This window comes from Eptesicus fuscus, chromosome 13 (assembly GCF_027574615.1).
Source record: "Eptesicus fuscus isolate TK198812 chromosome 13, DD_ASM_mEF_20220401, whole genome shotgun sequence".
Lineage (NCBI taxonomy): Eukaryota > Metazoa > Chordata > Mammalia > Chiroptera > Vespertilionidae > Eptesicus > Eptesicus fuscus.
Window position 1 is genome coordinate 29,523,890 of NC_072485.1, and position 72,089 is coordinate 29,595,978.

At 46.3% G+C, this 72,089-nt stretch overlaps 1 protein-coding gene across 2 annotated transcripts; it reads right to left on the reverse strand.

Moving 5' to 3' along the window:
* Positions 1-20,624: 20,624 nt before the first annotated feature.
* On the reverse strand, positions 20,625-32,273 carry PRSS23 (serine protease 23). Of its 2 annotated transcripts, none has more exons than XM_054725133.1 (2): positions 32,152-32,273; positions 20,625-24,455 (listed from the first exon to the last, which is right to left on the reverse strand). In XM_054725133.1, exon 2 carries the CDS (start codon positions 24,438-24,440, stop codon positions 23,304-23,306), a length of 1,137 nt encoding a protein of 378 aa, XP_054581108.1. In that variant the 5' UTR covers positions 24,441-24,455; positions 32,152-32,273; the 3' UTR covers positions 20,625-23,303. The 2 variants fall into 2 exon arrangements, with proteins under 2 accessions (XP_054581108.1, XP_027984267.2); XM_028128466.2 differs by lacking the exon at positions 32,152-32,273 and adding an exon at positions 30,815-30,846.
* Between the last annotated feature and the right edge of the window lie 39,816 nt (positions 32,274-72,089).

Here is a 72,089-nt window from a genome sequence, read left to right on the forward strand (position 1 = left end):
TTATCTATTTATTATCAGCATGAACTCATGAATTCTTATTGAGTCAATAAATTACAAGCCTTTACTATCCTTAGTTATGACCCTCAGAGCGCACCAGGTTTGGCAGTTTGAGGATGATAATAAATGAAGAGTGTGCAGTCTTATAACTCCTGTGTCTTTTTGGTCTGCCCCATCATTATTATTCTGAATACATTCTTACTTTCTGGCACAATGAGATGCTCCAGGCTACCTTGTCTCTTCCCTACCAATGGCTTTTCTCCCTACATATGCATGGCTTGGTGTTCAGCAACATCTTCAGGAGGCTCTTATACAAATTTCTGGTGCCTTTTCCTGTTATTTTTTCTTTTCTTTTTTGAAAACAAACAAACACAATATATGTTTGCTTTATTTTTTCCTTATTTCTTAAACAAAACATAACATACTATCTATACTCTTTTGCCCTTTGCTTAAAAAACTTTTTTTTATTGATTTTAGAGCGAGGAAGAAAGAGAGAGAGGGGGGGAGACATCAATTTGTTGTCCCACTTATTGATGCATTCATTGGTTGATTCTTGTATGTGCCCTGACTGGGGATTGAACCTGCAACCTTGGTGTATTGGATGATGCTCGAACAAACTGAGCTATGCAGCCAAAGCCCCTTTGCTTTTTCTCACTTAGCAATGAATTGTGGAAATGGTGCATTCTCAGCTTAGAGGAACGAACCATCGATGACTCTAACATCGTCCAATGGGTACTTTGTCCCACAATCAGCCACCTCAGCTTCCATGATCTAGCTCCTCAACATGATCTATCTCCTGCGCCATTGGGTTCCCCCATCAGGTGCAGGGTCTGGAGAGTCCCTCCAAGCAGGCTCCCCTCAGCTGTCTCCCTTTCTCAGAGGTCATATTCCTGTGCTGCTTAGTATCCAATGTCTCCAAGCAGTTGTTTCACACATCGTGTGCAGGTTTCTAGTTGCTCCTGGTGGGAGGGCGAGTCCACTCTCATTACTCTGTCATGGGAACACGCCCAGGAAGAAATTTGCATGTAGAACAGAATGGCTTCATTTTGCTCAGCCAAGTGAAGTTCCTTCTTCCAAATGAGCTCTTCTTAGCATGGCCAGAATTCTGGGAAAATATTTTCTAAATTTCCATTGATTTTTAGAAAGCGTGGAAGAGAGAGGGAAAGACAGAGAGAAATATTGATGTGAGAGAAAACACATTGATTGGTTGCCTCCTGCACATGCCCTGACCAGGGCTGGGGAGGAGACTGCAACTAAGGTATGTGCCCTTGACCAGAATTGAACCCGGGACACCTTTGGTCTGCAGGCAGATGCTCTATCCACTGAGCTGAACTGGCTAGGGCAGCCCTGCATAGCTTTTGAGGTTTCCTGTTCTGAGATGGGTTCTGAGATAGACATTTAAAGCATCCTGCCTTTTAAAACTCATTTCAACCTTATAACAAGCTCACGGGGCAGATATTGCTGTTGCTCTCATTTTATAGGTGAGGAAACTGAGGCACAAGGAGGTTGGTAATTTGCCTAAGATCATCCAACCTGAAAGGTGATAATTTGCCTAAGATCTTACAACCTGAAAGTGACAAACCCAGGGAGTTTCCCCCCAGAATCCATGCTCTCCACCCCTCTCTGCACCATCTCTCAACCCTATATGCGTAGTGCTAGGCCTGGGCTCTGGAGGGAAGTGGACCTGCTTTTAAATCTTAATTTTGTTGCGTAGCAGTTATGTGACCTTGGGCAAAATAACTTAGGCTCACTCAGCAAGTTTTAAGGTCTGCACTTATAAATCAAGGATCATATTAGCGTCTAACTCAGAGTGCTGTAGAGCAATTTAAATTATATATTAAATTATATATTAAATTATACCATTGTACAATGATTTATGTCTGTATGTGTCATTAATTAACAAATGCTTGGCAACGATGTGCTCTTAATAAAGTGCAGCTATTGTTACCACAACATCACAGATCAAATCTGACTCTCACTTAGTGTAATTACGACCCCACGCCCCGAGACAGACACAAAGGCCCCAGTTGAGGTATTGCTTCTCTTCACGCCAGCATCTGCCTCATTGTCTGGCATATGATATGGACACTCTGGAAAAATACTTGGGGAATATATTGATGAACAGATGGACGAGTGAGGGAGATGCTGACCTTACAGTCAGAGGATCGAGAGCTTTCTCACGGCTGACATCGTTGGCCCTCTGTCAGGGGACCTGCAGGAGGGGGAACCTCACGCTCTCAGAAGAGGGGCAGGTGGGACAGTGAGACCTCGGGCTTTGACAATACACTCATTGTCTTTCCCAGCAGAAGGACTGGCCCGAGTTCTCATTTACTCCGTTCGTTTGGAAGTCCTCCAAGCAGTGACCACGCAGGAGTCTCAGCCGGCGTCTGGGTTTGTTTTCTCCCCATGGGACCCAATCGCTGCCCCGGCCTCCGTTGGCTAGCTTCAGTCCTAGACAGCTTTAAAGGTGCGAGGGAAATCCCAGCTCTGCTTTCCCTCTGAGGCTTCCCGGGTCCCTGCCATGGTTCTTGAAGGCCACTTCTCAACTGTACGTTTGACCACTTCTTGCTTTTCACTGCACATGAACTTGCTAGAGGTCTGGCATGGTTGGGTCAGAAGCCTCTATTTGCCTGCCCAGGCTGTGTGAACTTGAAGGAGTTACCTCAATACTCTGAGCCTTTGCCCCCTCATCTGTAAAATGGGGGTGTTAAGATTAAGTGCTATGCCTGTGACGTGCTGTACCGATTTTTCGGTAATTTCCGAATCTGCCGCTATACCGCTGTGCCTAATTTTTGGTACTTTGCCTAGACCTATTTTCTACAATGTCTCCACGTTCCATTTTATTCTAACCACTTGTTTGCATATAACTAACATTTTTCTATATCATGTTGTTTTTTTCTCTTTAATGCTCAGGAGCCCAGGTATAGGGGACAGTTAGGTTCAGCACCTCAGGTCTGGTAGGGTTAAATCAATGCCTGGCTGTCTAGGCAAGGTTCTCCAGACATATAGAGCCAATAGGACATAGAGAGAGAAAGAGGTTTATTATTATGAGGGATGGACGCTCATCACAGTGTGTCTGAGAAGTCCCATGATCTGCTGTCTGCAAGCTGGAGGCCCCAGGATCCAGGAGCGCCGACATCTGAGGGCAGGAGAAGGGAAGGTCGCAGCTGAAGCAGAGTCCCCCTCCGCTGCCTTCCTGTGCTATGAGGAACTTCGATGAATAGGCTGATGCCCACACCTTTTGGCGAGGGACATCTTTGCTCAGTCTACCAATCCAAACGCTAATCTCTTTGCTCTTTCCACGACAGCCCGGCAGCCCTGCACTCAGTCGGGGAGATGAAACACCCTCCCAGACACACCCAGAAACAATGTTTTGCAAGCTCTCTGGGCATCCCTTAGCCCTGTCAAGTTGGTACTTAAAATGAACCATATATTGGCCATAGGTGATGTTAAAGGTGAGTTGCCTTTAAGCAGGCTGAGTCAACAAGGATTTTTCAACTTAAGTGATAACTCTGAGATTGTTGTCTCCTTACAAAGCATGTTGCCTAAGAGGGCCTGTCCTGTCTCTCCCAGAAAGGTCCCTGCCGTGGACAAATCCTGCCTTGTTAGGGCCAAGTGACCTGCCTGCTGTCACTGCCCTGACTGTGGAGTTTCTGGCCACCACTCCTCAAACTCTGGCCGTCCCCACCCACTGTCCTCATCAGCAAGTTGTATCAGGACTTGCTGAGTCTGCTCTCTGGCAGTCGTGGAGATGGAAGGCTCTGGGGGACACTCCCTGGTCACAAGGAGGTACTCACCATGTCCTCAGCCCAAGGGGTACTTTGTCCCACCATCAGCCACGTTCTTCCATTATCATCATTATTGGTATCAGCACTTTAGTAACAAACAGGTCCACCCCCAAGCCCAAATAGTTCAGAGTACTTTTACAAGAAACAAGGGTATTCTCTAACAAAACAAGGAAACTAGCATTGCTAGAATGCTATCGATTATAGGCCTCATTGGCCCTGCCAACATCCGGATGACTCCCCTGCTTCCTCCACGGGGAGGCGCCAGTCCAGGGTTATGCACGGCATTAGTTGTTACCTCTTTCGTCTCCTTTAATCTGGAGCTTGCACAGAGCTGACGCTCGGTCCCTTTGTTCTTTCCACCAGAGCCCGGCCGCCCTGCGCTCAGTCGGGGAGAAGGAACTCAGGACATCAATCATCCTGGGCAGCAGCCTCCCCGGTACTGCTCTGGGCCACGGGTCAGGTGCTGGACTCACGCCAGTGCCTGGGAGGTGTCTGCATGGCCAGGGCATCCTGTACCAGAGCTAAGGAAAGTAAAGGATGTCTTTGCCTCACCTATTTGAGAACAAAGCCCTAACTTAGCAGCTCATTTCTTCAGTTCTGGCAAAAATACGCTGCCTCTGAGGGCTGCACAGTGCCAAAGTCAAACTTTTCAAAGTGGTTCTCTCCCTCCCTCCCTCCTCCCTTCCTCCCTCTCTCCTGGCGCCTCTCTCTCTCTCTCTCTCTCTCCCCTCTCTCTCTCTCCCACTCTCTCTCTCCCTCCTTTCTCCCTCCCTCCCTTATTCCTTTCTTCTCTCCTTTCTTTCAATTCTCTGTGCTCAACGGTCATCTTATAAAGATCTTTCCTGAAGGGTAAAGCCTCGGTTCTCCCACCCGAGAAGCCACAGCTAGGCTGGCTCACCAGGCAGGGCTCCTTCTCAATGCAGAAGCCAGGCTGTCACTTTGGGGAGCTGCTACAAACACATTAAAAGCACATAGCAAGCATGTGCGTTTTTTAGATGTCTTTTTATAATTCTGCTTTTGCAATTATTTGGTTACATTACTTATTTCCTCGAGGTTCTGGAAAGCCTTTGTGCATTCTCTGGAAATCTTGTGACATGAGACAACCTAACCTTAAATCGTCTTCAAACATAATGAAAATGCCGGCAAATAATAAAGGAAAAGGTTAATAAACCTGATTTAGAAAAGTCGATCTATTGCATTCTAGAGATATTTAGATTGGTAGTCTTTTTGTTTTTGCAAATTCCCTACCGTATTTTAGAACGTAGCATTTTGTGTCTGTTGTTGTTTCCTGGGGTTCAAAGGCTCGCACAGTTCCCGAAGAGACTTGGGCCTGGCACTGTACCCGTGGGCCCAATGACCCAGGCCACACTGACTGCCAGCTGTGTGACCACTAGCTGTGTGTCCCCGGATGAGTCACTCAGCACCGCTCGGCTTCAATGTTCTCATCGCAAACTGGGATAAAAATACCACACAGAAATGATTTCCATGAGATAACATCTGTGCCAGGGAAATATTAGGCACTTAGTGTATAGCAGCTATTATGAATCATCACTAAAAGTATTGACAACACGGAGTTATATTGTGTCTTATTGAGGTCAAGCATGTGAACATGTTTAGCAAACTACAATGTGCGCGGGGAAACGGTTGTTGGTTTCCATTATCCTCACACAGCTGTGACTGTGCCACTTCCCGATCAAACAGCTTCAGGGAGTCCCTGCTTTCCACACAATCAGCCCAAGCAAGCCTAAGGGGGCCCCCGAGGCCGCCCTGCCGGGCCTCCGCCTCCACTGTCCTCCCTGCACCTGCAGTGGAGGCCCCCCCCCCACACACACACACACGTGCTCCTTCTGTGCCTTTGCTCATGCTGCCCCTGGTGCCCAGGCACCATCCTCCCCTCTCCCATTTCCAGCTCCTCATTCCAAAGCCTCAGCTTTTATTAAAGACGACCTGCGATTTGATCTACTGCTTTCCGGCCTCCAGTCTTGTCTCTCTCTGATCAGTGCCCTACAGTGACATTTCCAAAAACAGACAGGATCACATCCGTCCCCTGCTTAAGGCTCTTCCGTGAAGAGTCCCGGCTCTTACCCTGCTCCATGAGGCCCCAATGTTCTGGCCGTGCCTGCCCGGCGCCCCACCTGACATCACCATTCACCCACCTGCTGCTCTGCACTTCCATTAAAATTCTCCACGTTCCTTAAATACATGACACTCTCCTCACCTCTGGAGTTTCACGTCGGTTGTTTATGCTGTTTGCTCTGCTCGGAGCACTCCCTGCGGGCCCGGCCACCCCCTTCCTCTGGACCTCAGCCTTGTGGTCCCCACCCTCACCCCTACATTAGAGTAAAGCTAACATTTAACATTACTGCACTCATCAGACATACTGAGACCGTGTGGGGGAGGTCTGTCTCTGATGGTGAGTGATGTGGGCAGGGCACCTGCCCTTTTGTGTTCCATGTTGTATCTTCGGGACCCAGAACGGGGCCAGCCCTATATTCATCCATCCATCCACCCAGCGATCCATGCAACAAAGTATTTATTGAGCACCTACTACCTAGTGCTAAATAGTGACTAATAGTACCAATCCACCTTGGAGATTGGAGATGGGGGGGGGGAGGTATTTTGCACCATAAAATGTTTATTTAGCATCAAAACATGTGACTTGCTTTCAATATAGTTTGCCTTATAAATCACATGATTTGTCTAAACTTTGTATAAGTTTTATGAAGGAAGAACCCCTTCCCTGAATAAGGTTTGTCCCGACACCACTGTGGGACCTGGTGTAGGGTAGAGGCTAAAGCACAGGGTGTCGCAGTGGGAGGGCCGGGTTCAGCTCCATGTCCAACCCCTGGGCTGAGCAGCCTGGAGCAAGCAATTTAACCTCTTTAGCCCCCAGTTCTTTCGCCGGTAAAATGTGTCTTAATGGCAACTGCGTTACTGGCCTCTCGGGGCTTTTGAGGGATTCATGAGATCATGAATATGTGTTTTATGAACTGTGAAGAGCAATATGTGGTTGTAAGAAAATACGATTATGAAGGTGATGACCAGGGCCATTCTGGGAGGGGAGCAAAAGAGGTGTCAAATTGTAAAGCACTCTATAAATCCAGACTCCAGATTAAGAAAAATGACGAACAGACAGGCTGGAAGAAGCATTTTAGGGAATACAGAGTGATAGGCACATAGCACCCTCCTCCGTTTCAGTAAACACGCAGACGACCTGGACGTGAGAGGACACGTCCAGGACATCATTTATGATTTAACAGCCTTCCTGCCATCTCCTAAAGCAAATATTTAGACTTCAGAGTCAGTGACGCCATGGAGCTGTTCCTCCCCGGAGGAATTCGGGCCACCCTTCATGGAGACGGAAGAGAGACCTGCGCTTTTTCCTGTTTTGGAAATTCGCTGGTCCTGCCGGTCTCTTTGCGGAGTTGTTCTGTTCCTGCAGATATTTAACCATAACTCGGTCCCATTTGCACGTGCCCACAGAGGGAAGCGATGGCTCCCACTATCCCACGCTGCCACGGCTCAGAAAGATGGGCTCATGAGCTTGGCAGTACTTTGTAATACAGACCAGCTCAAGGAGCCATGGCAATCGAATCCACACCCTGGCAGGACTGGTAAGCGTCTGTCTAGTTCGCTGCTCGTCCTGAGCACCCATTCAGATTTGATGTGGGAGGTGAGAGGAGAGACAGGTAGAAGAAGGTGTTAATTAAATCACAACAAAGTGAATAATCTAGGCTACCTCTAAATGAGGGTCAGGTAGCCACCCATGGTCCTTTGCCATTGTTCACTGAGTATTGTGGGCTCAGGAACTCCAGAGAAAAGAGTAAGCTCCATCACCGTTTCAGAGCTCCAAGGCCCTGCCCCACTTTCCCAACCCCCACTCCCTTCTCCTGAGCAGGGCCCTCTGTTACCTTTCACCTCTCTTCCCCAAAGCACCCTGCTTTGAATTCTCCATCTAATCTTCGTGAGCGATCTTTGCTCCATTACAATGAATCACAGAGTGTGCAAGCATGAACAGATGTGAGCATCACTAAGCACACTCTTTTGCAATGATCTAGTTATGAACTGACCTCCTTTGCCCTCCTGTGGACTCCGTGAGGACACCGCATCGTCTTCTCTATCCGGGTACCTTTGCTCCTAGCTAGGTTCCAGAACCGAGGAAGTACTCAGGAGGTGGTGGCTGAGTTGAACCAGAAATTGTTGAGCCCACCCCTCTCGCGGAAGTGCAGAAAGTGAGGTGCAGGGTGGGAGTGGAGGCCAGGTCTCCTGTCTCAGTCCAGGGCTCAGGCCACTCACTCGGGAGGTATTGTTCAGGAGAGGAAGAACAGAGTTCAAGTCCTAGCTTCACTACTAATTAGCGATGTAGCCTTGGGTTAGTTAGTTAACGTCTCAGACCTTCACTTCTGTAAAATGGGATTAACTATACCTATTTTTCAGGGTGTTTTTACAGATTAGAAATACTATAGTAAGAGAGATGGACACTGAGTTAATTGTAGGTGTAATCATTATTATTACCCTTTCCCTCCACATTTGTGTACAGCTAGCTGCTAGGTATGCCCTCCTGGTTCTTCTAGAGCAGCAATTTGTCCCATCTCCTGATAGGATCTCCTGCACCATCAGCCTGGTCAGATCCAGACCCCAGATGATCCAGCCCCAGGTGCTCGACTCCTGGAGGCAGAAGATGACAGGATCCTGTGGCCAGTACAGACCCTAAATTTACACTCCCTGACTCACCTTTGTGGTCTCAGTCCACAGAGTGAAGGGTAGAAGGAAATGGATTTCATGTATTCCCACCTGGCCCACACTGCAGAGATCCCTAACACTAAGTCCTAAAGTTCCTACAGAATACTTCTACTGACAGAGCACCCCAGCCTACCCACTCTCTGCTTCCGGAGGCAGCCCAGTCCCATTCCTGGTCAGCGCCAATTAAAACTAGGGTCTTCCTTTCACTGAGTGAAAATATCGCCCTTATAAGTCCATCCATTGGTCCTGGTTCTGCTTTCTTCAACCACATAGAACATGGTAGTCCCCCTCCAACAGGACACGTAGTCATTTCTCTCCTAAGTTATCTATTTGGGATGAGAAATTGCCATGTAAGCTTTACAAGGGCACACTTCTTTCAGTTTCATCTAAATGAGTGCCTTGCATATCATAGTTGCTCAATAAATATTTTCTGAATGAATGGACCCCTATGATGTGCTGGATAATTCACTGGTCACTATATTCATTATTTCTTTTTTAAAATATATATATTTTATTGATTTTTTACAGAGAGGAAGGGAGAGGGATAGAGAGTTAGAAATATCAATGAGAGAGAAACATCGATCAGCTGCCTCCTGCACACCTCCTACTGGGGATGTGCCCGCAACCAAGGCTCATGCCCTTGACCGGAATCGAACCTGGGACCTTTCAGTCTGCAGGCTGACACTCTATCCACTGAGCCAAACCGGTTAGGGCTATATTCATTATTTCTAACTAGAGGCCCAGTAGAAGAAATATTTTAATATCGCTATTCGCCCTTTCTCTATAATAGAAGTGTCAACCAAATTCACAATCGACAATGACAGATCGAAACACATGCGTGTGATTGGTGCCAGCGATAGCTTTATATATATAGATAAACTTGCTTAAGTAGACCTGCTTTCTGATTTAGCTAAACTTTTTCCAGCCCAGTAAAGCACCCCAACTTCTCTTTTGGGTAATTATTGGCAACACAGCAGTAAATATCAACAGGAAGCAGATTATTATTGTAGATCACGCAGGGAGAACAAAGGGTAAAATATTTAACTGCAGCAGTGTTTGACTATATTCTGTGCAGTGAGAAAACCTGAAGTCATTTTAAAGGTCCATCATTTCTTACTTCTTTTCAGTTGAGTCAAGTTTCTAAACTTTCTAAATCTCTGTTTTCTGGAAAATGAAAAGAAAATCAGACTCTACCGAGTCTCCTATCTACCTACTCCAGGACTTCTGTGAGGATCAAATGAGATGAGGCACATGAAAACGCTTCACGGACATTTGGTTAAACTGTGAAATGTTTGCACCTGGCTACAAAGCAAGTTGTGTTCCTGGGCTGAAGAAACTCCAAGGATGCTAGTCACTAGGGAGAGGAAGCCGGGTGTTGCTACATGATGTCATTACCCAGCGCCCATAGTGACCGTTTCTGGGTTGGGCTATGCTGGGCTGTGGACCACATTTTGTGCCATGGGGCCACAGCAGTGTTGGCTGCGATTTGGTGGGCTGTCACTCTGGGATGGTGGCAGGGCTTGTGTCCCACTTAGGGGAAGCCGAGTGTTGCTTTGTGGGCGCCAGGTCCGCAATGCCGTTTCTCTGTAAATGACCACTGTGGGTCACGGCAGCTCCTGTGTTGAGCATCTGCCCCCTGGTGGTCAGTGTGCATCATAGCTACCGGTCGTGCATCATAGCTATGGACACTTAGCATATTAGCCTTTTATATATATATATAGATTCTCACAACAACATGCTGGAAAGAAATCACTAGTCCCATTTTATAGACATTACTAGAGGCCTGGTGCATGAAATTCGTGCACGAATAGGGTCCCTAGCCCTGGCTGGCAATCAGGGCCAATCAGGGCCTTCCTTCCCCCGACTGCTGGCTACCGGCCGGGGCCTTCTTTCATTTTGCGCTGCCCCCTGGTGATCAGTGTACATCATAGCAAGCAGTCAAATTCCCAAGGGGACAATTTGCATATTAGCCTTTTATTATATAGGATTTTGCATTTAAATAAGGATCCTCTCTTCTTCACTCATCTTCATTTCACCTGTGATATCAATTATTTATTTATTTATTATTTATTTATTTATTTATCCTCATCCAAGGATATTTTTCCATTGATTTTTTTTTTTTTGGGGGGGAGACACAGAGAGAGAAACATTGATGTGAGAGAGACATATCAATTGGTTGCCTCCCACACACACCCTGACCAGGGCCAGGGATCGAGTCTGCAACAAGGTATGTGCCCTTGGCTGGAATCGAACCAGGGACCCTTCACTCTGTTGGCTGACATTCTATCCACTGAATCAAACCAGCTAGGGCTCAGTCCTCCTTTTAAAATTCAGATAAAAGCAAGTGTTTATTTATTTGTTTTAATCTTTTAATAAAACTATTTTACTTAAAACAATTTTATTGGTACTTTTACTTTTTGAATCAAGCCAAATATTGGCTTTTTGTTTATTAAAAAAAGGTTGTTTGGAGCAATGATGTGTGTTGCACTGAGTTCCTTGGTTCTGGCCTAAGCGGCAGGGAGCCCAGCATTCTGCAAGGGCCAGGTCCATGGTGCTGGCTGGGCCTTTCCCGGGCTTTCTGCGGAACCTCAGAGGTTTTCCCCCTATTTGAATGATGCTCAAGTGGCTGGGCCAGCAAGTCACGGCCCCAGCTGCCCAGAAGGAGCCAAGAAGCCTGGGGCTGACTGAGGCTTCTGAGCAGTGGCTTGTTTATGTGGGTGAGAGTATGAGCTCCCACATAGCAGCATTCAACAGGCCTCACTGGCATTTTCAAGGCACAGCATCCCCTGTAAGTCATCACTGTGTCCCTAGATTACCTGGCACCATTCCAGTGGGATATTGACAAAGGAAAGTGAGAGGTGAGCAAGCAACAACATGGTACCAGAGGACAAAGGGGAAAAGCAAGCACACGAACTTGAAGGAAGGACTTCATGGCCATCGTCCAGAATGTGTCCTGATCACCACTGAATGTCTGGGCCAATTTGCACATGGTTCACTTTTCACTTGAAGATGCTGTGTTTGAGAAACAAATACTCAAGGCAACCAGGAGTTACCTTTGAGAACCCAAGAAATAGTTATAACTTAAATATACCAGGAGGGGGCGATCCAAGCATGTGCAAAGGTCAGCACAGTTAGCAAAGGCAAGTTCATTTGGGGAGAGATTTTTTTTTTTTACAGTATATTTTTCAAAGCTTGAAGAAATCTGAGATCGTTTAGTCTGAATCTGCAGACCAAGGTATTTCAAACTGTCATTTAATTTGGGGAGTTATTTTTTGACTGAGAGAGAAAAATGCTCCCTAAATGATCAAAAACACTTATCAAAATAAGATTTGTGCAGAATTATGTTATCATGACAAACAACAAAATTAGAATGACAATGTATCTTATACACTTATATCCCTTCCCCAAGGCATTTGAGAAACAAACGTTGGCCCGTTTTAAATAGATTTTAATTAAGGACATACATTTCATATGAAAAGAGTGTGAAGAAAATTGAGTACTCATTAGCATATAAATGAACAGAGTCGTGCACGATCTGTATTATACTTGTACCAAGGTTACAAGTTCTTAGGTATGTCATGCATCTTTGCAGTTACATGCACATATTTTTCCTAGTGCATCTTCTTTCCATATGCTAAGCAGTTGCTCACAGGGATTAAATCAAAGCTTCATCAAGGATCAAACATCTCTTGCTCGTTCTGCATACCCTGCTGCCCCCTCCCCCAACCAGGACATGTGGTTAGTTGCTGCATTCTCAGGGGTCTCCTGATCCCTTGCTATCAGTAGAACCAGAGTAAGTAGAACTCTGGAGGCAGACTGCTAGGATAGGAATCCCAGTTTAGTGGTGTGGTTTTTTTTTCAAGTTGCTTAACTTCTATGTGCCTCAATTTCCCCATCTCTAAAATGGGGATAAAATTGATGCCTACTTTATAGGCTTGTAGTGAGAAGTAAATGAATAACATACGTAAAGTACTTAGATAAGTATCTCATATGTAGCAGGTACTCCATAAATGCTTGTTTATTTTATGAATGCCTCAACCGATTTCACAAGGAAATCGCAGAATCCTTGAATGGGTTTTTACTGGCTATAAAAAGTCAGTGGGCCAGTGGCAAACAGGAGCGTTGACTAGCGACACCCTCTACAAAAGAAACTAATTGGTGTCAGGTCCATCAGACAAGCCTCTGTCCCTCTTCTAGAATGTGGTGACAATCAGTGAGCCAGAAATATGGAGCACTTCAATAAAAGTGTAGAGCTTGGTCTCAAAAATGCCAGCCAGCCACTAGAAAAGTGCTACCTGTAGTCACAGAATCTCTTGCTTTGTTTTTCATCTTTTCACTTGTATCATAAAGAGCTTAAAAATAGCCAAATCACTAACCTGACTCTCTAGACAGATCGATAATGTTTCAAAGAAAATATATTTTTTAAATGGCATCTAAAGAATACTGTATAAAGGAGTTATGGGGCTCCAGAGTTAAGAAAAGAATGACTCAATACACACTATAAAAGAAAAGAAAATATGCAGGGAGACAGAAACTCACAGTAGGAAGATAGTTTTAAAAATCAAATCAGACTTTCTTACTCCAAAAAAAAAATGATAGTTTCAAGCAACAATGGGCCATTTGAAAAAATATGGACTGAAAGTAAATCTGACCACAAATGTTAATATCCAGATTTAGAGACTCAAATGTGATCATTACATGTTTTATCCTTTCACACAGTGGATATTTTTATTTATTTTTTATTGATTGATTTTAGAGAGAGGAAGGGAGAGAGAGACACAGTGAGAGAGAAACATGGATTTGTTGTCCCACTTATTTATGCATTCATTGATTGACTCTTGTATGTGCCCTGACTGGAGATCGAACCTGCAATCTTGACATATTGGGATGATACTCTATCCCACTGAGCTACCCTGCCAAGGGTCACACAGTGGGTATTATAAATAACTAGAGGCCCAGTGCACACATTTGTGCACCAATGGGGTCCCTCGGCGTGGCCTGCAGGGATTGGGCCAAAACTGGCAGTCCAATGCCACCAGCCACTCCTGCCTGCCACTCCTGCTCATCCAGGCCCCATTGCGCCTGCCACCACCACTGTTCGGTAGGCTCACTGCTGCTCTGCTGCAGTCTCTGGCCTGCAGCAGCCAGCCATGAGCCCTGCGTCTGGCACCCGTTGATCAGCTGAGCGACACTCCCACTGTGGGAGCGCACTGACCACCAGGGGGCAACTCCTGCACAGAGCATCTGCCCCCTGGTGGTCAGTGCACATCATAGCAACCAGTCATTCGGTCATTTGGTCGTTCAGTCAACCAGTCGCTTAGGCTATTATAAATATACTAGAGGCCCGGTGCACGAAATTCGTGCATGGAGGGGGGTTGTCCCTCAGCCCAGCCTGTACCCTCTCCAATCTGGGACCCCTCAAGGGATGCCTGACTGCCCGCTTAGGCCCGATCCCTAGGATCGGGCCTAAACGGGCAGTTGGACATCCCTCTCACAATCCAGGACTGCTGGCTCCCAACTGCTTGCCTGCCTGCCTTCCTGATTACCCCTAACCGCTTCTGCCTGCCAGCCTGATCACCCCCTAACCACTCTGCTGCCAGCCTATTTGCCCCCAACTTCCCTCCTCTGCCGGCCTGGTTACCCCTAACTGCCCTCTCCTGCAGGGTTGATCACCCCCAACTGCCCTCCCTTGCAGGCCTGGTCCTTCTCAACTGCCCTCCCTTGCAGGCTGGGTGCCTCCCAACTGCCCTCTCCTGCTGGCCATCTTGTGGTGGCCATCTTGTGTCCACATGGGGGCAGGATCTTTGACCACATGGGGGCAGCTATATTGTGTGTTGCAGTGATGATCAATCTGCATAGTACTCTTTTATTAGATAGGATAGAGGCCTGGTGCATGGGTAGGGGCCAGCTGGTTTGCCCTGAAGGGTGTACCGGATCAGGGTGGGGTTCCCTTGGGGCATGGGGCGGCATGAGCGAGGGGCCTGTGGTGGTTTGCAGGCCGGCCACGCCCCCTGGCAATCCAAGCGGAGGCCCTGGTATCTGGAATTTATTTTCCTTCTACAAATGAAACTTTGTAGCCTGGAGCAGAGCCAAGCCTGGGGCTCCCTCCAAGGGCCACAATCATTTGTGTTGGGGTTATAATTGAAACTTTGTTGCCTTAAGCGGGTGGGCCTGGCCTGGGTGTGCAGAAAGCTTTGCTTCCCCTGTTGCCGCCGGCAACCCTGGCCTGCTCTCTCAAGCTCCATTCTGCCACCATTTGTTTGAATTTGTTTACCTTCTATAATTGAAACTTTGTAGCTTGAGTGGAGGCTTAGGCCTGCAACGGCTGGCAGAAAGCTTGGTTTCCTCTGTTACCTAGGAAACCTTGCTCTCTGTGGCTGTAGCCATCTTGGTTTGGGTTAATTTGCATACTCACTCTGATTGGATGGTGGGCGTGACTTGTGGGCGTGGTTTGTGGGTGTGTTGGAGGTATGGTCAATTTGCATATTTGTCTATTATTAGATAGGATAGATTGGAGTTTTAAGTAAAAAAAATTTCCAGATAAATGTCCATAGCATTTTCTCATTTTTGAAATCTCAGATGAATGGAAATGAAGATAATGTGGGATATTAAACAGCTTGAAGAACTTGAAGAGGCATAAAGGAGCTAATCAGTAAAAATATAATGAAGGAATTGAATGCATTCTTCCTGATATATTATAGTTGATCAACCAACACCTTTTTTCCCATGAGAATAAAAAACTGGTGGCATTTCTGTGGGATCATCTAGCTCTGTGTTTGGCTGGTCTGGCAGATATCCTGCAGTAGTTAAATGTGTCACTTTTAAAGGACAACGTCTTTATGTCTAAGAATGGCTTATCCATGGAGGATATTAGTCATGCTTCAGTTATATTTACCAAACATGGCATTTTCCATCAGGGAACTGGATGTAGAGCAAGGATTACTAAATCTCAGAAACAAAATGCACTGACCAGGCAGGACAATCTAACTCAAATATTTATTAAAATGTGAGGGGGACATTTAATTAGTTCAATTTACAAAGTGGCAATTCCACTTCACTGATACCCAGACAGACGTGGAGAGAAGGTAATTACAGAGCCTTACCACCTGGGAGACAGAGCAAGAGTCACAACCACAGTGACCTCACAAGGAGAAGACACAGGAACATCTCAAGCACAGGGATGTGTCCCATTTGCTCCTGCAGCTCCGGTATGAGCACAGTGACTGGCACCGTGGACTTATTGCTGAATGAATGATTGAATGATTGAATGATTGAATAAATGAAGAGATGGGGAAGGACACCCCAGGCTGAGGAGGAGAGCTTACACAGATACAATCAGTACAACTTCTTGGAAGCCCGGTTGTATGACTGGCGGGCAATGGGGGATGAACCTGACCACCATATTGGGTGGGTGGTGAATCCCAGGCTAAAAAACTAAGCTTTATTCTGTAGTGGTCAGAGTCTAGTCAACAGGACACATAGGGGAGTGGCCTTGGGCAGCTGTGGGTGAGCTGGGACACTCAGGATGCAGTTTGGAGTCTGCTATGATGGTCTATAGGACAGAGGCTACGGGCCAGAATTGGGCCCATGGAGAGAAGGGCATGGACAGTGCAGACATCTAAGGGACACAGTGCCCGATTACATGTGAGATGTGGAAGAGGAAAGCCTCTCTAGGCCACAGGCTAACTCATAACAGACATCCATTTGTTTTCCCAGCAAATGTTTCCTGTGCTAGACCAAGGGCCAGACAATGGAAGATGCTCTTACAAGGCTCAGGGTCTAGTAAGAGAGACAGACACACATATAACAACAGCAGTGCAATGCATGCTGGAATGGAATGGAATGGAATGGAATGGAATGGAATGGAACGGAACGGAACGGAACGGGTACAAGACATCACAAGAGTTTTATTCTGGAATATATTTGAACACAAGAAATATCCAAGACCAAGAAATGCTATCGGTGATACAGGCTGTGTAAAGCTACTAGGGTCATTTGTTCAATCATTCATTTAGAAACATAATGTATTGAGAACCTATGTGCCAGGCACTGCTCTAAGTGTGGGAATACAGCAGACAAAAATCCCTGCCCACATGAAATCACATTCTAGTGGCGGAGAAGGACAACAAGATAAATAAATATAATATAGGATATGTGGGAGTGATCAGTGCTGAGCCGAGACAATAAAGCGGGGAAGGGAAGGAAGAAGCCTCCGAGGGTTGGATTTTTAGAGAAGACGACCAGGGAAGGCCTCTGGAGAAGACAGAGCCGTGGGCAGCAAGGCCGAGCCACTGTTCCCACGGCTGCTTCTCCAGCTCCAGCCACTTGCTCTGTTTATTTCATTTTCTGAGATTCTCCTCATTCTCTCCAATGCAAACACTTCAGTCTTGATTCATTGGACTGGAACTCGCTAGTTCTCAGAACTGTCCTGGCTCTTTATGGAAGAGAGAGCCCTGGTCCTGTTAGAGTCTGAAGACAAGGGGGCAGTGATAAATCAAGACTAAGAGAGCACTCGGTATTTTTACACACTCGATACACACACACACAAATACCACACTGAAGAGTCATGGTGCACTTTCTGCCCTCAGAAAACATCAGCTGGACAGGAGGGGATGGCCATGTGCTTCCCTGGGCCCACCTTTTCATGGCCCTTAGAAGCCAGGACTCCCCCAGGGAGGGTGTGGCCCTGGATCCTTGCACTTCCTGTTGGCAGAGCTGTCCCAAGGCTCCCAGGAGGATTCAGTTTATCAACCAACCAGTCCTGCAGGCAGGGACGGGGCAGAGCCTGTGCTGAGCAGTGGGAGCAGAGAGAGGCACAGCTGAGGTTCTGCTTGGAGGACTAGGTGATGCCTCCTGGTCTCCTGCCCCCCACCTGCCTTGCCCATTTACCCAGAGGGCCATTTCTCAACACAGCCTAACATACCACCTGATCTTGTCTTGCCCTTCGCCCTCCCTTTCCCACACTTGGCTTCAAACATTTTTCTCTTGGCTTGTGGGAGGCCACACTTTCCTGGTTTTCCTGATCTCACGAGCAGCTGCGTTCCAGCCTCTTTGCTGCCTCCTCCTCTTCTTCTATGAACCTCACTTCTAAAGTTGGACCAGGATCCTGTCCTCAGCCCACTTCTCAATCTTATTCTCCTCATTCTCTCCCAAGTGATACTATCTTACTCTGGGATGTTAAATGCTATCTACATGCTGATGCAAGATCTTTCAACTGAAATTTACAACCGGAGATCCTCACTGCACAACTGGGGTATTTACCTCACATCTCCACCTGGGTATCTATTAGACATTTCAAACCTAATGTGACAAACACAACAATTCTTGATTTTCCTTACTTTATACTTGTTTGTTAATTTGAGAGAAAGGGAGAAACATAGATTTGTTGTCCCACGTATTTATGCATTCATTAGTTGATTCTTTTTAAAAATACTTTTTTTTATTGATTTCAGAGAGGAAAGGAGAGGGAGAGAGATAGAAACATCAATGATGAAAGAGAATCATTGATCAGTTGCCTTCTGCACCTCCCTACTGGGCACCAAGCCCACAATCCAGGCATGTGCACTGACCAGAAATTGAACTGTGACTTCTTGGTTCATAGGTTGATGCTCAGCTGCTGAGCCACACCAGCCAGGCCATTAGTTAATTCTGGTATGCGCCTTAACCAGGGATCGAACCTTGAAGTACCAGGATGATGCTCTAACCAACTGAGCTATATGGCCAGGGCTTCTTGATTTTTTATTCTCCCCAATCCTCTTTCCCATCTCAGCAATTGGCCCCTGGACTCTACCTGCATGCTCAGGCCCCAAACTTAAGTGTCACTCTTCTTCTCTTTTTAAAAATCGAGATACAATTGACATATTAGTTTCAGGTGCATAACATAATGATTGGATATTTGTATATATTGCAAAATGATCACCACAAGTCTTGTTAACACCTGTCACCATTCAGTTACAACCTTTTTTTTTTTCTTGTGATGAGAACTTTTAAGATTTTAGCAACTTATAATTATATAATACAGTATTATTAACTATCAACACCATACTCTGCATTACATCCCTGGGACTTATTTTATATGTTTATAACTTTTTAACCCCTTTGCCTATTTCACCTCTTGAACAGACGAAATTTGATCTTGCCAGGGCTCTTGCACTCCAGCTCCCTCAGCCTGGGGCATTTTCCCCAAAATCTTCAATGGGCAACTCACAGTCAGGTGTAGCAAGCCTGTGAGCTCCCAGTGGGTAATGCCAGCATGGAAAAGAAAGGCTGGGCTTGGGGTATTTTATTGTTTCACCACCAGAGAGGCCTGTCTACCAAACAAGGGTGCCCAACAGCAGGAGGCAGAGGGTTATCTCACCAGAGGCCAGAGCTAAGGAGGATGGAAGAGCTGGTATTATCTGAGAAGTAGTAACCACAGAGGAACGACACAGATGTTTGCCCTTTCGCTCTTCCTCCACTCTACTCCAGCCCGCTGGAGGAGCTGGGACCCAGAAGAGAGAGGATCTTTGAATCAAAAAGGGTTTTCTGTTTTAAAGTAACCCACATTGAGGTTTATTCCCCCAAAAGAACCAGGCAACTATGGAATCAGTCTGCCCAGCTCCAAGACCACCATCTCCTCACTCCAGTCTGCTGCCCTAGCTCCCAGCCTGTTTACTCCCTTCTCTGGTTTATGTCCTTCTCTGGGAAACAGTGGACTAAAAACAGATGTGTGTTCACAATCCCCAAAATGTATTTATTAGAACACGAAATTGCTCATAAGGAGAAAACAAGGGTGTGATGATCAAAGATGTTTATTGAAATGCAGATATTAGAGCTTTTAATGTGCATGAGAAGTGGTTGTGTTTACCACCTATGTATTCTAGACTTCACCCCATGAAAAGGAATTTTTAAGTTTCCTTCCCCAAAGGCCTTCAGAATGCTGATCCAGGTGGAGAAGGTGTACAGTAGGAACAATAAAAACCAGAGATGAGGCACACAGTTAGCTGCAGCCCTACGGTTGTTCCTGGGTTAACAAGGAGGACTGTCAGCCTGCATTCCATACAGTGCTTTGAAGGGTTTACCAATTAAGGCGACCAGACATGCTGCATTTCCCGGGACATACCTGGTGCACACCTGCTGTCCTAGCCTTTTTAGGGATAGAATTCCCTTTCAGCCGGTCTCAAAGAATTCCATTCTAGATGATAAATTGAATGGCTACTCTACCAAGTATCCATGGAAATCAATTAATGGAGGCAACTTCCAGGCATCTTTGAGCTGGTTCATGGCAAGGACTAAGGAAAGGGCAGACATGAACAGTGAGACTCGGGCAAAGCAAGAAGGAAAGTGCAGGAGCTGTCCACTAGGCTCTCTGGCCCGGAGCTGTGACCGCCCTCAGAGAGGAAGTGCTGAGCACGGCTGTCAGAACCGCTCTGGACACCCTGGGTGGCTGTCATTTACATGTTAGCACATGGCGGATAGAGCGTCATCACTCCAATGCGTGCTTGTCACCCTCAAAAGTTCTGAACCGAAGACTCCTCTAGGTGTCAGAGAGAGGCCACTACCTTAAATATTGACCCAGGTGTCGCTGGGGGCTTGCCCTCCACGGGGCAGGTAGATGAGTCAGTCATACACAGTGAAGGGCATGATCCCCATGTCCCCACTTACTCTACAGGGTTGTTGTTGTTTTTTAAAAATCTATTTCTGGTCCAAAAAAAAGTAATGAAAGAATATACATACAACTCTGCCATAGACTGGCTTATATTTCTTTACCTCTTTAGTCCTCCCCTCTCCCCAATGTTGGGGGGAGGGACTAGTTCCTTTATAAAGTCCAAAATTCCAAATAAAGTCTATGGAAAAAATGTGCCCCCAATTCTGCCACAACCTTTTGATACTCAGCAACAAATAGTTTTCAAGTTTCTTCTCTGCCGTTTAGATTCTAAACACTTTCAAATCTGGATACGGGGCTCTGGTTAAACCAAAAGGTTAAACCACCGGCACCTGACAGCACTTGGAGCTCATCAGACTTTGTGCATCATCACCTTGACCCGAAGGCTGTTACAGCAATCCCCAAAATGTATTTATTAGAACACGAAATTGCTCGTAAGGAGAAAACAAGGGTGTGGTGACCAAAGATGTTTATTGAAATGCAGATATTAAAACATTAACATGTCTCCAGTACAGGACTTCTTAGCGCTTTTAATGTGCAAACAAGCATGTGAATCCCTGATAAAGGGGGGGCTATTGGAGGGGCATCTCCCTCCTCCTTGGGGATGGTGCCCTTTTTATTTTTGGTAGAAAATGTGGAGGGATGAGTGTTTAAGGCACACACTTTAGGAAACGTTCTACTCGTCTTACTGGGAATATAGCCTTAGGATGTATAATTAATACACGAATTATCTTAATAATATCATGAGTCCTTTCTTCTTTTTTTACTTCAACTTCCATGATAGTTAATAAAAAGCTTCCTTCTATTACCACTGAAAAGATGGACATGTTGAATGATTTTACAGTCTTTTGAGGTGCGCTGCCCGGAGCACGTGGGTACAATTCCTTAGTAAAGTTACAGCTACTTGAGAACTAAACATTGATGCTATTTTGACTTTCTGCCATTGCCTCTCCTTGCTGAGGGAAGCTTAGCCTTTGCACAAGATTGACATGAAGAAATCAAGGTATATTTATTTAAAAAAAAAATCAGTTCTGACCTAGGTGTTCAGTGAACACCTCTTTACACGAAGCAAAAGCAAAACCAAACAAAACCCCCAAATACCAGAGGTAGAGATGGAGACTGCTCTTCTTCCTCAGGCTAGATTCTTGCTAGATTCTAAAGCAAATTGTATTCAGAAGATTCCTGGTGGCCCTGTGCCTCTTTGCTATGCATAGTATTTTTTTTTTAATCCACACCCAAGGATATTTTTCCATTGATTTTTTTAGAGAGGGAAAGACAGAGAGAAATATCGATGTGAGAGAATCACAGTGATTGGTTGCCTCCTTTATGAGCCCTGACCTGGGCCCAGGCCAGGGAGGAGCCTGCAACCAAGATACGTGCCCTTGACTGGAATTGAACCTGGGATTCTTTGGTCCCCAGGGGCTGACTCTCTCTCCACTGAGCCAAACTGGCTAGGATGCTATGCATAGTACTTCTTTTGTGATTTAAAGAAAGCACTATGGTTGTACATTTCTCGAGTGCCTTAGCAAGATTATCCTTCTGAAAAGCTCAAGAGACACACAAGCCAAACCACCTGGGGGAGGTTTAAGCATCAGTACTGTACTTGGATGTCCTCACAAATAGTCAGAAGGCAGGCTGAAGTTACCCGGGGAGTGAGAACAGCAAGCATCTGCCTTGTGACCCATTTGTAATCCATTTAAAAAGAAGAGTTCAGGCTGAGAGGCAAAGAATGAAAATATAAAATGAGTTAAACTCTTTCCTTTACATACTGTGACTTTCCTATTGACAAAATGTTCATAAAGGCACTTACTGGAGCGATGATTCTGATCCATTTTGCCTTCTCCCAATTGCCATTGTTGCTACTGTATTTGATTATGTGCCTTCAGCTTAGAGTATTCCAGTAAAATAGGCCCTTTTAAAGCTAGTGGGGGAAAAAAAGTCATGTTGTTTTTTCTTATAGCACCTTCCAAATATTTTTACTATAAAATAAGTAAAGTACAAGAGAAAAGTGTCCAAATGACCCAAGCACGCAGCTCCCCGAAAGCACCCTGAAAAGTATGCGGAATAATTCTGATTAGGCCGTGAGACTGTGCCAGGCTCCAAACAAGTCCTTATTCTGCCGTGACATCTGCTGAGCAATGCATCCATTGTTCTCTGGAATTTAATTCATTTTCAATTACTCCATCCAAATGATAAAACATGAGATGTGCTACACTCCGGAGGGAAAATGCAATGATTGTTTGTAGTGTGACCACAACTGTTCGCTGGGAAGCAACACAGCCTGCTCGAATGAGGCCCTGATTCTTGTCTTCCGAAAAAAAGCTAGTTCGAGAAATGTGAGTGAAATCCTGTTAAATCCTGGAAGTGTTGGCATAAACCATTTAGCCTACTCTCGGGTGGGCCATATGCAAAGTCTTCCTCAAACGTAGAGCAACAATCTTTGGAAGAGAAACTATTTCAAAACTAAAAAACATCTTGGGTCCTGACTAACTGTAAGATGTAATTTAATGTGTACTAACATAGTTAACAAATTATTTTACTGATCAAGGACTACTGCGCAGATGCTCCAAATCCAAAATATGGTAACTGCCTGTCTCAGAAGTGCTGTGAAAGGTACCATGTGTTGTATGCCGCAGGGAACACTGCCATCTGGACACATTAGTGATTAGGAGTTTAAAACAAAACAAAACAAAAATAAGATGACTCTCAGGAGAAAATACACACTATACACACATTAGAATTTATATCTCCTGTATGCCACATATTTACTATAAACCTTTGCAACAAGTTCAGATGAAATAAAAATCAAAGTTCTCAAAAAGTGAAAGATTAACTTAATCGCTAAAGAGTCCCCATTGCCCCAAACATCAGTATGCTTTTTATTTCTATGCAAAAGTAGGCTTTCCAACTGCTCAAATGATATGACATGATACACAAACCAATTTTCAAATCATGATGCCAGTCATCTTGCAATTTTAAAAAATGATGTAAAAGGTATTATGACACATTACACACACACACACATGCACACACACGCGCACACACTCGAACACACGCACCAATGACCACATGTGGCCTCTCCTAAAATAAGGACATGAAGACCTGTAAGTGCTGCAGGAAGGATTCCCGTGTCACCCCTCCCTGCAATCCAGGTAGTTTCCTTTAATCCAGTAGCAAATCTGGGCATACTTGAGAGGCGTGATCCTAACAGCGACATTGAAATCCTGTGGCGAACCATTCATGTCTACCCACTGGTGCCCTGAAAAGATGCCAATAATTTTCCGCTCCCACTTCTGCTGCGGTCTCTTCCACATCCTCACGTAGACCCCTGACCCACTGGCCCCGGGCTGGGCGTCACACTGCTGGTAGAGCAGGTCATAGGTCTCATCTTTGACGTCGCAGAAGCGGTACACCAAGTTGCCCAGTCGATCATTGTCATAGCCAGAGAAGTGGATTCTGCCCCCCGGCAGCTGCTTGGCGGGAGGGCTCACCCCGATCTTCATGAACTTTCTCTTGTGGAGTTTTTTGAGTTCCAGGAGCGCATAGTCATAATCCATGCCAATGTCGTTGGCATTGCCCTTGATCCAACCTTTGGGCACGTGGGTGCGTTTCACTCGGATCCATTGAAATTTCATCTTCTCGGGCACGGCTGCGCTGGAGTTGTTGGCCCCTCGGCCGTCTTTAACCTTGGGCTTCAGGAAGCCCACGCGGAGTTTCTGGGTTCCTTTCACGTAGGTCTTGCCATCGTGTATGCAGTGGGCAGCCGTGAGGACGTGCTTCTCGGACACCAGGGTGCCGGTGCAGCCTGTGGATAGCTTCACCGACGTCGAGAAGGGGTAGTTGAGCAGGAAGTCCTTCCCAAAAATGCTGAACCTGCTGTCGTAGCCGTAAATCTGCCGCTTCCTCCGGGACTTGCCCGAAGACGCGCTGCCACCACCGCCGAGGACATAAATGCCCACCTGGGTCTCGGTGCGGCTGCCGTTGGCATAGAGCGTCTCATAAGACAGGTACTGCTTGACCTCTTCGTAAGTGGGCAGTGGGGTTCCCTTATGACACTGGGGTCCACATGAGGAGGACACTTCCAATTTGGCTTCGGCCCCGAAGTCTGGCTTGGCTAAGTGGAGAGTGGACTGGGGCAAGATGACGGGGAGGCGGTAAGCGGGCCAGGTGGGTTTCCAGTGGGCACCGGAGGGGCTCACCTGCCCCACAGCACAGAGGAGGAGGAGGAGCATGAGGAGGAGGAGGAGGAGCCCTGGAATCCCCGCCATGCTGAGCACCACTCTCTGTGGGAACAAAGACAAGCGGGTCAGGAGGGCAAGGGGCCAAGTGCTGGTTTACTGCAGACGCAGTCAACGGCATGCCTGTCATTGTTTCATATATATATATATATATATATATGATTTCAGAGAGGAAGGGAGAGACAGAGAGAGAATCATTGATTAGCTGCCTCCTGCACACTGCCCCACTGGGGATCGAGCCCGCAACCGGGGCATGGGCCCTAACCGGGAATCAAACTGAGATCTCCTGGTTCATAGGTCGACATTCAACCACTGAGCCATGCCGGCGGGGCTGTCACTGTTTCTAAGTCTGCAAACCCTCCTCAGGAATCGGGGTGTGGAGAGGAATCCCTAGATGATGGTTTCACCACAATGCAAGGGCTTGACCTTGGAACACTCCCATGGCCTGGTGTCCAAAGCGAAGTTGGATGCTCATTCCCTTCTAAGTTGAAGATGCCCCTAAGGCCGGCCCACTGCAGGGCAGTGTGTGTAGGGTCATCAATCCCCAGATGAACTGATGGACCAGCCTCAATTTCCGGGTAATTTTGAGCCTTCTTGGTGCTTCAGACTAAACCTTCGTCTTTTCCTACCTCCTTCGTCCCCCTGCCTTTCTTTCCTCTCATTCTCATTAAAGTATGAACTTGGAGCATCTACAGAGCAACTTGCTCACGCAGAGGGTAAACTTACTCAGCTTGCTGAGTGACACGGCATACGGAGGGATAGCTCCACTGTGTCACTTGTATTGGGACTCCCATTACCTCTAAATACTGGGTGCATTTCGAAGGATAAAAGGCTTTTGGGTTGTTTTTTCTTTGTGTGTGTGTGTTTTGTTTTTCTTTTGCTTTGAATTTAGAACAACCTTACCTATTAAAATTTAGTGCCAGAGTAGTCAGGCCTCTAACATACAAAATATTTCTTCTTCCTATAGGATTTGTCTTATATCAGCAGGACCTTTGTCAAAGGTCGATCGCATCATGACTGTCACCGTTGGTTACTTTTTCAGGCCTTTGTCTCTATGGTCCCAGCTAGTCTAAATGCCTTGAATTGGGGCCTATGCTAGCACTCAGCACCGATTTATTTATTTATTGTATTCGTGAAAAACTGAGCAAATGATTGGTGTGGCTCAAAAAAATCCTTTTTTTGAATGATGCATGCTGAGTGCTAATGACAGAGATGTATGAGGGTGATGTGGTAGCTCAGGGAAAGGGCATGAAGTCAGCTATGGGAGTAAGAAGAACAGGAAGGGGTTCCAGAGGAGGTGAGGCTGGAGATGGGAGCTGAAGCCGAACAGAAGCTAGATCACAGAAGACAGAGTGAAGGGGCCTCTTAGAGGAAACAGCAGTCTGTGAGGACAAGGAGCCTGGCGACAGGGCACGCACATCATTTCAGGAATCATGCTTAGCTCCGCAAGGGTGGAACAGAAGAAGTGACAGAGGCAACAGGCAAGAGCTGGATTGTGAAGGGCTGAGTATAGCAGATGAAGGAGTTTGGATTTCATCCTGAAAGGTGTGTTTAAAGCCTGAGATCAATCACCCCACAAGAAAAACAACAACAAAAAGAAGATGGGAAGTAGAACTTTCCCAGATGTCGAAGCATCAGTCGGTTTTGAATGGCTCTGAACCTTCTATTCAAGGGAAGCTGACTAACAGGTGAGGTAATTCATTCATGCTCAGACATCCCAAAACTAGGACAAGGAGGGGTTAGGTCTCAAGAGGCTAGTGGAATGTAGCAGGAGTCAGAAGGAAACTGTTCCATTATTCTCACCCTCTCCCTCTTTGGAAGTACAGACCCATTTGCAATGTTGGGGTGCCATTGAGCTAACTGATCTAGTCCAGCTGAGCATGCCAGTCCATATCCCCATTATCCACACACTGTATTTCTAAAAATGTGGGTGCCCCACCCACCTCTGGGATCCTTGTGCTTGTCACTTTCATCTGCTGCACTGGATGGTTGGGCATCATCCAGTGTACCAGAAGGTTGCCAGTTTGATTCCTGGTCAGGGCATGTGCCCCGGGTTGTGAGCTCCATCCCTAGTGGGGGTGTGCTCGTATGATTCTACTTCCGTCAGGGAGAACAGGGATGGGGAAAGAAGGCAGGATGTCCTGGAAAGCCAGTTCCTTGGGACTTCCTGATTCCTTGAAACTGCTTCTCTCCATTTTTCCAAATAGGAAGGATCCATGGGCCCTTTCGTGGGAAGGAACTACATCTAATTATTTCTCTAAATCCTTTAAATCATGGGGTGCATGTGCACAAACGACTGAAAGTTCTTTAACCAAAGAATGACATGCATACATGCATAGCCCATGGACACAGACAATAGTGAGGTGAAGGCCTGGGGTGGTGTGGGGGTTGGGCGGAGGGGAGAGTAGGGGGGAAATGGGGGACATCTGTACTGCTGACAACAATAAAAAATTAAATAAAATAAAAAGAAGATGAAAGCTCCAAGTAGACAAGGGAGGGGATGCTAAGGCTAGTACAGGCCAACTTTATGGGTGGGGTAGGTGTGGTGAGGACGACCATGTAGGAGACTTCGGGGATGGCCCTGTATCTGATTATTCCCATCTCCTGGGCAAGGACCCAGCTCTTGGGCATATCTAAGGGCTTGGACAGCCTTTTCTCTATGTAAGTTGCTGTCTAGGTGACTAAGCACCCCCACACTAGAATCCCTGCCAAGTGTGATATGTACTAGGAGGAATCATGTACCTCCCACGAGGCTGTATCTTGGACCCCGAGACACCACCCCCTCCTTTCTTCGACTAATGTGGAGAACGTTAATGCCTGCTAACACTGAGCAGCAGACGTGGTAGGCCAAGTGTTACTTCAGCTAATCTTAAGCAAGAAAACACAGACTCCAGACAGAGGTGCAAGCTGCCAAGTATTCCTGTTTTCAAAATATAATTTTTAGGGGCGAGAGAGAGAGAGGAGGAGGAGATGAGATCTCATTATACTATGTATTACCTTAAGTTGTCAATAATATTTTCGGTGTGTATGATGACCATAACAGTTAAAATATGCTCATATTATTATCTAGATCATGCATCTTCAAACCCCAAACCTGAAATTTGCATGTTAACTGGATGCTGGGAATAGAGAGTTTGAATTATCTACTGTAGCAGAATCGCTCCAGTGGCGTCTGTCCTTTAGCTTCATCCATTTGTCCAGACACTGAAATAGTCCTTTGTCAAGGGTATCAGGAAAGAGAATAGTAAGAAAGAGTCTGGAACTAGGATCCATCTAGAAGCCTTGCATTAATAAATTAACCCCCTCTCAGGCAAAATTAACTCTAATTTCATTTTTCTAAGTGCTTTGCCTATAGTAAACCCCTGCTTGAAAAATACTTTTGCCCTGGCTGGTGTGGCTCAGTTGGTTGGGTGTCATCCAGTGCACCAGAAGGTTGTTGCTTTGATTCCTGGTCAGGGCACGTGTCCCAGGGTTATGAGCCCCATTCTCAGTGCAGGTGTGTGCAGGAGGCAGCCTATCGATTTATTGCTCTCACATCAATGTTTTCTCTCTCTCTCTCTCCCTCTCCCTTCCACTCTCTCTAAAAACCAATAAAAAATTTAAAAGAAAAAAATTTGCAAAGGCCTTGAAGCATGACCATCCCTCTCTTGGTTGTTGATTTTTCTAAGTCTGTCTTTCAAAAAGAAACAATGTTTTTACAAGTCAGTTCATGAGAGTTAGTGGGTATGGAGATATTAGAACAAGTCTTTTCCTGAGCGTGAGCACTGGGCAGTTAGCTAGGCCCTCTCACTAGCCACAGCTTCACTCCAGCCTCTTGACATAGGATCAAATTTATTCTTCGGCAAAATGATGGGTGACTAAGCCAAGAACCTCTAGGATAACTTACAAATCACACAGTGCTGCTAGAGAAGGCTAAAGAGTCTATCACAGAATATTACTCTTCTAGACAGAGTATTATCTAATGAGTATTAGATAATATTACCAATTCAGAGTCCTTACAAGTTAAATTCTGGGCATTCAGCCAGTTAAGGAGTCTACCATCTATAAAAACTGCTAAACCACAAGGCAAGGTGAAGTTCTAATCCCTTAGAAATAAGCTTTTCAAATACCTCAAAAGCCAGGGATTCTATTAGTTTGAAACATTGTTTACAAGTTCCCTATATTATTACTTAAATCTATTAATTAGCTTGTGGGGTACAACCTTGTTCTGACATTTTCTACCTTTAAATATAATATATATATATTGATTTCAGAGAGGAAGGGAGAAGGAGAGATAGAAACATCAATGATGAGAGAGAATCATTGCTTGTCTGTCTCCTGCAGGCCCCACACTGGGGACCGAGCCCACAACCCGGGCATGTGCCCTTGACCAGGAATCCAACCAGCAACCTCTCTGTGCACGGGACGACGCCCAGCCACAACTGGCCAGGGCACCAGGTGATCTCTTTAGTCTTCTCAGCTCTGGTCTTTTCAGGTCTAGGAGTCTCTAATTTTATACTTTTCTAGGGTCACAAAAGCCCAGGGCAGGCACTATGCTGTTCACAGATAGCATCTGTGCAGCCAGTCACAGCTCAGGCAGGGGCTTTCCTTTAGGAAACTCTGGAGGGTGGGGGCATTGGGGAAAAGAAAAAGGAAATTTTACCATGTTAATCCCTTGCTTATCGGGGTGACAAGATTTCCCTGTTCAGTCATCAAAGAAAGCAAAGACCTCCAGCAGAGGGCGGCTTTCAAGAATAGAAGGAAGGATGGCTGGGTGTGAATGCTCTCCGGAGAGTGGGAGCTGACCTGCTGCTTGCTCCCTGAGGCACTCACACCTTCCCCTGGCCCCTTCCCCATTAATCACACACCAAGGAGAGTGGGGATGCTTTAAAATCAGGTAGGTGGCTTTGCATTAATTCCTCAACTCACCTGATTATAGAATAATTCCCTAGGAGACAAATAATCATTGTTTCCATTTTTATCAGCTCTAGGTAAGCCTGTGCCATGCCCAGTTATTTAAACAGAAACACTCTAGAATGTAAACAGATGTAATAAAAACATTCATAAGTGCACAGCTGGAAAGGTAACTAAATGGGTTACATAACTTTAAGTTCTCTCTTTACAAATGAATCATTACAGAACTGTCTGGAAAACTCACACCTTAAACTAGGAATGAAGATGTCCAAGTCTTATCTGATTATATCTAAATCTGGATGAAGAAAATTCAGGTCTACAACATTTCGTTTTTTAAGAACAAGCCTTTGTACAGGATAAGAATTCCTCATACACATATTTATCTTTTAAAGTTCTCAGCTAAGTATGTTCGTGCATCACTACACCCAAATGGCAAAGCAGAGTGGAAAATTAAGGTAGGCAAATATTTTCTCACCACGCTTAGTAATAGGGAAACTGTATTCCTTTTCCAACTCTGTATACTGACTCACAAGAGGATTACACAGCCCATGCTCCATCACTCATTGTGAGCCACTGTCCCGCTGCCCACTGTCTAAACATATGCATAACCTCATGAGGATGCTGCCACTTCAGGCGCTCACTACGAGCTCAGAGGTGCAAACAACACTCATCTCCTTGGAGACTGGGACCAAGACTGCTCTCTTCTAGGTCTGCACCTTAGGCTTCAAAACTGCAACAACACAGGCCTCCTCCAGAGGGCACGTGTTTGGGAGAAAGCTATAACGCCTATAGCAAGCAAGTGCTGGGAGGACAACGTGCAAACTATTGCACAACGGGTGAACTCCGGTGGCCACTGTAAACTGTCATCACAGAAAGAGACAGTGGGAAAGTTTGTGAAGACAGACGTTTTGGACACCAGTTGGAAGGATGAACAAAGGGTTTTCCATGGCATCTGTGGCCGGGGACACTGAACAGTGAAACCAGGCTAATTCCTAAAGCAAATACCTAAAAATGAACAAAGCTCTGTAGCCAGGCTTGCTCTCATTTTCCAAAGTCACCGAATCTGTTAAAGGAAAACAGACCTGATCGAATAATGGCTTAAGAATTACAGTCCCGTACAGGAAAGAAATGCAGGGCATTTACAAGTGCAGCCACCCTAAACATAATCTGGTGGGCAATAGAAGCTTAACTGCTCTATCAGATTTTAGGCAAAATGAACTACCCCAGTGACCGGGGATAAACCTGGCGGCAGTACACGAACAAAGTGTATAAAACTGTCAATGGTGAATCCATGAGAAACAAATCCCCCCCCCCCCCCCCCCGGGGGATCTATGAGAAGAAACAGGGAGGAGAACCTGAGACTCTGAAACGAGGCAGAGCGGGCCCAGCAATGTTCTCAGGCCACTAATGGCCTCCTTGGCATTTATGCTACAGACAGAAAAATGCGCCCACCATTCACCATCTACCTGAATAAGTTGTCGGTGTTACAGAATGAGATCCATATTAGTTACCTTGGAATAATGCTTCCTTTGCAGTTCAGGCACAGGAAGGGATGAAAAATTACCTCTCGACTTTATATGAGACAAACACAAGAGAAACAATGTATTGAAATGCAGATGGTGTGCATAGGATCACCAACACTTCCCCTAGTACAGAGAAGGGTTTTCTGGGGCATTTCCTAAGCGCCTTCTCCCCACTCCACCTCCCGTGCACTCCTGCCTAACAGAGACGTCTTGAGAGACAGCGATAGGTCTATTTTGAATGCTCTTGTGCACAAATAGGGCCCTGGAGCAAGTGCAATAAATATCCGGATATTAAGTTGGCATTCGGCTTTTGGCCACAGCTGCCCTCAGACTATGAATTTAACTCCTTCTCACAGCACCACTCGTAAAAACGATTCTCACTTTGGCCTATCTGATCCTAAAAAGTGCTTGGGGGGGGGGGGGAACCCCTCAAGTTCAATTTCAGGAGCTGAGAACAGTCAGCCCCATGCCAACACTAACTGGGAGCTTTCCACCCCCTATGGGCTGTTTCTGAAATCTCCTGGGTGTCGCCCAAAGGGCAATAAAACAAACAGGATTTTTATCAGCTCTTTTCTGGTGAAAGCAAACCCAATTTGTACTCTGAAGGGGAGTGGCGGTTTTCCTGCACCTACACAATTCTCCCTCCTCTTTTAAGACACTTTTTAAACTTTTTTTTCAAACTTTTATTTATAAGTTCCCGCGTGATGGAGGACCACAGGCTGAAGAAGTCTTTGCTTTCAACAACTCGTCCCCAGACACCCGTTTCTTAGGGAAGCACAGGGTCCTTCCCTAAGGCCCCGGAGAAAGGGTCCTGTTCCCCAGCCTGTGTCCACTGCCCTTTCCTTGCTGGCTAAGGTGCGTGCACAACCACGTGCCCAGGGTTAAAATTTAATGTTCCGATCTTGTTGGAACATTTACCCGCAAAACTCGAGGAAAACAAGTAGTGGTGGTTGTGGTGTGTGCAGGAGGTGGGGTGCTGCCACCCGGAGGAGAGCGTGCCCAGAGCCGGCTTCCTCCTCTCCCACTCCCACTCCCACCAGGCATCCCAGGTAGCAGTGTCTTCCGAACCTTCTTTCCCCGCCCGCTTCTCGGGTGACAGTGCGTGAATCCAAGTGCCCAGCAGCGCCCGAGTCTCCGCGGACTTCTTCCGGCCGCTGGTCCCAGCCCTCCAGCCCCCCAGCCCCCCAGCCCCGAGGACGGCCCGGGCCAAGTCCTCCGTGCGCTCCGCAGACACCCCACGCCGTGCGCCCCGGCCCATTGTCCCGCTCCTCCCGCGCCCCGCCGCCCCGCGTCCGGGAGGGCGCCCCGACCGCGCCCGCACTCACCCGCGCCGAGCTGCCCGCCGGGGCCGGGGTTCCTGCGCCGCTCAGACAGGTGTGGGCGCCGGGAGGGCGCGCTCAGCTCCCATGCCTGCCCCGCGGCGCTACCGAGTGCGGGCGGGCGGGCGAGCGAGCAGCGCGGGCAGCAGGCGGGTCCGCCCCCCACGCCTCTCGGGGCCCGCCCGCCCCGCCTCCGCCTTCGGGGAAGCCGCGCGCCCGCCACCCGCCCCACCCCCCCGCACGCCGACCGCGCCCCCTCCCCGCGCCGCCGGACCAGGGCCGGAGCCGGGCGCGCGGCCCCAGGCAGGTGGGTCCCGGCGGCGCGGCAGCACGCGCCCGCCCCGGCCTCTCGGCGCCGGTCTGCGCCGGTTCTCGCGGAGGGCGCGCCCTGCCCAGGACCCTTGCGCCTTCACCCTCCCAACACCGCTCACCCCCGGGGCTGGAGGGCGCTGCCTCCTCACGAAACACATGACCCCCACCTCCCCCCAAATCCACCGAGCGGGGGGCCTGGATCACACCTGGCGCCCCAGGAAGCCCCTCTGCCAATTTGAAGAATTGGCGAAAATCCGTGCGCTCCCCACCCCACAAGCACTTTGGAGAGATTTTAGGTGACGGCCAAGTTCCTCCCAGCTTCACCCAGTTTCTCAGGTGCCTCCAAGGAACGGAACCCCGCATTCTGGTGACGCGCCCACCAATGCTTTGCCTCCCCTACAGCACCCGGTGCGGTGCGGGGGGACCGGAGCGCACACAGCAGGGGCCACTTAAGATGCTGGCAGGTGAGCCCGGGGCCTCGGCTCTCTGTCGCGGCACCGGCTGGTGGAGCCACCTCCTCGCCCAGTGGGCCGGCTTCCCAAAGTCACTCCAAGGGGCACACAATTCAGTCTTCCTCTAACCAGGTGGGTGACTGTGCCATTGAAGAACCTAGTGGTAGAGCCTTCCTGTTCTCTCCCAAATACATCAGAATTTTATTTAAATGGCCAATCACTGAGCGCCTCTCCGAACCAGCTTCACATATAAGGCCCTTGTGGTGAAGGAGATGCAGATTACCAGTATTTCACAGCTAAGGAACCGGGGGTTTACAGAGGGTGAATCACTTGCCCCAAAGCACATAGGCCACGTGTTTTTTTTTTTTCTGTCAAGTCTGGTAGCCTTTCTATCTCCCATCAAAGCCTGCTCTCCAAAAGAGAGGGCCTAACATACCATTTCACAGGAAAGCCCCCAAATACATGTTATTGTGTGGTGTTTCTCAAATGTGAGGGAAACCCACGTTCGCCACTATTCTACGGGCAAATTTTTCTTAGACCTCCTCAGCATTGGCTTAAATTATTTTCTTTAAAAATGTTGCCTACAGATCTAGATGTATACACATATAACCAGATATAAGCTTAAGTTACAGCTTTTGAACAACTCTGGAATAAAGCCAAAACAAATTTATAAATAACATATAAAATCCTCCTCCCAGAACTATAAAATTTGAGTTAGTAATGTTTACTCAACTACTAGCCTTACGTGGTTCTGACGGCCTAGGTTGGGTCCATTTGAGCTCCGTGTGGCTCTCCACCGTCGTGGTGTGTGAAGTGCCCTGCATGGACCCAATTTTCTCACCGTTTTCGTGGTCCAGCTATCACACCTCCTTTCCTCCACACTGTGTCATTGTAATACAGCACTGGACTCTAACACATCTTTTAGAGGAGAACTTTGTGCTGTTCCTTTGTTATTAGCATCAGAACTGAAGTGGGAACTCTTTCATGGTGTCGAGGCCTGGCACACATAGGCACTGAAATCAGCAACAAGTACTTGGTACCATTCACTTGTTATCATAAATAGGAAAAAAATTAAATTATGAATCTTCAAGAGACTGGAGCTCCCAATTGGAGAAACACCATTAAAAGCCAAATGCTTAATAGAGGAGCTGAGGATGGAATTGGAAGGAGGGAGAGAAGGGACAGACTTCCCAACTATGCTCCAGTTGTATTAGTTTTACTCCAATTCAACAAGTATTTATTTATTTAAGCACACATTACACATAAAGCATTGTGCCGGGCTCCAAATGAAAGAGATGGCCACAGGAAGACAGGACAGGACATAAATAAGAGGGTGCCCGCGGCATTCACCTGGGGGAGCACCCTTCCAGGCTCTTCCACTTCTTGGCTGTGTAGCTTTTGGCTGAACCTTTCTGTGCCTCAGTTTCCTCCTCTGTAAAATGAAGACAACGTCTTAGGGTCGTTTTAAGAATTGAGTGAATTAATACACATAAAATGGTTAACACACCGCCTGGCACAGAGCAAGCCCTCAGTAAACACTAGCTATGTTATGTCTGCTGTGCAACAAGGACGTCCCTTAGCTCCGTCCTGCAGCACACACCCCAGCCCACTTTAGCATTCATTGCTCATTTGCCGTGGCAGCTTTAAAAATAACATTGCAGGGAGAAACCAAGATGGCGCCATAGGTTAAACACCTAACCCGCAGCCGGGCACAACAATTTCAAAAATACAACTAGAGGTCAGAACGGTCATCGTCCAGAACCACAGGAAAGCTGGCGGACTGAAATGCCCACAGCTGGGGAGAAGGAGAAGGCCACGGGGACAGTCGGGGGAGCCGCAAAAGCCTGAGGTATGGAGAAACGGACGGAGACACGAGCACGCGCGCCTGCGGGGAGGATGGAGCCGGAGAGGAAGGGGCGGCTGACGGCCTGGCCGGCGTTCACTGGCAGGAAGGAGATAAAGGCTCCGGATTGCGCTGAGCGCCGGCTCCGACTGCACTGAACCCCGCTCCGGGCGAAACCCTGGGAAGCCAGGCGCAGGCTGGGGGAATGAATCTGGGCTGTGGGGCGCAGGCACAGAGGAGCGGCGGAAGGCAGAGCTCCAGAGGCGCGCGCAGGAAAGGGCGCAAAGGACGGACTGTTGCCTGCGCCACTGAACTGCCCTAGCGGGAAGGAGACAAGGGCTCCGGACCGGGCTGAACCCCAGTTCCGACTGCACTGAACCCCAGTTCCGGGCGAAACCCTGGGAAGCCAGGCACATGCTGGGGGAATGAATTTGGCCTGTGGGGCAGAGGCACAGAGGAGCGGCGGCTCCAGAGGCGCACACGGGAGGGCGCGCAGAGGAGGGACTGTTGCCTGCGCCACTGAACGGCCCTGCTGGGAAGGAGTCAAAGGCGCCAGACTGCGCTGAGACCCAGTTCCAACTACATTGAAACCCAGTTCCAGGCAGCGGGCGAAACTCCAGGGCGCGTTTCTCTCAGAGGTGTTTGCAAGGAATACAGAGGGACACAGACACAGGAGCCTCATGTCTCCTGCACAGAAACTCTTCCTATATAGACAAAGAGGGTCCTCATGGACAATTGGCCTGGAGGACAATTCCTCCTAGTGACACCAACAACAATCAAGACTTAACTGTAGATACTCACTCAGTTTCGCAACTGCGCCGCCCCCGCAGGCCGCCCGGCCCGGGGCACTGGGGACGCCGCGGCGGCAGCGGCGCCCGGAGCCCGGCGGCCGCCCAGCACCCATCCCCACCGCGAGGCCCCCGCGCGCCTGGCTCCGCGGGCCGCGCGCTCCGCACACCGGACGGAGGCCCGGGCGCCCTCTCCGTGCACCTCCCGGCGCCACTAGACCTCAGTAGAGTTGACTGAATTCAAGGTATTAAGAAGAACAAATTGGGGAATTCGAAAAAGATGACGGCGGAGGTGAAGGCTGATGTGTTGCCTCACATGGCAGTTTCGGAAATACAACTGGAACATGGACTAGTGAGGGTGGCGACTGCTGCTCGCGTCTCCCCAGACCGGGCGGCTGCTCCTCTCAGTCAGCACCGCAGCCGGGGCCATGGGCTCGTGGGCGCCGCAGCAGCTGCTGTGGCGGCGGCCGCGGACTCGGCGCAGCGGCTCTCTGTGAAGGAAGAGACCATCTTTCTGCAGGAGGGGCGCATCCGCGCCACCGACCTGGCCGAACTGCGCAGTGAGATCCTCGAGGCCCCGGAGGCTGCCAACACCGATTTGGAGGATTCTTAGGAGTTCTCATCTTACATTCAAGCCCTTTAAGCCATTTTGACAGAGGAGAATCAAGAAGGCGGCTAAGTTAAACAAAGGAACTGCGAACTCCACCGCGCACAGCAATTTCAGGGGCACGAATGGAGGACAGAGCCTCTGCCATCCAGAACTACAGGAGAGATGGCTGAATGGTAGATTTATAGCTAAGAGGGAAGAGGAAACCAGCGAAATCGGAGGGGATGAGGTGTGGAGGCGCGTGGGTCTGGTTGGTGGCGGGGGAAAGGGGCTTTTGTTCCAAACCTAGGGGAGATTAGCTCTCCATCACACTGAAATCCAGCTTCTGGGGACCCGTGGGAGACCCAGATGCCTGCGGGGAGAGGCGGGACTCTTGCGGAGGTGCCAAGCGCCCCTGGGTCTGGGGGAGGCCGCGCTCCCCTGGGTCCGAGTGAGGCCAGGGGTCCATAGATCCAGGTGAGGCCTCGCGCATCTAGGCCCGGGTGAGCCCAAGTGGCCCTGGGTCTGGGAGAGGCCAAACATCCCTGGGTCCAGGTGAGACCATGTGTCCCTGGATCGGGTGAGGCCTCGTGAACCTAGGCCCGGGTGAGCCCAAGTGGCCCTGGGTCTGGGAGAGGCCAAGCGTCCCTGGGTCCGGGTGAGACCATGTGTCCCTGGATCCGGGTGAGGCCTCGTGCACCTAGGCCCGGGTGAGCCCAAGTGGCCCTGGGTCTGGGAGAGGCCAAGCATCCCTGTGTCCGGGTGAGACCATGTGTCCCTGGATACGGGTGAGGCCTCGTGCACCTAGGCCCGGGTGAGCCCAAGTGGCCCTGGGTCTGGGAGAGGCCAATCGTCCCTGGGTCCGGGTGAGACCATGTGTCCCTGGATCCAGATGAGGCCTCGTGCACCTAGGCCCGGGTGAGCCCAAGTGGCCCTGGGTCTGGGAGAGGCCAAGCGTCCCTGGGTCCGGGTGAGACCATGTGTCCCTGGATCCGGGTGAGGCCTCGAGCACCTAGGCCCGGGTGAGGCCACGTGCCCCTGGGTCTGGAAAAGACCAAGCGCCCCTGGGTCCAGGTGAGACCATGTGTCCCTGGATCCGGGTGAGGCCTCGTGCACCTAGGCCCGGGTGAGCCCAAGTGGCCCTGGGTCTGGGAGAGGCCAAGCGTCCCTGGGTCCGGGTGAGACCATGTGTCCCTGGATCCAGGTGAGGCCTCGTGCACCTAGGCCCGGGTGAGCCCAAGTGGCCCTGGGTCTAGGAGAGGCCAAGCCTCCCTGTGTCCGGGTGAGACCATGTGTCCCTGGATCCGGGTGAGGCCTCGTGCACCTAGGCCCGGGTGAGCCCAAGTGGCCCTGGGTCTGGGAGAGGCCAAGCGTCCCTGGGTCCGGGTGAGACCATGTGTCCCTGGATCCAGAGGAGGCCTCGTGCACCTAGGCCCGGGTGAGCCCAAGTGGCCCTGGGTCTGGGAGAGGCCAAGCGTCCCTGGGTCCGGGTGCGACCATGTGCCCCTGGATCCGGATGAGGCCTCGTGCACCTAGGTCCGGGTGAGCCCAAGTGGCCCTGGGTCTGGGAGAGGCCAAGTGTCCCTGGGTCCGGGTGCGACCATGTGTCCCTGGATCCAGATGAGGCCTCGTGCACCTAGGTCCGGGTGAGCCCAAGTGGCCCTGGGTCTGGGAGAGGCCAAGCGTCCCTGTGTCCGGGTGAGACCATGTGTCCCTGGATCCGGGTGAGGCCTCGTGCACCTAGGCCCGGGTGAGCCCAAGTGGCCCTGGGTCTGGGAGAGGCCAAGCGTCCCTGTGTCCGGGTGCGACCATGTGTCCCTGGATCCAGATGAGGCCTCGTGCACCTAGGTCCGGGTGAGCCCAAGTGGCCCTGGGTCTGGGAGAGGCCAAGCGTCCCTGGGTCCGGGTGCGACCATGTGTCCCTGGATCCAGATGAGGCCTCGTGCACCTAGGCCCGGGTGAGCCCAAGTGGCCCTGGGTCTGGGAGAGGCCAAGCGTCCCTGTGTCCGGGTGAGACCATGTGTCCCTGGATCCGGGTGAGGCCTCGTGCACCTAGGCCCGGGTGAGCCCAAGTGGCCCTGGGTCTGGGAGAGGCCAAGCGTCCCTGGGTCCGGGTGCGACCATGTGTCCCTGGATCCAGATGAGGCCTCGTGCACCTAGGTCCGGGTGAGCCCAAGTGGCCCTGGGTCTGGGAGAGGCCAAGCGTCCCTGGGTCCGGGTGCGACCATGTGTCCCTGGATCCAGATGAGGCCTCGTGCACCTAGGCCCGGGTGAGCCCAAGTGGCCCTGGGTCTGGGAGAGGCCAAGTGTCCCTGGGTCCGGGTGAAGCCAGAGCCTGGGTCCGGGTGAGGCCGTGTGCCCCTGGATCCATCCGGGTGAGGCTGGGTCCCAGGCCCGGGTGAGACCACGCGCCCCTTGGGTATGGGTGAGGCCACGTGCCCCTTAGTCCGGGTGACGCCGTGCCCCTGGGTTCGGCCGAGACCAAACCAGAGGGAGTCGGACCTCCGTTACCGCCATTTGTCCACCATCCAGAGCTGGGGGGTCAGTGCTGACATGTACACATAAGGAACTACTGGACATTGAAATTGAGTCTCAAAAGAACTGTTGGTCCAGGGGGAAGCTCGCTACAGACTGATTCATTTGCCTGTCAGCATAACTATTATTGCTCGTCTCACATTCAGTGCTTATTAGTATATATCTAGTGACATATGATCTCGCTCATCTAGGGGAAATGATGAACAACATAGACTGAGGAACAAGAACAGAACCAGAAGCAAGGAGGCATCGATCGGACTATCGGGCCTCAGAGGGAGGATAGGGGAGGGTAGGGGGAGGGTGGGGGGGAGGGGGAGAGTTCAACCAAAGGACCTGTATGCATGCATATAAGCCTATCCAACGGTTAAGTTCAACAGGGGATTGGGGCATGCGTGGGGAGAGGGGTGGGATGGGAATGGGGGGATGAGGACAAATATGTGACACCTTAATCAATAAAGAAATTTAAAAAAAAAAAAAAAAAAAAAAATAACATTGCAACCAAGTTGGGGAGGTAGAATCACGGAGAACAAGGTAATTATTGCCATCATTCAGAGTCAGAAACTGAGACACCAGAGGGCCCAAAAGCACATCTCTCCCCTATTGCCATCCCCACAGCGGGTCTCAGGCCTATTGGCCCTACCCAGACAGGAGCTCTCCCTACTGATGACCACGGGGAGCTCAGGGCTTGAACAAACCCCACAGGCTTCTGTTGTTTCCTGGAGGTGTCAATAGTAAAATGAGAGGGTACTATGTGGCTCCAAGGTTGTCACTGTGATTGTCGTAAGGACAATGGTGAGGACAGATGTATAGAGTACTTTGACCTCAACAGAAACACCCTGTGTAAATAGCAGGTATCCTTTGCTTTCTTTTTTATATTTGCTCACTCCCCTCCCTAAATAACAAAATAAGAAAACCGAAATCCTCACTGCTTCTTAGGAATTTAATTCAACTCCATAATTGTAATTCTCAAATACTTTCCCTATGCATAGCAATAGAATGCAGAAGGCAGCCGATCAATGTTTCTCTCGCTCTCTCTCTCTCTTTCCCTCTACCTTTCTATCTCTCTCTCTTAAAAAAAAAACCAAAAAACAAACAAACAAACAATATACCCTAGCTGGTTTGGCTCAGTGGATAGAGCTCTGGCCTGTGGACTGAAGGGTCCCGAGTTCGATTACGGTCAGGGGCACATGCCCGGATTTTGAGCTCGACCCCCAGTGGGGGGGCATGCAGGAGGCAGCCAATCAATGATTCTCTCTCATCATTGATGTTTCTCTCTCCCTCTCCCTCTCCTTCCCTCTCTAAAATCAATAAAAGTATATATTTTTTAAAAAGCAATAAAAACATTAAAAAAATACATTCAGGTCAAGGCTCACACATTTACTTAGTGGCAGCTCTGTATAAGGTGACTGTACAGGGGCAAATATCTATCGCCTTTAGGAAATTATGCTACAAATATAAACAAAGCAAACTCAAAGATAGGAGAAAGTGAGATAAGGGCTGGGTCCGGCTACAGCCTACAAGCATGGAAGAGGGAATCGTTAATCCTCGCTCAGGCAGGGGTGAAGGCTCCTATAAGGTGGTAGAATTTCAGCTGACACTCAAAGGAGAAGGTTTGAGCAAGGTTTGAACAAACATCTCATTGGTTCATCCACTGTAGAAATGAGAGAATCAGTGGGTGAATGAGAGGGGTAGAACCAGGATTGGATTGTAATTATGTCTATGTTTACCGAGTACATAGTATGTGCCATGTAGTGTGCAAGTAATCTTCAAGACAAACAGAAAACCGGGGACTACGATTATCTCCATTCTGCAGATGAGGAGACTGAGGTTCAAAGTAGTTTCACAGGATAGTCAGTGTTTTACAATGATGACTTCTGCTCAGTCTCTTCCACTCTTTTATCAGGCTCCATTTCGTATTATATTGCTACCCAGACCTGCTTTTTCTCACATTTACAATAAGGAGGTTGCTGATGTCTTTGAAGCTCTAAACATCCTTTTGATTCTATCTTGCTTTTGTTGCGGTTGTGCAATCACTTAGTGATGGTCTATTAAATGGCCTCAGAGCAGGAGCTGGGACTGAAAGATAACTGGAAACTTAGGGTGGCAGGGAGGTGAGAGACTCAGTGCCAACTCCAAACTGCTAAACTCAATTTCAGTGCTTATTTTTCTTTCTTTTTTAAAATTGATTTCAGAGAGGAAGAGAGAGGGAGAGGGAGATAGAAACATCAATGATGAGAGAGAATCATTAATCGGCTGTCTCCTGAAGGCCTCCTACTGGGGATCAAGCCTGCAACCCGGGCATGTGCCCTTGACTGGAATCAAACCCAGGACCCTTCAGTCCACAGGCCAACACTCTATCCACTGAGCCAAACCAGCTAGGGCATCAGTGCTTATATTTCATGAGGCCAAGATCTATATGCAGCTTCACAACTTGTCAGTTTGAAAGTTATCAATCAATGAGGATTATTGCGAAGGAGATAAAATTACATATTTAAAAATCATTTCCACGTGGCTTCTTATTTCCATGATACTATAGATCTAGTGGGTTACTTGGTAAGTAAGGGGTTTTTCAGCACCATGTAGTGAGTGTAAAGAGAAATGGACCAAGTGAGCATCCCTACCATGGGTAGCAAAGAACGGGAATCCAATTTAGAATTCTGACCGACTTGGATTCAATTTAGAATTTATATAGTTGCTGGGTGACAGTGGGCAAGTTTCGCACCTCACTTTTCTCATCTGTACAATGGAGCTAATTGAGGGCTGTTGTAAGGACTCCTTGAGTTACTCAGTACAAAAAGCACACAGCACCAGGCTCAGCACAAAACAAATTCCAAATTGGAGTTTACCTATTATTACCTATTACCTATTATTAATATTACTACTACTACTGTCAGTGTTCAACAAATGTTTTAAAATTTGTTGAATGAATGAATCAAATTGTTATAGTATCAATGCCAAAAAGTTTAATCCAGGCTTTCTAAGAAAAAAATTATATCTTGTTCAACCCCAGATCTTCTTGTCATAGGTCTGGTCTATAGGCAACAAAGAGTTTCTTAGTATCAAATTTAGGAAAATTACAAATTCAAATGGGAGCCAGGGTTGTATTTTTTGTCTTCTAATCTCCACTTATGGTACTATCAGTTCTTTTGCTCAATAAACATGTACTGAACCACTAATATTGTCAAGTCTATATATTTGTCAACGTTTTAAGGGCAAAGTCAGATTTTATTTTTTGGTGGTAGCTTTAAAATATTACACAGTAAAAAAATAAAACTACAACAAGCTTCCATAATAAAAAAAAAAAATCTAACACAAAGAACCACCAAAAACAAAAACAAACAAACAAACCAAAACCACAAAACTTTACACCACTTAATTTTTTAAAAACTATTTTTGTATTGCACTTAAAAACCTTTTGAAAATTTCTGTTTTTGTTAAGTATAGATTTTTTTATTTTAAGTGTTTGGAAATAAAAGTAGTACACGCTGAATATAAAAATGTGAAGGTATAATATATAAAAGCTTAATATATAAAGTAGTTGTATAGTTAAATTGTCACATATGGTACCTTAAAAAAAGACTGCCCAGCAAAGAACGCTTTATTCTAAGCCTACTTAAAAGAATATAGCATCTAAAATTATTAGGAAGAAAAGCAGATTTTGGCACCAGCAATTTCCTGTATACTGTGAGCATTATTTTAAACTGAAAAATTAGAAACATTTTGAAATAACTGTGTGTTTCTAATTTTCTCTGGTTAAAATGAGAATGTCTCCAGAGGCCAGAGCTGGACTTCTCTGATGTACTCTAATTTGCATATTGGATCTCATGATCAAGAACAAAAGAGAAAATAAAGACTTTTTTTCTTCCTTTAACTTAAGGAGAAGATCAGAGCTACTGGCTTTGAAATAGACTTTAAAAACCTTTGGACATTCTGTTTACATTTACACTGTAAGAATTTCTACCAAATCTCTATATCTTTAAAAGGCATTTTTGAAATGTCCTTTTGTTTTTAATTTATGTTTATATTGAAACATAAAATGTTTTAAAGCCTTGAAATAGACTTTAAAAACCTTTGGACATTCTGTTTACATTTACACTATAAGAATTTCTACCAAATCTCTATATCTTTAAAAGGCATTTTTGAAATGTTCGTTTGTTTTTAATTTATGTTTATATTTATCCATAAGTATTGGATTCTCTTTTCTGTGTTATAAAGGAGTAAGCTTTTATGCGGTTAAATATGGGATCTGGATATTCAAATTTAGCATCTCTTAAGGTTTCTTCTCCTTTTTCCAAAGGCAAATTCTATTCTAGTCAAGCTCTCAGAAACCCTTCAGTGCTAGAGATATAAGTCTATTCTCTGTGTTTCAGAGAATTGTATTGAAATTATATCTTACATTGTAGTTAAATATTTAATCATCCAACCTCTAATGGTCCAGAGTTCTTTATGAGCAGGAACTCTGTCTTGTTCTTTTTTCTAATCTTTATGGTTGTCTGGTCTATGTAGGTTTTTAAATATGTGTAACTAGAGGCCCGGTGCACAAAATTCCGGCTCAGCCCAGCCTGCACAATCTCACAATCCCCGACCCCTCGAGGGATGTCCGACTGCCGGTTTAGGCCCGATCCCTGTCAGGGACATCCCTCTCAAAATCTGGGACTGCTGGCTCCTAACTGCTCGCCTGCCTGCCTGATACCCCTAACTGCTCACCTGCCTGTCTGATACCCCTAACTGCTCACCTGCCTGCCTGATCGTCCCTAACCACTCTGTCTGCCTGCCTCTGCCTCTGCCTCAGCCTCTGCCGCTGCAGTTTCATCCAGAAGGGTGTTCGGAAGGTCGTTTGGCTGTCTGGTCTAACTAGCATATTATGCTTTTATTATTATAGGTTATTGTCTGGTCTTATAATCTCACAGAGAGCCTGGTTCATTTTTAATGAGCTTAAAATATCAGATCTGAAATAATTTGGCTAGCCAGCCACTAGGAACAGGGCACATAGTATATGAAATTTTTACCTCTGGGGCTCTAATATTTTCCCAGATATGAACCCCAATTTCTGTTTGATGCCCATTGATCATTCTTTCCTTATGGACCATGTCAAAATAACCAATGTGATTTTCACTTGGCCTGTAATTGCATTTCACTGTTCATGTCATGGCTGCCTGATGGCACTCTAGGCATCATTTGTCCATGACTTGTGGCATTCCCACCGACTCTCTGCGGAACCCTTGGAACACGTTCTGAAGTCTGGCTGCCACAGGGTGATCTGAATCACTCTGCTGGGATTCCCAAGGAGTGTAGAATCCTATTGGACAATATATGTTTCCCAAACTCTGTTTCCTCCCACACTCTGGAAGATCTTAATAGACCATCCACGGGAAAAAAAGGTAGTCAAATATGCACATTGGCCTTTCAAATGCTCTGAGAAGTCCTGAGCAGAGAAACCTGCTTAAGTTAATCGATCGCAAAGATATCCAATCAATTTTATTTGACTGTGGGCTCTCCTCCCCACCCCCACCCCCACCCCCATGTGGTAGTAACATTTCATAGGACATGGGAATTCTATAGGACGCAGTTTGAGAAACTCCATCCCTAAGCTTACTCCACTTCCGGGGCTGACCCACTTCGGTTCCCGACATGTGGTGTGTGCTTTTATTGCCTCAGTACTTCTGCTCATATTTGAAACTCTTCCCTTCATATCCACTTGTCTCAATTCTACTCAGTTTTAAAAAGCCTAACAATGTCACATCCTCAACAAAGTATTTTTGTTGGCCTTTGATTTCCCACAACACTTTCTACAACTTTCTCGTGGCTCTTGTAATTTCATTTATTTTATTATCAGTTTACTTTTTCCCTCTCCTACTACTGAATACTGTGGTTTGAATCTCTGATCTGCACCTCTTTTGCTAGATGTCCTGGTTTGAGTCTTGACAGGAACACAATTTGCCCTTGATTGGTTCAAATGAAAGACTTTCATGAAGTGACTACTTACAGAGGTGAGGACAGGGCTGAGGGAACAAACAAGCACAGAGAGGCCTGGGGTCTAGCAACATGGGGAAGCCATCACTACCGTTAGGGCAGACGTGGGAGGGGGAGATGCCACAGAAGAGCCCGGTGAGGGGTGTAAGTGCAGGGGCGGGGCTCTGCAGCCAGGAGCTGTGCAGTGCAGGGAGGGATGCAGCTACTGCGAGGAATCCGGTGCCGAGGAGGGAGAGAGTGGGAAAGAAACATCCCGACCTTTTTCTTCCGCCCTCTGATCTCTGGAGCCTGCCAAGTCAGCTCAAAAGGGAGCCAGGTTGGCTGTCTGCAAGGCTCAGCCTCCCGGGCACAGAGCAGGGCAGTGAAGGGTGGAGAATTGCTGGGCGGGAGGCAGCTAGAGAATCGCCAGCACACTGGGAAAGCCTCTGGGGCCTCATTTGCAAGACAGGATGGTGACAATACCCTCCTCCTAGGGTTATAGCGAGGATTAAATTAGAAAATGCATCAAAATATCAACATGTCATATGGTGCCTGATTCTCCAATTATGTTAGCTCCCATTATTATTATTATTATTATTTATTATTATTATTATTACTATAGCAACTCTATGGATAGCTATAAGTATAAAAGCTCATTGAGGAAAGTATCATGTGCTGGTTATTTTGTAGCCCTTACACATCCAGCACAAAACCCCACTCATCAGAGCAAGGCCCCAAACGGACGGTGTTTTGTAGACGACAGGGAGCCCTTTGGACGGAGATAACAGGGACGCTCCCTTGGCTGTTTTGACTGACATCTTCAGCCAACTTGACCTTGAAAACAGCCAACAATGAGCTGAATTTGAGACTAATGTTTAGTTTTCAGCAAATTGCTCGGACACTTCTTAGACATAGCCGGAAGCCTCTGGTTTCCCCCCACCTCGGTGGAAGGGAGGGGTCCTGAAAAACAAGCCAGCTCGCCAGGACTCGCACCTGCAGCCGTCCCTGCGAAGGGCAGTGATTTCTCATCATTTGAAAGCAAAGCAAGGACAGCCAGCCCAAGGCTAAAGCAGGAAGGCTTGTATCTATAGAAGCAATTTGCTTCCTGCTCTTTCAGCCCAGCCACCTGTTTTATTTTAAACACAGGATCACCTGGCTCCTGCTGCCCTGGGTACACAGGTTAGGGAAACCACAAGCATAACCATCCGTGTCCTTTTCCACTTCAAAGTCTGCAGGAGGACTGGAGCCAGCTCTCCGCCTGTTACAGAGGAGGCCGAAGGAGAGCGAGCCCTTCCCCAGGAGCGGTGGGGGGAGGTGGACTTACCCACATGAAGGCAAGTGGCTGTCACTGCTGGTGGCCGCAGGTGCCGTCCACTGCCGCCTGAGCTCTTAGAGGAAGGACAGGTTCCGAGGGTGACAGCTCTGGGGAGCCTGTCACCCTGACAGGGCAATAAAGGTCACGCTGGGAGGAGATTGCAGTACTGACACCAGCAGCTGCAGGTGGGACCTTCCTTCAGGGAGGAGTGACATTTTATCCGGGTTTTCGGCAGACTAAAATTAGTGGGAAGACACGAGAGCCTGTGGTGTCTGCAAGTAGTCGTCCCATTATTGTCTTGTCCTGAAAAATCAAGGCAGAAGCCAAGACTGTCAATAAACGGCTCTGAAGTCACCGTGTCCACGAGCCTCACACTCTCTGAGGGCCCTCCCGGCTTTGGCTAGAGCACACAGATGTTGTCTGTCTTTCCCCAAGGCTGGCTGGGGCCCTGTTTGGACAACAGTGCACAGCCTGAGTGAGGGCATCTTCTCCCGATGAGCCACTCCATCAAACAGAGGGATAAGAGGTAACAGAGTACTTTGGGAATTATGCTGCTGATAAAAATTAGCTCCCCCTAGCAACTGTGACACCATCCAAAAGGACATTTTATATGTATATATATATTTGCTTTAATGTTGAAATGAAAAAGGCACCTGGCTCTAATCCAAGAAGATCCAGGAAGGCCCAGCCCAATCCTAAACCCCTATGACCTCACAGTTGTATAAATACCATATTGGTAAAGTGAGATTAACCAAGTTATCTACTCTTTCAGGACAAGAGATGGCAATCTCTCTCTCTTTCTGTCTTTTTTCAACAATGCAATAAAATTGAACTATTAAACCCTTAAGACCCTTTCTGCAGAAAAATTAAAAACAAATAAATGACAAGTCATTGATTTGTTAGACTATCCTTTGAAGGGTTGGTTGCTGACTTCAAGGCAAATTCCAGTCTTGGTAGCAGCCCCCCAACCTCAGCTTCAATCAAAATTTTATTATCAACTCTTTCATCCCCTGCCCAAGGATCTCAAAGCTTCGGGGAAATGAGGTTCACTCAGAGGTTGGGTATTCTTGATCTAAGCTTGATAGGACTCAACCTTTGTATGTGAACTAATACCTGCCTGACTAGAGGAGGAAGGATGAGTGAGCCATTAAATTGTTTTGTGTTCAGTTATACTTTTAAAAGTACCGTATTTTCCGGCGTATAAGACGACTGGGCGTATAAGATTTTCCTGGGTTAAAAAGTAGTCTTATAAGCTGGAAAATACAGTAATTGTAACAGGAATGATGGAACAGAGGGTGGGGATTGTTTCAGAAAAGGTACAGTATTTTCCGGCGTATAAGATGACTTTTTAACCCAGGAAAATCTTATACGCCCAGTTGTTTTATACGCCGGAAAATATGGTATGTTTTGTTTTATTTGTAAAAGTACTTATACCATTGGCAAAGTTAACATTTATCTTAACAACAGCTATTTATTATTTATAACCCTGAGCAGTAGAAATGAGTATCCCTCTCTTCACTGAGGTTCCCAATAGTTAAGTAGCATTCCTAGTTTGAAGTGTTGAAGAGGGGATTCAAACCCAGGACTCTCTACCCCAAGCCCATATATCATACAGTTTCCCATACTGTTTCTGTGAGGATGATTTCAGATACAAGAGTGAAAACCCTGACCCAGGCTGGCTTAAACGATAATAAGGAAATCAATTATCTCACATATCAAGAAATTCAAGCGTGGGGTGGCTCCAGGTGAGGGGCACTAAAGGCTCCAGCTCTGCTTCTCTTGGCTCTGCCCTTTTCTGCATTGGTGCTGCCCTCAAGCTTGTGGCAACATGGAGGGAGAAATAATAAGCAAATACCATATACAGTTACATCCAGGAAAGAAATAAAGGGAGTTTCTCATCCTATGTCTCTCTCTCAGGGGCAAGAAACCCAGATACAACTTTTTCAATTGCATTCTATATAGTAGTGCTTTGGTTGTCATTTAGAATTTTTAAGGTTTTGTCAAAGATTTACCTGAATTTTACTTTTCTGTTGGGTTTAAAATTAATTTTTCAATTGCATTTATATGTAGTGCTTGGTTGTCATTTAGAATTTTTAAGGTTTTGTCAAAGATTTACCTGAATTTTACTTTTCTGTTGGAAAATTAATAGTGCAAAAATAGGGGGGAAGTGTGACATTTAGTACTGAAGAAAGGCAATTTTAAATCATCCTCATGAACTCCAATAGTATCTGTTTATATAGAGATAGGTTATAAGTTATTTTTTACATTCATCAAAAAGCAAGTTTTCTAAATTCTGTGAAACAACCGTTCTCACTCCTTTCTTTTAAAAAAAAATATTTTTATTAATTTCAGAGAAGAAGAAAGATGGAGAGAGAGAGCTAGAAACATCAATGATGAGAGAGAATCATTGATCGGCTGTCTCATGCACATCCCCCAATGAGGATCAAGCCCGCAACCGGGGCATGTACTCTTGACCAGAATCGAACCTGGGACCCTTCAGTCTACAGGCCAACGCTCTATCCACTGAGCCAAACCAGTTAGGGATCCCTCCTTCTTTTATTCAATTCAATAAGCTTATGTGGAACATTATTGGGGGGCAGGGGCGGGGCCGGATGCGCTCAAAAGTGAATCCGAAACAGACCCTGTCGGAAAGAGAGTAGCTATGTAGTAGGGAAAAATTCCAGACAGCAGATAGATAGCACAAATCTATAGCTGCAATAAAATGTAGAAAGATAAGAGGAAGTGACAGGTAAAGACCCAAGGAGTAAAGAGATAAAGGTCTGTCAGGGTTCAGAAGGTTCCCAGCTATGGAGTTCAGGACAAGGCTGGGGATGAAGGATTTGGACAGGGGAATAGCTCTCACCTTGGCTCTCCATCAGACCTGCTCTGAAGACTTTAATACCCAGCTAGAAGGCATAATTTTTTAATAGAAATTGCATGAGAGAAATAGCAGAAAGTAAAAGTTGGAAAGTTAGAGATTGCAGCTAGATTATAGAGGGGTTGAAATATCAGACAAAGGAATTTGAACTTTTATTCAGTAGGTGTGAGATTATATATATCTGCCCCTGGTTCCTGGCACAGAGATTCTAAAACCCTTGTAATTTCCTAAGTGATCAGGACACCAGGAGCATCTTTTGTTTTAATATTTGATCTTTGACCCCGGTTTCTAACACAAGGCTTCTGAAACTCTTGTAATTTCCCAAGTGATAGGAGTGTCTTTTGTTCTAATGGCGACTCTGGGTGGGCTCCTGGGTAACCCCTAGATAGGGGCTGTTCACTGGAAAAAGCAAGCCATGATTTGAAGGTTGGAATTTTCAGCCCCTTCCCAATCCTCACAATTCTCTTGACAAGGAGAAGGGCTGGAAACAGAGTCAATAATTGGCCGTGCCTGTGCTAAAGCTTCCATAAAATTCCAAAAGTATGGTGTCAGGGAGCTTTCAGGTTGATGAACACATCCACCTATCAGAAGGGGGATGTATCCCAACTCCACAGGGACAGAAGCTCCTCCATGTCAGGACCCTCCCAGGCCTTGCCCTATGCATCTGTTCATCTGGCTGCTCATCTGTAGCCTTTATCATATCCTGTAATGAACTGGTAAATGTAAGTAAGTGTTTCCCTGAGTTTTGTGAGCTGCTTTAGCAAATTAATCAAAACCAAGGAGGAGGCGGTGGGAACCTCTCATTGGCAGCTAAATGGAATAGAAGTTACGGGTAATCTGGGGACCTACCAGTGAAGTTGGGCGGCAGTCTTTTAGGACTGAGACCTTAACCTGTAGGACTTAACATTCCTAGATAGATAGTGTCATAGTTGAATTAAATTGTAGGACACCAGCCTAGTATCATGGAAAATTTCTTAGTGTGGGGAAACCCACACTTGTGACCAGAAGTGTCAGAAGTAAAGTGTTCTGTGTGAGCAGTAAAGGAGGCACAGGGGAGTGCCAGACTAGGTTTTTAAATGTACTAGGCTATGGGGAGTCATTGAAAATTTGAGGGCATTGGAGTGAGTAGCTTCATTACTAGTATATCTGTGCTTATTGAGGAATATGCACGGGGGAACTTCTGGGAAGACAGATAGGAAAGGAGAAACTGGAGGGTAAGAGACAAACTCAGAGTTTGCACGTTCAAGTAAGAGATTGCGAGAACCCTGAACTAAATGATTGTCATTGAGATGGAGATGAGCCAATGTATATGAGATAATTTGGATGGAGAAACCATAGGTCTTGGTAATTGATAGAAAAACCAGTTGAAGCCCTAGCCGGTTTGGCTCAGTGGATAGAGCGTCGACCTGCAGGCTAAAGGGTCCCTGGTTCGATTCCGGCCAAGGGCACATGCCCAGATTTCGAGCTCCATCCCCAGTGGGGAGCGTGCAGGAGGCAGCCAATCAATGATTCTCTCTCATCATTGATTTTTTTTTATCTCTCTCTCCCTCTTCCTTCCTCTCTGAAATTAATAAAAATATATTTTATAAAATCAGTTGTGGGCGGGCGGGGGGTAGAGTCAGGAGTCCTTCATTTGCAAACAACAAAAAGTCAACCTAAACTTACCTAACTAAATAAATGAATTTACCTGAAAAATTCTGAAAATCGGTGTAACCTCAGAAACTGTTGGATCCCAGGGTTCAAATGATGCCATCAGGACTTCGGCTTCTCTACCCCTCAGTTTTTCTTCTGTGTTGATTTCACACTAGGGCAACTGCTAGAATGTGCTATATTTTCTGAGGATTAAATCCAGTGGAAGAGAGCTTATCTAAATCCAGCTTGTCTCGGCATCAGTTCCAGCACACGTCCCGGATCTGCTTCCCACTGCACGTTCCTGAAGCAGTCCCTCTGGCTGCAAGGTTTATTGTTGATTGGCTTAGACCTGTATGTGGTCTTTTATTTTCTATTATTACTTTAACAAGTGGTCCATGAAGACAGCCAGACTGTGGCTGAGAAACATTGCCCGGTGACCAAAATCAGATCTCATTCTGATGAATTCTTGCTAAGCAAAAGACATGACTCAGCATAGTGATAGCCCCTTCTCATTCTACTTCATCAACTGCAATTATTTTTTTTTTTAGGCAAGTTTCTTGAAGACCTGGAACATAGCTGAACTCATGAAATGAATAAAACCAAGACCATTTCTAGGGCACTATTCAAATTGGGCAGTACAAAATGCTACGTAAGTGCCAGAAAGACTTCAATTTTTGGAAAGGGGTGAGCGTTGTCTGAGAGGGCTGGATGAAGGAAAGGAGTAGCTATTGGCCTAAGCCTTGAAGCAAGTATATGCTTTGCTTTAGAACCATCTAGGGCACTGATTGCCAGCCAGATGTTGACAAGTCATTTAAATTCCTTTTGAAAATGGGTAATGACTAAAAATAACCTGGGGCCATCTGTCTGACCTGAGCAGTCTTCTTTTTACACAGCGCATCTGATGCCTAAACAGTGTTTTTACATTAAAACTTTGCAGTGTTCAAGTACACAAGGAGAGCTCACCCCTTTCAGATAATCCAGTGGACAGGCCTTCCTTTGGTAAAGAAAGGAATCATTTTGTGAAGTGAATCCATCAATCTGTAAAGTGAGTCTCTTGCCACCTGGTTGGATGGCTGCACATCCATTCTCACACATTAGATTTGCTTTAAAGCCAGGTACACACACCTGAACTGCATTAAGGAAAAATGCTGAGTCCCCTTATGAGACATTTACATTTGGGGTCTGTTTTTATGAAGGAGAAAATGTCAGTTTGGAGAGTGTTAAAGGCACACATGCAGCCGGAATCAAGTCCTTACCAGACATCACACTGACGTGCGCACATTGTCACACATATGGCCGAGCTGCTATTCCAGCCTTCCAGAATGATCATCATCAACCTGCTGATGCAAATTGCTGTAACATGTAATTTGGATGGAGATCAAAAGTTTGAAAATTAGAAAAGACAATCTGGGTGGAGCCCTTTATTTTTGATTCTGCAAAGCGGGCCGGTGCACCAGTCTAGCCAGAGCTGGTCCTCCTGCCAGCAATCAGCAGGTCCTGCGAGACTGGGCCTGCTGCAGTATGTCAGCTGGATCTGCAGAGCCCGGGGAGCCTCTTGGCCCTCATTAGGCTCTTAAAAGTCACCCTGAAACAAGCACAGGTATTAACAACGACGCTGAGAGAAGACCCAGGTTGGGAGGGACCACTTTTCCTTAATTACGGAGCTGTCTGAGGACTGAGGAGATGGGAGGCAGCTGAAAGGAAAAGATGGTTTTTAGAGACCTTTGCTTTCTTCTTTTATTTGCCCCCACCAAGAAATAAAAAGGAAGGATCAGAGAAGGGAGATTACATTTGGTGGTCTGTACCTAGCAAAGCACCTGACACATAGTCCACACTCAGTAACAACCTGTTGAATAAATGAGTGAGTGAATGAGTGATGTGGGCGAATGAATAGTAGAATGTGCAAAGCTCCCTCTGTGTGACTTTTCTGGGAGTGGGTGGGCTATGCTTGAACCTTTCATAGGACCACAGGATGGGGACCGTCATTTTGGTTACTGATTGGCTGGGAGACAGACTTAGGCAGAAAACTCATCTCACTCAGCTTCAATCCTTACAGGGCCCAGGAAGCTCCTTTCCAAACTTATTTTGAAACACTTCAGACTCTTTTCCCACAGAAAACAAGTTCTGGGAAAAGAATTCAGAAGCCAAACCCAGTAAACAAAAAAAAATGTCTAACCCTTTGTTGAATATACAACACAAGAAACATTTAAAAGTTGGAGAAATTAGTAGTGATTTAACAATAAAAACCAGAGAAACTGTTTGAGGTCCAATGCCAAAATGACTTTCCTCTCTTCACCCCCATCTCCATCTGTACTCGTTAAAGGCTAGGCTCTGGAGGACATTAAACGCAGGAGGGAAAACTTAGATGCAGCTGGGGTACCCCGGCTGATTTCAGACCTCTGTGCTTCTGTAGATGGATGATCAACAAATAATCAGGCCCGGACAGTGTCGCTCGGTGGTTGAGGATCGACCTATGAACCAGGAGGTCACAGTCAAGGCACATGCCCAGGTTGCTGGCTCAGTCCCCAGTAGGGGGTGTGCAGGAGGCAGCTGATCATTGATTCTCATCATTGATGTTTCTATCTCTCTCTCCCTCTCCCTTCCTCTCCGAAATCAATAAAAATACATATTTTTTAAAAAACAGGTAATCAGGATAATGCCTTCTCTTTTCTTCCTACCACCCACTATTTTTATTTTAGTGGAGGATCAGGTTCACAACTTCTAGCTTTGTCATTGGGTCTGAACATCAAGAAACAAAAAATTTTGAAGAAAGGAAAAATAGGAGGGGGGGAAACAGAGGTATTTCAAGAATCAAAATGAGTCTGACTCATAGTGGAAGACCTTGTTGAAGAATGGGAAAGAACATTCCAAAGCAAGTCTTGATCGAGAGAGAGAGAGAGAGAGAGAGAGAGAGAGAGAGAGAGAGAGAGAGAATTGCTGAAGGGGCCTTGTAGGAGGGACACATCCTTTTGGAAACAGGCAGCTCAAGGATTAAGGTCCACAAGGCCCCTCTGATTTTGCTCTGAAAGCTTGTTTGCTTTAACGGTTTAAAAGCCAGAAGGCCTGCACCTGCATCCATGGACTTTTCTCCCACTGAGTCTTCAGGGCCCCACTTCAGGTATTGGGAGTTTATGAACTCTGCTTCTCTTACATCCAGAAGGCCAGTTGGTGACTCAGTTGACCTTCTCTATTCCCCGCCCCCAGACCAATGCCACCCACGGTGTCCCTGGAGGATCTGGTGACCAAGGAACTATATCCTTTCCACTTCTCGTGTCCTTGTTATTCTCAAAGATGCACACACATGTTGTTTCCATTTTAAGAGTTTTACTGCTAATCACTCCTGCAGTTGTTTCTTGGTGCTCAGAGACTTGCATGAGGGAGATCAGGATTATTTGTTTAAAACTCCCCAAACTGTCCTAATAATATTTTGTTTCTTGATCTAGGTCTGGGTGCATATATATATTCAATATTTGAAAACTCAGCAAGCTGTATCCTTAAGTCTACTGTTCTAGTTGTATATGATGTTCCAGTAAAATGCTTTAAAAAAAACCACCTGAACCAAATGAATCTCAGAGGTTTGAGGACTGAGAATATGCATTCTTACCAAACTCTTCGGTGATTCAAGTTTCAGGGCCTTTGCACTAAGTGGAAATAAACAAATGATAAAGAAATTACAAATATTCAAAACTATGATAGTAGTGCTCATTGTGGTGTTTGCCGGCCTATTTCATCTATTCATTCATGAACGCCTATTCCATGAGTGCTTGTTTTAGACCCAGGGTCACAATCATTCAGTGATGGGCCAGGTTCCTGGCCTCCTGCTGCCCAGGGACCCCTGAGCTGACCTAGACACCTTCCCTGGAGGAAGTCACTGTCTCCTGGAGTAACTTAATGACCTACAAATAGTCACCATGCAGGCTACTTAGTGCTGAAAGGGGGAACGCACAGGCTGTCTGAGCCCTGGGAGAGCCACCCCGACTCCCCTAGGTGATGGCTGCACCCACAAACATCTGGCTTCTGCTTCTAACCCTAGAAGGGTGCTCTCTGAATTTCTCCCCTTCCACTGGGCCCTGTGCTTCCTTTCCCTGTCCTCGCGGATGGCTCCATCTCCCAGCACTTGGGACTGCAGGTCAGGCAGAGAGGAACAACAGATATCAGGGAAGGACTTGTGTTATTATGCTTCAGAGCACAGGCTCTAGAACAGGTTAGTCACTAACTAGCTGTGGGCATGGTTACTATAGTACCTACCTAGTAGTATCATCTACTTCTAAGTATGGTTACTGCAGACAGTAGGTGGATTCATGTAGTACTTGCAACAGTTAGTGCTGTAGAAATGTTAGCTATTATGGTTGTTATTGTTGTTGTTATTTAGTTTACCATCAAATGTTCCTTGATCTCCAATAGAAAAATTACATTCTTGAGAACTTCCAGACAGGGTGACACCCATCTCAGTGGGATCAGGCTGCCTACTGGAATGATTCCCTTGGGGCAATCCCTCCCAGCCTGGATTGCAAATGAGCCAAATAGAAAAATGCCTGATTCAAACAAAACAAAAGCATGATGATTCAACATGAGGAGGAAGAAGAAAATATTGGTCACAGCCATGTGAGTGCCCTCCCCGCAGGCTGTATCACCATGCTGAGGTAGAGAGAGCTTTCTCCCACCCCTGACCATGCAGCTGTTAATGTTACTCAGGGAAATATTTATAACAACAGGACCTGGGAATCATGTAGTGTTTCTGCTCCAAAACATTCAGCAGATTCGAATAAGGATTGCTTTCTTCTCTCACTCTCCACCCAAAGGAGGTGCCTAGAAGCACCTTCTGTTACTACCCATATTTCATTGATGGGGAAACTGAAGCACATAGCGGGTTGTTAGGCCATTGGCTCCAGGTCATAAAGGTAGTGAAGAGGGAAGCCAGGCTTTGCACCTTGGCACTTAATTCCAAGGAAGGTGTTCATCATGAGAGACCCAGACAAGCAACCCCTGGCAACAGAAAGGCTGAGCACAGGGGCAGGGCTAGGGACCCAGAGGCAATATGATTCAGCAATTAAGAGTCTGAGCTTTGGAATTAGACAAGCCTGGGTTTGAATCCTGGTTCTGTCAGTATTATGGACTAAATGTTTTGTGTCTCCCTCCTCACCCCTCCCCCCCCCCCCCCCCCGCAACCCAAATTCATATGTTGAGGCCCTAACCCCCAGTGTATTTGGGGATGGGACCTCTAAGGAAGTAATTCAGGTTAAATGAGGTCATAAGGGTGAGGCCCCAATCTAATAGAATTAGTGTCCTTAGAAGAAGAGACAACAGAGAACTTATACTCTGTCTCCATGCACATGCACGTAGGAAAGGCCATGTGAGGACATAACAAGAGGACAGCTATCTTCAAGCCAGGAAGAGAGGTGTCCCTGAAACTGAATCAGTTGGAACCTTGATGTTGAACTTCTGGCCTTCAGAACTGTGAGAAAACAAATTTCTGTTGTTTAAGCCCTCCAGTCTATGGTATTTTGTTATGGCAGCTGAGCTGACTAAGACAGTTGTTTTTAGCTGTGTGACTGAGCAAACACTTTTCTGAACCTCTGTCCTCATCTGTCAAATGAAGAGAATAATAATCATACCTCATAAGATTGCTGTGGTTATTAAATGAGAAAATGCATTTGAAGAACAAAGCCAAGGGACCAGCACATAAATGTTTAAAAACTCATTCATCCACCCACCCACTTTATTTAACAAATGTTTTGAGGACCTGCTTTCTGCCATGCATTGTGCTGGGTGCTGGAAATCCAGGGATGCCCAAGAGAATTAGGTCCCTGCCTTCATGGAGCTCGCAGTCTAGTTAGGGAGGCAGATGATAAATTAGAAAACAAATTGTGAGTTGAAATAAATGTCATGAAGTAAATAATCAGGTAATTAGATAAAAAGTAACCAAGGAGGCCACTTAAAATATGCTTGTCAGGGAAGGTGTCTCTGAATAAAACTTTTGAATTGAGATAGAAAGAATGAGAATATGCCAATCATCTGAGGAGCTGGTGGACAAGCATTCCAGGAAGAGAAAACAATTGCAAATTCCAAGTGGACCGAGCAGAGTATTCCAAAGAAGGGAAGGAAAAGTGTCTGTGCTCTGTGAAAAAATGCTGGGAGATTGGAGAGGTAGGCAGGAGCCAGAGTTTACAATATCTTGTGTGTTTTTTTATGAGCAATGGACAACTATCAATTGATTCATTTTGGGGAATGAATACAGAGTTTAGGGGGATCACTCTGGCTGTTGTGTGAATGGATGATGGGGGAAATGAACAGAAATAGTGAACTTGTTAGGTGACTATTATACCAATTCAAGGTTGGGACGCTAGTGACTTAGACTAGAGATGGAGAGGAGAGCTCAGACACCTGATTATGAAGGAAGAAGGAGTGACAAGAGCTAGTAATAGATTTGAAATGAGGATGAGGGGAGGGAGGAATCAATGACGACTCCTAGGTTTCAGCTTGGAGCCGTTAACTGACTACCGATGGGAAGGTGGGGAAGACTGGGGAGAACAGAATTGAGAGCCTCAGGGACCACCAGAGGTTTGCAGACCTCACTCTGAGAACTGCTGATGTAGGCAATAACAGCAGTGTAGTCCTTAAGAAGGCCGGAGGGAATGAGGTGGAGAACAGAAGAGGGGGGAGCATGACTAGAAAAGTGACAGTTCTTCTGTTTCAATTGGAGAGGAGGCAAGAAGACTGGTATAGCCCTGGCTGGTTTGGCTCAGTGGACAGAGCGTCAGCCTGCAGACTGAAGGGTTCCAGATTCGATTCCGGTCAAGGGCACATGCCTGGGTTGCGGGCTTGATCCCCATTGGGGGGCATGCAGGAGGCAGCCGATCAATGATTCTCTCTCATCATTGATGTTTCTATCTCTCTCTCCCTCTCCCTTCCTCTCTGAAACAAATAAAAAAAAATTTTTTTTAAAGAAGACTGGTATACACTTTGTTGGGAGTAAATTTCAGGCAGTACCTCTCTGATAGCATGTACTTTCTCAGTGAAATCTGAGTCAAGGTCTTTGATTAAGAAAGAAAAGTGGTCCCTGACTGGTGTTGCTCAGTGGTTGAGTGTCGGCCTATGAACCAGGAGGTCATGGTTCGATTCCGGGTCAGGGCACATGCCTGGGTTGCAGCTCGATCCCCAGTAGGGGACGTACAGGAGGCAGCCCATTGATATTTCTCTCTCATTTATGTTTCTATCTCTCTCTCCCCTCTCCCTTCCTCTCTTTAAAAATCAATAAAAATTTTTTTTAAATGAAGGAAAAGTGGTAAGATATGGGAAGTTTTCAGAGAAAGAAAAAGGTGTGAGCTAATTGGCTTGAAGAGTGGGAAATGAATTTGCTGGAGAAGCACAGTAAGTTTCTCAGGCAGTTCTCAATTGGGGTTTGTGGGCATAAATTTAAAGAGAAACCAACTGGCTTAGTTTTCATACTTTTATTCCCAGGAATATGCAGCTGCTGTGAGCTGGCACAGAAAAGGCAGGTAACTTAGTTCAATGACGCTGGAGTTGTTCTAGGTTAGTGTGATGGGGAGAGAGAGGGAGGGAGGAGAAAATAGAGACAGAGAGGTGAGCAAGGAAGTTGAGGGTGATTGCAAGGGAGTGGTTGTTTAAACGGAGTAAGAAGAATGTGAGGTCAGAATCTGAGGTCAGGGAGGGGGTTAAAGATAGTAGAAGAGTGAGAGGGGCCAGTAGACTGGAAGTTTTGATAAGGTGGTTGTCAAGGAGTGGGATGTTTGAAATCAGGGCAGAGCTGCCACCAATGGCAAAGTCTAGGGTGTGGCTGTGGGAGTGGATGCTTGTGGCTGAGGAAGGTGAGAAAAGCAGGAGTCCAGGCAGGGACTTGGGCAATCCATTCATGTCCATGTTGAAGGCATCCAGAAGATGACAGAGGTAGGGTAGGAGAATAAGGCCTAGTACCCACAACCAAAGCCTTCAGTGGAAGAAGGAAGAGTGACTGGTGACTGGAGGGGCAGATATTTGACAACTATAAGGTATTTGAGTAACCTGAACGCAGGAGCTGCAGTGTTTGAGAGAGGAAGAGGGAGAGATTGTTTAAAGAGCCACAGAGGCCTGGCCAGCATGGCTCAGTGGTTGAGCATCAACCTATGAACCAGGAGGTCACAGTTGATTCCTGGTCAGGGCACATACCCGGGGTTGTGGGCCCGATCCCCAGTGTGGGGTGTGCAGGAGGCAGCCGATCAATGATTCTCTCTCATCATTGATGTTTCTATCTCTCTTTCCTTCTCCCTTCCTCTCTGAAATCAATAAAAGTATGTTAAAATAAAAAGAAAGAAGTATTACATTTTTTTAAACAAAAAGTTCAATAGGTGCTAAAAGGATACTCACCCCACCCCCAGCCCTGAGATACATGTGGTGTGAGAGAGAATGGGGCCTTGAGATGCCGTGGTGAAATGGATCTCAAGGAAATGCCAGGTTTCAACAAAGCCAGGGGAAGAGGGAACAGCAGAGCAATGAGGCCATAGGGGAGTTTGTTGATCACAAAGTGCTCTAGAAGAGACTGGGGAGGAAGTGAGGGGTGAGGGATCCGGTTAGATGATGGAAATACACAGCACCAGCCTTGAACTTCTGGGAGCTCCTGAGATGACCCAATGACTCCTCTCCCTGAGGACCTCCCTGGGACAGCAAGATAGAGGGCTATGAAGTGTCCCTCTTTCACATCCACCTGGTGTTATCACCACCCAGCTCATCTCCCTGCCTCTGGGCATAACTAAATATAGATTGTCCTACTTTTTTAAAGTTCTCCAAGAGAAAGTAATTTTATAATTTCTCTCTATAATGCATTCCATGATTTAACAATCAGGAATACTTCCTGATATACAGTAGGTGCCCAATAAATATCGTTTGAATTAATTGAATGAATTCATAGTATCAAGATTTTTTAAATCTCCTTTACTTTGTGCTGTAGTAAATGATAGCATGTCCATTGTACTACGTTGAAAAAAAGTATCCCACAATTATTTTTTCATTTTATAATTTCCAGTATCACAGATAAGATGTTCTATATATCATCATTTGCTAAAATGTTGTTTCTATTGTTATTTAGTGGTGTCATATCTGTATGCTGGGTCTCTGCAGCTAGATTTAAATCCCCTCAACAGTAGATAGTGGTTTCCTAATTCTTTTCTCTATATTGTCTATCACAGTGGAGGCACAGAGTCAGTATTCAATAAGTGCTTTTTAAAATAAATTGATATATCCTCTAATTAGTTCTTAAAATAATAAATGCTATTTTGAAATTTTATGTATATTCCTAGACAGCCACTGACATATCCCAAAACAGATGCCTGAGTACAAACTGTGCCTGGGTCCTTTACTAGCTGTGTGACCTTGGGCAAGATTCTTCATATTTCTTCACCTCAGTGTCTTTGTTTGTAAAGACAGTTATCACAAATTCGTTGTGATGAATAAATGTACATATGGAAAGTGCTTAGAACAATGCCTGGCACATAGCAAACACTCAGAAAATGTTATGATGCATATGGTACATATTCATGAAATAATTTAATAAGTGATAAATAACTCAAGCTGGATCATCAATAAATATCAATTGGCCTACTCAACAGACTCTACTGTGACTAAACAGTTAGGCACACACTCTACAAATACAATTTGATTATGTATTTCACTTCTCAGGTAATTAAAGTGAGACCAGATCTGTGAAGTGGAAAAAGCAATGCCCTTATTTTATAAAAAGGAGAAAACCTAGTAACCTCAGTTGAGGCATCCTGAAATAGGGTCAGGGATTGCCGAAAAAGGAGGCAGTCCATAGCAGGAGGCTGGGAGCTTTGAGAAAATGTGTATTGTATGTAATTATACAAAAAGAAAATGCTGCAGTAAGCCAAACTCTATAGATGAAGAAACAATGAAAATAAAGGAAAACACCATGGCACTGATTATGATTTGCTTCCGCTCACGAGGAGCCCAGAGCCCAGGACTATAGAGAATTAGCAGGTAATGAAAACACTGCTGTAACTTGTGATGGAAAGCAGGCAGGGAGCACTTAGCGAAGGGAACTTTGCAGAATCCGCAGAGCTGGACGTGTGTTCTCAGGGGCATTAGAAATGGGCATTTGCATTAATGTGTGTAGAGTAAGAAAAACAGGCAGTTCTGGAGGTTAGAATCAGGAAGTGTTTTACATTCAAGGAGGTATATAGATCCTGTTTCCAATAGTTAAACCAATGAAATGTCAAAAGGAAGCCTGGAGACTTTAAGTAAAAAATACAGCAAAATTCAATAAGGGATTTTTCCTTCCTTCTTCTTCTTTTTAAATAAAGTGCATTAGCTAGATTATTGGGCGAATGGCAGGAGACATGATCCCCTGCGCCCACGTGGCTTATGGCCATTGGGACTCGACACGGGGACGAGTAGACTTTAACACCCGACTGTGACATGGAAAGGAAGCTCTGGACACGCGCCTGCTCCCGGAACCCCAGCTGCACCTTTGTCAGGACTGGCTTCTCTCAATAAGCTTTCCCTCTGTTAAAAAATAATAATAATAATAATAATAATAATAATAATAAAATAATAAAATAAACAAAGTGCATTTAACCAAAAAAATTGCTTTTACAATATTAGGTACCTAAATAGGCAAAGGAAGACATTGTTAGGTATTGAATGTGTCCATTTTTATGGTATAAGACATAGAATACTTAAGCTACCTTTAGAAACATTCCAATGTAAAGGTAATGTCCTTTGCTGAGTGGTGAGATTAAATATGATATGTATTGTTTTTTAACAGTTGGTTAAAACAGCTGGTTAGAAATAACAGCCGGGGTGTTATTTTACTTATGAAAAGTCATGTTGATTAAAAATGTGCCAAAAGGCCCTACACAAAGGCGTTCGGGCTGCTTTGCCTGTGTTGGAGGAGAAGAAGGTGGGGTTCTGTGGCTTCAGATGCTGGCGTCAGAATCTATTTCATTCCCTCTCTGGGTAATTTGGAAGATGTCGGTGTGACATAAATATGATTTGCAGCCGACCCAGTAGTGAGAGGCGTGGCACCGTATAATCATGACAGAGAAACAACAGAAATCTGACTCAGAGATGCTGGAAATACTGCCTTGCAGTAAGTAATTTTAGAAAAGAGAGGAATGCACAACATTTAATTCGTAAACATTGATTGGAATTAGCTGTGGTGTGGTGGAAAGAACACTTAAGTGTTTTTGCAATCAGAAATCCTGAGCTCAAATTCTAACTGTGTCTCTCAGGGACTGCGTGAACTTGGGCAGATCATTTAAACTCCCCGAGCTTTCATTTTCTCATCTTTAAAATGAGGATGATAAATCCTCGCTCAAAGTGTTGCTGTGAGCATGAGCTGCTTTCTGAAGGGCCATAGGGATGTCTATTGTGATGATGGCAAAGATGGTATTTATGCAAAACACCATCAGACAGTGGAGAGAACAGATTTAGAATCAGGCAGACCCGAATTCATTGGAAGTCAAATCATAGCTTTTCTTCCAGCAGCTGTTGGACTTTGGGCAAGTTTGTGTCACTGGGACAACTATAAAAAGTGGTATATATCCATCTACCCCATAGGGTTCCTACGAGAATTAAATAAAATAATTTATGTGCACAGGGCCCGACAGGAAAAACTCTCAATGTGTGTCAGTTTCCCTTTCCTCTCCCACAGATGTCAGATGTGCAGGGCAAACTATAGATGAATATGGCACAGAGCCTTTCCTCTAGGATTCACCATGTTGTTGGCAAGACAACAAGTGTGTAAGTAGCTCTAAAAAAAGGGAAAAAAGCAGACTTTGGAGGGAGTAAAGCACACAATATTTTTCTCTGGGAGCTCAAGGGTGATTGATTCTCATGGAAGGATCATGAAAGGCACAATGGAGGAGGTGGATTTGAAGGTGGCGTTAGGGAAGGAACTTCCCCTACCGGAGGAAGAAGAATGGAGGTAGTCCTCACATATGGCCCACTTCGTTCTTTTTGTTTGTTTGTTTAATATATTTTTATTGATTTCAGAGAGGAAGGAAGAGGGAGAGAGAGATTGAAACATCAATGATGAGGGAAAATCATTGATTGGCTGCCTTCTGCACAACCCCCACTGGGGATGGAGCCTACAACCCGACCCGGGCATGTGCCCAGACTGGGAATTGAACCGTAACCTCCTGGTTCCTAGGTCAATGCTCAACCACTGAGCCATGCTGGCCGCGTGCCCACTCTGTTCCTCAACTCACAGTGGTGGGTCCTGCCCTGGCCAGGTAGCTCAGTTGGTTAGAGCGACATCCCAATACACCAAGGTTATGATTCAGGTTTGATCCCCGGTCAGGGCACATACAAGAATCAACCAATAAATGCATAAATAAGTGGGCCAACTAATCTCAATCTCTTCCCCCCGCCCCCTTTCTCTCTCTCTCTCTCACTTTCAAAGCAATCAATAAATTTAAAAAAAATTAAAAAACAAAACAAAACAATGGTGGGTCCTTCTCATATTTCAAATCTCCCTGATTTCTTCTCCTGCTGCACCTCTTCTGCCTCTAGCCAGAGAAAGTTCTCTGATTTTAAGTCATGGAAACAGATTTGGGCCACTCAGATTATCCAGGATAGCCTATTCATTTGAAGATCCTTAACCTTAACTGTGTCATTTCTCTCTCAGGTTGTAGGGATTAGGGCATGGACAATTGAGGATGGGGAGACCATTCTCTCTACCCCAACACTTTCTGTGGGACAGACATTTGCTAAATGCTTTCTATGTGTTATCTCATTTAATCCTCTCAGTAACTATGCAATTCTGCCAATCACTCTATGACAGAGGAAACTGAGACCCAGAGCTGTTACTCAGCTTGCCCATGTCACTGTTAGGAAATATAAGCGCCAGAATTTGAATGCAGGTCATCTAAGTCCAGATTCCATGTCCTTGCAGTGGACATACGTCTTGAAGGAAAAGGCATCATATTGTAGAGCCTTGATGCCAGAGGAGATGCATGGACCCTCCTTTATGTACAGCCATAGTCAATGTAATCATGTGGGGAGAAAATAGCTACAATATAAATACTTTGTGGAAGACTGAATGGCATTTGAAAAGCATGGGTTACAAATATTTATGAGTAACAGGAGGCAGATAAAAAATTTAATGGGACATTCAGTTGATCTCAAGAAATTGTATTCTTGGAAGGAATCCAATGTGGTGGCCTGTCAAGGCACAGTGTGGAACTTTGACCACGAACTAAATAGAAATACAAACAGTTATGAGCCTGGATTCTGGGAGGTCTCCAGAGAATGTGAGGGAGCTGAGGGTCAGTCTTGGTTCATTTAATATCTCCATTAGTGATCTCGGATCGTCATCCTTTTCTAATGCGATGCACTGGAAATAGCAACATGGCTGGAAGAATAACCAGAGAGGACAGACAGAAGAAATGTTGACAGGAAACACTTCCCATTAAACTTGGGGGCCGGGAGGGAAGCAAGGAATTCAAAACATAGATAGTCACTAAGATAAGGAGGTCTGGACTGAGTCACCATGATTTAAGAGGCCTGCAATAGACAGAAAGGACAGAAAGAAATCATATTGAAAATAAAATTTGGTAGCTGGCGTGAGCACTGTTTCCCAGATGTGCAAGTTTCCAAATGTCACAAACTTCTGTGCTTGGGGCACAGCTGGAGGGAGGCCCCTGGTCATGCACTATGCTGGCTTTAGGTACCAGAGACCAGAGAGCTAGGGTGGTTTTGGGAGAAGCTGAGGCAGAGCAGCATAGGAGAGGGTTGGGAGAACAGGGTGAGGGATGAATTTGCATCCTGGAAAGCAGCTGTGCCTCCTCCTAACTTGCCTGCCCACCCTCCCCCCTGTGAAGTGGCCCCTGTGTATCTCCCTGAAGAATCTCTCAGGAACCTCCTCATGACACCATTGCAGGTCAGGTTGGTCGGTAATTGCTGGGTGACTCAACTTTCTCCTTCTCTACACCAGGAGTTCTATAAGGTCAGACAAGGAGAACACATGTGAAGAGACTGTCCACAGACGTGACTCTTAATCTTTTCTTGGGTCCCAGATTCCTTTAAAATTTTAAGAAAAGCTATGGTTATTTTCTTCCCAGAAAAATGCACAATCACAAATATTTGCATACAACTTCAGGGGATTCATGAAGCTCCTGGGTCACTTTCGAACTTGCAGGGGAATCTCCTGATCTATTTCTCCAGGCTAGGAACTTGAGGTGAAGAGGAAGCAGTCCTTAAAGAGAAAGGTGGGGTGGTGTTTTAAGTGGGAAGCATATTGAAAAAAAAAAGTTATTTGTTATCCATTTATGTATTTATCTGCTGGGAACAATGGAGCTGTTTATAAGTTGAGGTGATGGCCCGGGGCAGCTGAGGAAGAAGATTTGCAAACAAGGGTAAGGCTCTGGGAGCAGGATCTCTAGGACCGGGTGAGGGGGAACCTCACCAAGGCTGGGACAGGGGCCTCCCAGAGGGGGCAGGCAGGAGAGGCTAAGGACTGGGGAAAACCAAGAAGGCTTTCAACCAAGGGGTGTGGTGGGGAGGTGCAGCAAGGAAGTCAACAACCTTGGTTTTCTAGTCAAAGAGGGAGATGTAGGCAAAGGGGCTGGAGTGGGTTGGGGGCTTAAGAAAAATGGAAACAGTTGGAAAATGTGCTCTTAGGAACGAGGTTTTTAAGTGGCCCTGATGGCCCAGCTGAGATCAGATAACAGGCATGCTAATCACGGAAGTTGCGTGACTTTTTCCAGCGACACTGAGCAGCTTGGGAACTGAGAGCAAAGCCAGAGGAGAGAAGACGGGGGAGTGCCTGGCTGCACCCAGGCTTCCCCATCAGACCTCAGTGACTCCAACTGAGCTTCCTAATTCAGTTAATGGGTTAGGAACCCACTGCCCTGCCCTGCCCTGGCCTGAGCTGCACTGGTGCTGTTGAGCTGTTGGGAGCTCAGGATGGGTGAGCACCAGGAGAGAAAGGGAGAGGGGACAGGGTAGTTTTCAAAGCATAGAATCAGTACAGGCCGACCTTTTAAAGACGAGCAAGCATTAGCCAGGCGAAGGAACGGGGACGAGGAACACAATCAGGGACGCGCTTACAGAACCTGTGCCACACTTTGTTTTTGCTGACTCTGAGGACCTATTGGAACACTGGATAAACATTTTTTTAGGGTGAAGTAAAAGGGAGGGCATGGCCTGGCCAGAGTGCTCAGTGGTTGAGCGTTGACCTATGAACCAGGAGGTCACAGTTCAATTCCCAGTCAGGGCACATGCCCGGGTTGCAGGCTCGGTCCCCAGTAGGGGTTGTGCAGGAGGCAGCCAATCAGTGATTCTCTCTCATCATTGATGTTTCTATCTCTCTCTCCCTCTCCCTTCCTCTCTGAAAGAAATAAAAATAGTTTTTTAAAAAAGGAAGGGCATGGAGGGAGGTGGGGCTGGAGAGGCGAGCCAGGGCCTCACCTTGCAGGGCTGAGGAAAGGGGCCCTATGAAGGAGCTTGAGAGAGCAGGATCAGAGCAATAAAAAGAGAAAAAGAAGAGTGAGCAGTCTTCCAAGTCAGCTAGTTGAGAGGTTGTTAGGAAGGAAGAAATGATTGACAGTGATCAGGGGAAGAGAGCGATTCTTGTCTAGTTGCCTCCATTTCCTTTGTGCAGAATGCAGCATGGGCACCTGCTGAAAGGGAGGGGCAAGGAAAAGGGTTGAGTTAGAGAGAGGCCAGTCTAGCACGGGACAGGGCTGTTGGAGATGAGCGAGCACAGGACCCATGCAGGCTGCAGAAAGTCCAGGAGGTCAAGTGTGAAAAGTGCACAGCTCCGGGCCTGGCCAATACAGGCCCCCATAAGATGGTAGAGACAATTCTTGTTCAAAGTGAGTCTTGAGGGAATGTATCAGGGTCTAACTAACCTCAAAGGGACAAAGTCCTGAGTGGGGCAGTGGTGGTTCGGAAGGCAGATGTCCAAAGAAAAAATGATTTTCTTAGTAGTTTGTACGCTGCTCTCCAGCATCTGGGTGTTAGTTCTGCAAAATAAGGACAAATTGCAAATTCAGGGGCCATGCTATATATCATTCCAGGGGCGGAAACACCTCCAAACTTAGTCTTCGCTGTCAGAGACAGACTGTTGCTGCAATGTGTGCAAATTAAGAAAGATTAAACTGGAAACATTGACACCGCAGTAGTCTGAGGGGCTATGGCTCAAGACAGAAAAAAATGATTTTATTATTGGGATTGGTTGGGTGGCTAGCTTATCTTTCCCCTCATTTTCCTGAATATTCAGTGTTCTAATAGGCCCTCAGAGGCAGCAAAACAAAGTTTGGCATTGGTTTTGTTCGCTTGTCCCTGATTGTGTTGGATGTTCCCAGATGCAGGCAGCATATGCAAGTCTGTCTCCTTCCTTCCTTCCTTCCTTCCTTCCTTCCTTCCTTCCTTCCTTCCTTCCTTCCTTCCTTCCTTCCTGCCTTTCTCTCTTCCTTCTTCCCTCCCTCTCCCTCCCTCCCTTCCTTCCTCCCTCCCTCCCTTCTTTTTGTTCCCACTTTCCTGCTTTCTTTTGGGACTGTGGTTAAGAGGTTAAGAGTACTAACTCTTGCTGTCACACTAAATGGGTTTGATCCCGCCTACCCCTGACTAAAAGTGTCATCTCATTCTCCAAACCTCAGTTTTCTCATCTGTAGAATGTGGATAATATCATCGGTATCTAGTTCTAAGGGTCCTTACGAGGATTAAACAAGGTAATGCATGTATAACACTTAACACAATGCCTGGCAAATAGAAAGTGATCAATAAATGTTAGTCATTACTATCATTAGTCTGACTTCCCATAACTCGTGTGTGGCTTTTTAATGCCCTCTCGCCTGCTAAGCTGCGTCATTGGTCCATGAGCCACAGATGTGATCAGAAGATAAGGCAGCCACGTTGTCTTTACAATATTACAAGTTGCCGCCTTAGCCGGTTTGGCTCAGTGGATAGAGTATCTGCTCGAGAACTGAAGGGTCCCGGGTTTGATTCATGTCAAGGGCACATACCTTGGTTGCAGGCTAGATCCCTGGCCCTGGTCGGGCATGTGCAGGAGGCAACCAATCAATGTGTCTCTCTCACATCAATGTTTCTCTCTTTCTGTCTCTTCCCCTCTCTTCCACTCTTTCTAATAAAAAAACATTACAAGTTGCCTAGCTCTGTGGGATGATATGTAGATGCCACTCACACAGGCTTTCAGACAAAAGCAGCTGGGTGGGTGTCTAGCAGCACCAGTGTCATAAGTAGGGAAAAGCAGGCCCCTCCTGGGTTAGAGGTGAGGGGAGCCATGTGATTCCAGCTGACCCCAGTGGAAATCTCCTGAGCCCCAAGTCAGAATCAGACTGCACAATTATTCTCTCACAGTGTTGGGAACCAGCCTATTCTAGGTGAGGTCTGAGTAAGAACATGCCTCCTGATGTGGACTGGTCTTAGGAGCAGACAGAAACCATTCATTCATTCATTCATTCAATCATTCCCTTTTCAACTCTTTTTTTTTTCTCACTATTTTTTTTTAATATATTTTATTGATTTTTTACAGAGAGGAAGAGAGAGGGATAGAGAGCCAGAAACATCGATGAGAGAGAAACATCGATCAGCTGCCTCTTGCACACCCCCTACTGGGGATGTGCCCGCAACCAAGGTACATGCCTTGACTGGAATCGAACCCGGGACCCTTGAGTCCGCAGGCCGACGCTCTATCCACTGAGCCAAACCGGTTTCGGCCCTTTTCAACTCTTTTTGACCATCTACTATGTGGCAGGAACATCAATGTGAGAGAGACACATTGATTGGTTGCCTCCCACACATGCTTTTATGCTGATACAGAGATCAATCTAATGCTTTTTGAGGCCAAGGACATTATAATAGTTCTAAAGGCTGCTGCTATTTTGAATACGGTCTATGAATAATGCCTATATTCCAGGCACTATACTAAGGACTCAGCCTATTTTATTTCAGTGTCCCTTGCCTCTAAACCTTTGCACATGCTATTCCCTCACCTCTTTCTTAACTAAACAGTTCTTCAAACTTAGCCAAGCTGCCATTTTTTCTAAGAAATCTTCTTTGACTATCCCTACCCTAAGTCCTAGTTAGGCGTCCTCTTTAAGAGTTTCCCAAGCATCCTGCCTGCCCCCAGTGGCACTTACCACACTATTCAAATGAATTACCTCTTTTAAAAAAATCTATATCTACCTTTAGCTGGGAGATCCAGGAGGGCAATGATCACATTTGTCTAGTTCACCACTGTATTCCACCAGGCTACCTGGCATACATAAATCTATATATATATTTAGAATGAACCCATGTTAATCCTCACAATTGAACAAGCATTATTAACCTCATTTTGTAAATAAATAAAGTTTATTGCCCAATAATTTGCCCAAATTTACAGAGCAGGATACAGGTAAAGATGGGGAAGTGAACAAACCCATGGTGTTAAATTCTAGCTAGGTACTGCTGCTGAAGGTTCTTAGCCTGTGGTCTGCTGTCTTTCAATATTGGAGTCATAGGAGGAGTAAAAAATGTATTAGCCTCAAAATGAGACTTTTTCCCTAAAGAACTGGAAAAATTAAAAAAGAATTATAAAGGGAATGCTTATCAAATATATGTATCAGTGTTATTCAATGCTATGTCATTATGCCACTTAAACTCATCTCACATACTCCCAGTTGTAGTCTCCCATGCTGGTCTAAGGCAGTAGACTTTTCTCTGTGCTGTGGGAGCCCTGGGTTCTTCTGGGGTACAGAGTGAGCTGTGTCAAGATGGAGAATTAGTAGATGGGGCCCTGAGGCTGCACCCCTAAGTTAGAGCAGCTTTGCTCTTATTCAGTTCTATGAAATACTTTATTTTTTAAATGATTACACTGCTAGAGAAGAAAAATCTCAGCCCTAGCTAGTTTGGGTCAGTGGATAAAGCCTCGGCCTGAGGACCCAAGGGTCCGGGGTTCGATTCCGGGCAAGGGCACGTACCTAGGTTGCAGGCTCCTCCTCCCCATTCCAGGCCCTGGTCAGGGTGCATGCGGGAGGCAACCAATCAGTGTGTTTTTCTCACATTGATATGTCTCTCTGTCTTTCCCTCTCTCTTCCACTCTCTCTAAAAATCAATGGAAAAATATCCTCGGGTGAGGATTAACAATAACAAAAATCTAGAAAGCCACTAGCCTACTGATTAATAGCATCCATTTATTTATTATACATACACCATAGGTGGGGGTACTTTATACAGTTTAATCTTCTCTCTGCAAAGTAGCTGTTATAAGTGGATGAGGCAGTTGACACTCTGAGAGATTAAGGAACCTGTCCAAAGTTATCAGGCCAGTAAGTGGCAGAATTGGCTTCCAACCTAGTCTGCTCCCTTTCCATTTTTATATCCTGCTTTGGGATTCTTTCAATTCAACAAACATGTGTTGAGATTCCACTACTTTTTAAGCATTGATTTGATCCTGGGGTTAGACACTCAATCTATTGGAAGGTGAAGGCCTGTAAACAAATGTTGACAGAGACTGTTTGGAAGTGCTATGCTCTGATGAGACATGAGTAAGGAGTGGTCATTTCCACATGGTGGGGTCAGCAAATGGTCAGTCAGGCTTGTTCAGGGTGGTGATGCTGCAGTGCACAAGCAAGTGGGAGCGCCGGGAGAGATGACAGTGGAGGGCTGGGGAGGCCAGATTTTAATGGGCTTTGTGTGTCATCCATAAAAAGATCCAGATCCGTTGTCCGGGAATTGCATCATTTAATTGATTTATACTCCTGTTGTTGCATTTTTCTTGTTTGCTCTCCCCTATTTAGTTGTTTTGAAAATTCCAGGCTTAGCAAAGAAATCTGTGGAAGAGATTTGTTGCCACTTTAGAAGGAAAATAGAAAGATCTCTGAAGAAAGATAGGAAGGTATTGGGAGGAGAAGCCCCTCTCCCACCCAGGAGCATGGACTTCAGACAATGGGACGTTGGTGAAGGATTTTGGTGCTAATTTATCAGACTATAGCTTTGAAGTCAACTAGGGCTTCCTTGACCCACAAGCTAGACTCTCCTCGCAGCTCTGATCTCAGCCTAGGGAAGCCCTCTGGCTCCCCCAACACTGGTTTCCTGAGGAGTTATTCTCTCATGGCCCACTTGTCTTTAGATTTGTCTTCCTCCGATGTTGCACCAAGGATGACCCCAGCCAGACGTGAAAGTCAACATCCAAAAGAATTCACTCAGACAAAGGCACAAATGAGCATTGTAGATTCTACCAAAGATTTCTTAAAGGATTTAGAGGAAGAATTTACAGTAGCGTGCCAAAGTCCACTTTTAGACATTCCTGTTCTCTCCACATTTTTTTCTCATGCAGTATCCAGCCTAAGGCACCTCTCCTCATTTCCTGATTACCTGTTTAAACTTCAAAATTTCCCCTTTATTATTGAAAAGTGCATCCATTACCCAGGCCTAGGAACAGGCCTGGACTGAGGCCCAGAGATTAAGATAAACTTCAAGCCCCAAGCATTTCTAAAAGCTTTTTCACCCCACCTCCCACAACCTTTAAGCCAAAATACAATGTTCTTCATAAGGGGAAATCTTGGTACATAATTTTCCTTCTCTGGTTATAAAAAGATTAAGATAACAGTAGACTCTTTGACCTGAAAGGGTAGCGTTATACCAATGTTTATAGTGAGCCATCTCCCTTGAAGAATAAATCATCCTGGGGGGAAATATGTGTCAGAACTAAGCTTAGGTAGGCAAGAGAGGGACCCTCTTTTGATCTTGTCAATGGAAAGATTTAAGATGTTTAAGAAGAAGATCTTAGGTGGTGGGTGTCCATATGGCATCTCCCATGTGGCTATAGGATGGGAACTCTAAAGTGAGGGCCCAGGCAAAGGCTCTGGAAAGTGATGTCAGACCTTCAGATAGCTAGTTCATGGCCATTCATGGATTCACTTCTAACTTCAACCACAAGATCCAGCTAGACTCTCCTCAGAGGCTTCGAAATAATTATTTCTAGAAAGCATTGGAATCTTTTCTCAAGTAAAATTTTACTTGTAAGCCCCAACTATAAAACAGATGGCATTAAATTGCTCTGATTGCATTGCAACTGGGGGTCAGGAGTCCGGCTATCCTTTTTGCCATATCCCCCTCCCAGTTGATGGAAAAAATACAAAGTTCCTCCTGGGACTCTAGAGACCGAAGAGTTCAGTTTGAAGGCTCCCACTTCAGATGGCCATCTTCAAACCCCTCGCCCCATGAGTCTGGAGACAGTCTAAGGATAAGCTTTTTGAAATACCCTTTGGTGGTATCCAAAAGTATTTTATTGAAGAAGTATTTCATAGGTTCAAAGATAGAGGAAGAAATAAGAAGGCCTCATTCTGAGGCAGTTTGGTCTCATATACAGCAAATAAGCCACGGGTGACTAGACTGTCCCTTGCTTTATTTCTATATCCCATGAAAAACATTATAATAGTACAGCCCTTTTTCACTTTTCTGTTTCCCAACCAGAAAAGTGGTGTGACAGGTCAAGCTGTCTTTAAGGCTGAAGGCCAGGGCTGCTACCTCTCACCAGGGTCAGTCCAACACTACCTGTAGTTGTCAGGACTCTGCCAACCCAGGCACACAATGGCAAGAGCAACGTCAACGCACATGCGGTTCCAGCAGGAACTTTCTTTCCTTGGTACATGGGTGTGTGTGTGGTGGTGGGTGCGTGAGGGGGCA

Excerpts from the sequence above, each read along its gene's own strand:
- PRSS23 (XM_054725133.1), bottom strand. The coding sequence starts at position 24,440 with ATGGCGGGGATTCCAGGGCTCCTCCTCCTCCTCCTCATGCTCCTCCTC.